Below are 72089 nucleotides of genomic sequence, written 5' to 3' on the forward strand. Positions count from 1 at the left end.
AAGTTTGCTCCCAGCCATCCACATGCCCAGCGGTTGAATGCTAGCTTGGCAAAATTGCTAGCACTTCAACTGCTGCCTTTTCAGTTGGTAGACTCTGCCCCCTTCCGTGAGTTTGTGGAATGTGCGGTTCCTCAGTGGCAGGTACCCAAACGCCACTTTTTCTCACGGAAGGCGATTCCGGCTCTCTACCAGCATGTGGAAGGCAATGTCCATGCCTCGCTGGACAGGGTGGTCAGCGGTAAGGTGCATATTACCGCTGACTCATGGTCCAGCAGGCATGGACAGGGACGTTACCTAAGTTTCACGGCGCATTGGGTGACTCTGCTGGCAGCTGGGAAGGATGCAGGACAAAGTGCAGTAGTGTTGGAGGTTGTTCCGCCACCACGCCTCCAAAATGCTAATGATTGTGACACACCTCTCTCCTTCACCCGCTCCTCTTCTTCTTCCTCCATGGCCTCTTCCTCGGAACCAGCGGTGCTCCGTAGTCGTTCAAGGGGCTATGCAAGTACGCAGGCCAAAAGATGCCATGCGGTGCTTGAGCTGGTGTGCTTGGGGGACAGGAGCCACACTGGGGCAGAGGTTCTGTCAGCTCTGCAGGGGCAGGTTCAGAGGTGGTTGACGCCACGCCAACTTAAGGCAGGAATGGTGGTTTGCGACAATGGCACCAACCTCCTCTCTGCCCTCCGACAGGGACAAATGACCCATGTGCCCTGTTTGGCTCACGTCCTTAACTTGGTGGTGCAGCGGTTCCTGGGCAGGTACCCGGGCTTACAGGATGTCCTGAGGCAGGCCAGGAAAGTCTGTGTGCATTTCCGCCGGTCATATAATGCCAGTGCTCGGCTGACGGACCTCCAAAAGGAGTTTAACCTGCCCAAGAACCGCCTAATCTGTGACATGCCCACCAGGTGGAACTCAACGTTGGCCATGCTGCAGCGGCTGCACACGCAGCAGAGGACCATCAATGAGTACCTGTGCGACTATGGCACCAGGACAGGGTCAGGGGAGCTTGGTTTTTTTCCCCACGCCAGTGGGCCATGATCAGGGATGCATGCACTGTCCTGTCACCATTTGAGGAGGCCACGAGGATGGTGAGCAGTGACAGTGCATGCATCAGTGACACTGTCCCCCTTGTCCACCTGTTGGAGCACACGCTGCGTAGAATAATGGACAGGGCACTTGAGGCAGAACAGAGGCAGGAAGAGGAGGACTTCCTTAGCTCTCAAGGCCCCCTTTATCCAGACAGTGTTCCTGCGTGCCCGCCGATCACACAGGAAGAGGACGAGGAGGAGGAGGAAGATTGTGTCAGTATGGAGGTGGAGCCTGGCACTCAGCATCAGCAGCAGTCTTTAAGGGATCAGTCCCAAGAAACACATGGACTTGTACGTGGCTGGGAGGAGGTGGCTGCGGACCATGTTGTCCTTAGTGACCCAGAGGACTCCGGACCGAATGCCTCAGCAAACCTACGCTGCATGGCCTCCCTGATCCTGCAAAGCCTGCGTAAGGATCCTCGTATTCGTGGTATCAAGGAGAAGGACCAATACTGGCTGGCAACCCTCCTTGATCCACGTTACAAGGGTAAGGTTGCGGACCTTATCTTGCCATCGCAGAGGGAGCAGAGGATGAAACATCTTCGGGAGACCTTGCAGAAAGGTCTGTGCAACGCGTTCCCAGAGACTGGGAGGTTACAAACTCCTGTTTCTGGACAACGTGTTGCTGAGGCTTCGGTCAGTCAAAGAAGGAGCGGTGGAGAAGGTGGCCGTCTGACCGATGCGTTCAGACAATTTTTTGGTCCGCAGCCCCAAGGTATGATCGGTTCCAGCAACCATCGCCAGCGTCTGTTTTACATGGTGCAGGAATACCTAGGGGCAAGATCAGACTTGGACACCTTTCCCACCGAAAATCCTCTGGGTTACTGGGTCTTGAGGATGGATCACTGGCCAGAGCTTGCACAGTATGCAATTGAGCTACTGGCCTGTCCTGCATCCAGCGTTCTTTCAGAACGCACATTCAGTGCTGCTGGAGGCGTGGTAACCGATCACAGGGTGCGTCTGTCCACTGACTCGGTCGATCGACTGACCTTCATAAAAATGAATCAGTCTTGGATCACCACCAGCTACCAAGCACCTGATGCTGATGTAACCGAATAATTTTTTTTGAAATCTCAGATCCCTTCAAAGACTGCCTATGCTGATGCTGAGTGACTATCCCTGAGTAATTATCCTCTTCCTCCTCAATCATCACGCTGATAGCTTGTAAGAACATTTTTGGTTCTGGGCGCCACCACCAGTGCCTAAGGCACAATTTTTCAGCCCCTGTTTAACAGGGGCGTGTAATTACAATTTTTGATGTAATACTTTGCAGCAGGGCTCGTTCCTGCATTCCAACTAGAGTGTCTGTGAGGGGTTGCAGTGTTGTGGCACCAGCACCAGTGCCTAAGGCCCATTTTTTCTGCCCCTGTTTAACAGGGGCGTGTAATTACAATTTTTGATGCAATACTTTGCAGCAGGGCTCGTTCCTGCATTCCAACTAGAGTGTCTGTGAGGGGTTGCAGTGTTGTGGCACCAGCACCAGTGCCTAAGGCCCATTTTTTCTGCCCCTGTTCAACAGGGGCGTGTAATTACAATTTTTGATGCAATACTTTGCAGCAGGGCTCGTTCCTGCGTTCCAACTAGAGTGTCTGTGAGGGGTTGCAGTGTTGTGGCCCCAGCACCAGTGCCTAAGGCCCAATTTTTCAGCCCTTGTTTAACAGGGGCGTGTAATTACAATTTTTGATGCAATACTTTGCAGCAGGGCTCGTTCCTGCGTTCCAACTAGAGTGTCTGTGAGGGGTTGCAGTGTTGTGGCACCAGCACCAGTGCCTAAGGCCTAATTTTTCAGCTCCTGTTCAACAGGGGCATGTAATTACAATTCTTGATCTAATATTTCACAGCAGGGCCCTGTGAGGGCTTACAGTGTTGTGGCCACAGCAACACCTAAGGCCCAAATTTCTGCTGAGTATATAGGGCAGGACCCTACTTTCAAACAACTAACTTACAAACTACTCCTACTTGCAAACGGAAGGAGACAACAGGAAGTGAGATGAAATCTACCCCTAGGAAGGGAAATTCTCTCCTGTAAGAGTTAATATGGGAAAAACATTTCTCCTTTCCACTGATGCTTTCCAATCCATTGGGACAAAAAGTGAGGTGAAATCTTCTGAAGAGGAGGAAAGACAGCAAAACAAATGTCACAGGGGTGATAACCCTTCCCTATGTTTTCCAAAAAGCTTAAAAAAGATTTTTTGGCTGGAGCTAAACACGTTAAAAATGTACCCGTTCAAAATTACAAAGAGATTCTACTTAACAACAAACCTACAGTCCCTGTCTCATTTGCACCGCCTATATACTGCTGTTCAGAGTATATAGGGCCTGGTGGCCCCACACCTTTCCTTATTTTAATTTGGGTGTGGGGTTCCCCTTAATATCCATACAAGACCCAAAGGGCCTGGTAATGGACTGGGGGGTACCCATGCCGTTTGTCTCACTGATTTTCATCCATATTGCCAGGACCCGACATTACATTAAACCCGCAAGCAGTTTTAAATGAGATTTTTTCCTTTAAAAATGACATTTGGTGCAGGGACTGTTCTAAACACGGGAAACACGCGTCACTTTACAGGCATACTATAGACACCCCTCAGGTACGATATTTAAAGTAATATTTCACTTTTTTTTTTTTTTACTTTAAGCATCATTAAAATCACTGCTCCTGAAAAAACGGCCGTTTTTAAAAGTTTTTTTTGCATTGATACATGTCCCCTGAGGTAGGACCCGGGTCCCCAAACCCTTTTTAGGACAATACCATGCAAATTAGTTTTTAAAATGAGCACTTTTGATTTCGAACGTTCGAGTACCATAGACGTCAATGGGGTTCTAACGTTCGTGCGAACTTTCGGTCCGTTCGCAGGTTCTGGTGCGAACCGAACCGGGGGGTGTTCGGCTCATCCCTAGTCACCAGTATGGTATTTGTAAATTGAAATCATATCCCCTCTCAAGCGTCTCTTCATAACTAATATCCTCCAGACCCTTTATTAGCTTTGTTGCCCTTCTTTGTACTTGCTCCATTTCCAGTACATCCTTCCTAAGAACTGGTGCCCAGAACTGGACAGCATACTCCAGGTGAGGCCGGACCAGAGTCTTGTAGAGTGGGAGAAATATCTCTTTATCCCTGGAGTTAATACCCTTTTTAATGCAAAAATGTTGAACTTCCAGTGACCAGTATGAGAAGGTTAGAGCGGTAACACCAAATTTAACACACCTGCTCCCCATTTACACCTGAGACCTTGTAACACTAACGAGTCACATGACAAATTGCTAATTGGACCCAATTTGGACATTTTCTCTTAGGAGTGTACTCACTGTTGTTGTCAGTGGTTTAAACATTAATTGCTGGGTGTTGAGTTATTTTGAGGGGACAGAAAATTTACACTGTTATACTGTTAAGCTGTACACTCACTACTTTACATTGTAGCAAAGTGTAATTTCTTCAGTGTTGTCACATGAAAAGATATAATAAAATATTTACAAAAATGTGAGGGGTGTACTCACTTTTGTGAGATACTGTGTATCATTTCCTCACTGATTGAGATAGCGCTGACTGTTTTCATTATATTTGACCAATATTTACTGTACATCTTCGGTGGTTGAAACAGAAATTCTGTGCAAATAGTAACAAAATAGGCACCATGCTAGCTACAAAACTACATGCCTTAGCACCTAAACAACACTCTCTCAAAACTAGGCTCCACAATCACTCATCCTTTTTCCTTGTTTATATATTCCCCTCTTTTCTTCTTTCCCTTTTCTTTGTTTTCTCTTTCCCTGTTACTCTGTTTTTATGTAGGGATTAAGCCTTGTTCACTTCCTCATTTTGTGACCCACATCAGCTGCCCTATGTCAAGGGATACATTTACTTTTAAACCAACAAATCTATTTATATAATTAGTCCACAAATTTCTGTGATGTTAGACTAGTTTTACATTTGAATGTCTTAAAGTGATACTAAAGACGCATTTAAAAAAAAATAACAAACATGTTATGCTTACCTCCTCTGTGCAGGGGTTTTGCACAGAGCAGCCCAGATCCTCCTCTTCGCGGGTCCCTCTTTGGTGCTCCTGGCCCCTCCCTCCTGTTGAGTGCCCCCACAACAACAGCTAGATATGGGGCACCCAAGACGAGCCGCTGCTCTGTGGGTCCATTCAGACACGGAACTGCGGCTCAGCCCCGCCGTCTCTCTCTCCTCATCGGCTAACTGACTTTGATTGACAGCAGCGGGAGCCAATGGCACCACTGCTGTGTCTCAGCCAATCAGGAGGGAGAGTCCCGGAAGGCTGAGGCACTTGTGCACATCGCTGGATTGAGATGGGGCTCAGGTAAGTATTAGTGGGGCTGGGGGGGGCTACTGTACACTAAAGGTTTTTTATCTTTTTTTTTGTGATTACTTTTTTTATTATTTTCAAATGTTTAATCTGGCATGTTGTACACACAAAAATTATTGAACTTCAAATTTTGTTAAGCGATTGAAATGGTGTCTTTTAAGCCAGGAGGGGGGATTGATTTCCAGTTTTTTGCCACTGCCAGATGAGCTGCTATCAGGATGTGTGTCACTAATGTTTGTAGGTGTCTAGGCCAAGAAGGAAGGGACAGTCCCAGGAGTAAGTCCAGTGGAGACATCGGGATGGATATGTCACACAAAGAGGAAATTAAACCCACTACTTTTTTCCAGTAGACTTTGATGCGTGGACAGTCCCACCAGATGTGTTGTAAAGATCCAATATTGTTGCAACCTCTCCAACATTTATGTGAGGCAGTGATGTGGATCTTTACTAGTCTGTCTGGTGTGTAGTACCATTTATGAAACAATTTTTATAGAGATTCCCAGTGGGTGATGCAATGGGATAGGTGAAGGGGGGTTATGAGGGCTCTTTGCCATTGTTTAATTGGAGGTGGATGGTCTATGTATGAGGTTCAGCATCTAATGGATGAAGAGAGTAAATCAGAGGTTGGCATGGTGAGAATCTTGTAGGCTAGAAAGATTCCTTTGGTTTTGGTATTATTTGAGTTATCTAAATTTTCAGCAGAGCGTGTGAGAGAGAGTCTGTTGTTGACCAACACATTTTAGCTAACAGGGATCTTATCCGGAGGTAAAGGAAGAATGTTTTGGGGGATAAGCCAAACTTTTGTTGTAGATAGGAAAAGGAGTGAAATCCTGATGTTGAGAATAGCATTCCTAGGTTGGTGATACTGGCATTTATCCAGTCTGAGAGGGATAGATCTGGTTCTAGAAGTTGTACAGATTCCATAGGCATTAATAAGAGTGTGTTGGATGACAGTCCTTTGTTGAGTTGAGAAACTGCCGCCCCCTTACCCTTAAAGAAGCAGTGATAGTGCCAAGTGGCTGGCATATTGGTTTGAGATTGAGCCAGGTGGCAGCTAGAATGAGTTTGAGGTCCGCAGAGAGTGCAGTGGATTCTATTTGTTTACAAGTTGTGTAGTAGTCTTCTGACCACCAGGTTTTTAGTTGGTCTAACATTGTTGCACGGCTTGGATGTTAGGTGTTCCCAAACCTCCTTTTTGGACAGGGGTGAAGAGTATAGATTTTTTCACCCTGAGGCATTTTTGTTGCCAGATAAAGTTATTGAGAATCCCTTGAAGTTTTTCTTATTTGAGCTTGCACAACAGGGAGAAGAATTGTATGGAATAGATACAAGATATGTGGGAGTAATTACATTTTTACTTGAGCAATCCTGCAAGCCCAGGAGGCAGGTACATGGCTCAATTCTTCAGACAATATCATGAGCTTGGCCCCGCCCCCTCTGACACTACGGGAAAGCCATAGGGATGTCCCCGTGCGTCAGAGGGGGCGGGGTCACCCGGCGATGTCATCATGTGGCCCCGCCCTCAGTTATAAAAGAGCTGTCACCTGAGAGGTCGGTCATTACGCCAGGTGCCTCAGATCAGTGGTGGCGTGCGACTTTTTTTTTTTCTTTTTCGGTCCGTCGGAGCGAGAGAAGAAGAAGATGAATGGACTTCGTGGGACACTTTTATTTTTTTATTTTTTAATAAAGGACTTGTCCCAAGTTGTGTCTTGTGTTTTTTTTACCATTTTCACACATTTTTTGTGAAATGGTAGGGGTACATTTGTACCCCATTACCATTTCACACGGGGGGGCGGGATCTGGGGGTACCCTTGTTAAAGGGGGCTTCCAGATTCTGATAAGCCCCCGCCTGCAGACCCCCACAACCACTGGGCAAGGGTTGTGGGGATGAGGCCCTTGTCCCCATCAACATGGGGACAAGGTGCTTTGGGGAGGCTGCTACCCCCCTCTTTTCCTGCAGCCTGCCAGGTTGCATGCTTGGATAAGGGTCTGGTATGGATTTTTGGGGTGACCCCACACTAATGTTTTTAAAATTTTGGCGTGGGGTTCCTCTTAAAATCCATACCAGACCTGAAGGGTCTGGTATGGATTTTGAGGGGGACCCCCACGCCATTTAAAAAAAAAAAAAATTTAAAGGGTCTGGTAATGGACTGTGGGGGAATCCCATGCCCTTTTAATCAATGACTTTTATGTGTATTGCCAGGACCGACAATTCATTATAGCCACGAGTACTTTTAAATTACTTTTTCTCCTTTAGAAATGTAATTTTGCTCTCGGACTGTTCTAAACACGGGAAACACTTTGCAGGCATACTATAGATACCCTCCAGGTATGAAATTTAAAGGAATATTTCACTTTTATTGTTTCACTTTAAGCATTATTAAAATCACTGCTCCCGAAAAAACATCCGTTTTTAAAACTTGATACATGTCCCCTGGGGCAGGACCCAGGTCCCCAAACACTTTTTATGACAATAACTTGCATATAAGCCTTTAAAATTAGCACTTTTGATTTTTTATGTTCGTGTCCCATAGACTTTAACGGTGTTCGCATGTTCGAACAAATTTTTTGCCTGTTCGCATGTTCTGCTGCGAACCAAACTGGGGGGTGTTCGGCTCATCCCTAGGAGTGAGGATGGGGACAATTTGTTGTTGGTGTGTGACCAGCAGTTTTGTTTGGAAGCCCCATCTATAGATTCTTTTTTTTCTGTTGGAGAATAGATGTGATGGGTGTTAAAGCTCTATGCATCTCCATTGTGGCACTAGAGAGGTCAGTGAACAGCTTGACGTTGGTTTTGAGGCTCTGGCGGTAGAGAGGATATGCTCCTTAATGTGAAAAAAGTGAATCCAGGCTAAAACATCCCTTGGGATGTCATCTGGTTAGGGTGATGGTTTAGAAATTCTATGGGCCCGGTCGATTAAAATATCACAGGCGTTGAGTCGAGGGAGCAATGTTGAGATAAGTTGCTGTAGATAGGGAGTTATTTAATTCGGTTTGATCGATTCTGGAATTCCTCTGAATTTGATATTATTTCGCCTAGAGCAGTCTTCTAAATCTGCTAGTGTTATCTTAATGTGGTGAATTTCCTCTGTATGCTGTTCATGCGTGTCTAATAGCTCGTTGTGTGCTTTAGAGTAATCCTGCATGTTTTCTTCCATTGCATCTGCCCTTTCTTCAAGGCAATCTATTCTGTCATGCACCTGAGACATAGAGATTTGTAACTCTCTGTGCAAGTTGTTTTGCAAGGCGAGTAGCATGAACTTATGCATTGCCTCAGAAACAGGGTTGTATGTGACAGGGATAGAGGCTAAGGAGGGAGCTTGCTGTGTGTTATGCATGCCTGCGACGACAGAGGTCCAAAGTTGCTTTTTAGCCTTGGGTTCTTTGCATGGGGTGTTAGCAAGGGAGGTTGCCAGTCTCTTACCTCTGTCTGTTTGCTGCTCTCCTATAGTATCATCCGGGGGTGGGAGAGTGTCCAAGTTCTCCCTGAGACTGTTGTTGGAAGAGTCTCCTGGCTGTAGTAGGGGTGGTGTGGAGCTGACAGGCAGGCTGGCTGTGTCAGCATGGCGTTTGTTCCTGGAGTTGGTGTCATCTTGAGCTGTCTGCATAGCCACAGTTGACGGGTATAAATGGGTCAGGTGGTGCGGTGCAGGCAGCTTGTGTCGCCTTCTGGACATGCCCTGAGGTGTCCTCGCAGATTATGTGGGAGGTAGGAAGGTAAGTTGCCTCGAGTTGCTGGTATCCAGGCTGTGTAGCGGAGCTCGAACTTCAGGCATCCATCCTGGTCCATGGCAGGCCACGCGACCCCCAATTTTTTTTATCTTAATGCATAGAATGCCTTTACAACCACTTTACAACCACTATAAGTTTAGCACACATTAATCTCATAGTGTAAACATTATCCTCCCTCTATAACCACTTAACGCGCAGTCAAATTCCTGCGTCACTGTGTTCAAGCAGTTACCGGGGGCCATGACTGCAGTTGTCAGCCATAACCCCGGTACCGTTTTTTCCTGCTTGTGATGCCCTACACTGTAAATGCGATCCTAACTGCTAGTTAGCCACTGTATCACTTTTACAATCAGTATTAGGGGTCATCCCCCCCACTGCTCTCTGGTGCTTTTCCAGGCTTTTCCATCCCACCAGAGAGCCCAGCATCTGATTCGGCGGCTGCAGCTACTGACAATAGAGGTGATCGGGAACCAGAATGTCCCCAATTACCTCTATGGTCTAGAACAGGAGTAGGCAACCTTTCAAAGGTTGAGATCTACCTGGGCAGCATGGAAGAAATCAAAGATCCCCAGCGGGGGGATTGAGGTGTCGTTGTCCTTTAAAAAAAATAAAATAAAGCATCCAGTAAAAACACATAGCGTGTCACAGTAGTGTCTTCTGCCCTGCCCCACTTCAAATCACTCCCCACCACAGTAGTATCCTCTGCCTTCCCCCCTCCCCCACAGCGGTGTCCTCTGTCTCCTTTCACATCATTCCCCCAGTAATATAATATGCCCCCCACTGTAGTGTCCTCTGCCCCCCCTCCCCACACACATGGGATTGCCCTCTGACTACCCCCCACACACACATGGTAGTGTCTTCTGACCCCTACTACAACAGCTTCCTCTGCCACCCCATAGCAGTGTCCTCTGCTTCTTCCCCCCCAATAGTGTCCTTTGCCCATCTATAGCTGTTTCCCCTGTTGCTCCCAACACACAGCTGTAGGTAGCTCTTTCCTACCTTAAAGCGCTTGTACATGACAGGGGAGTTGGGAGGCAGCATGGTGCTGAATGGAGGGCGGGACCGGGAGCTGATGATTGGTTGCTAGGACCACCCAGCAACCAATCACCTGTTAATTTGCAAAGTTAACTAAAGCAGCTCCCAGTCCCACCCTCCATCCAGCACAGTGCTGCCTAAACTCCTTTCTGCTAGAAAAAGGAGAGCAACATGGGCGGAGGCTGGGGAAGCATCGGCACAGCCCTGATCGTGATCTACCTGTTGCCTTCCCGTGATTGACAGGTAGATCGCGATCAATGTGTTGCCGACCCCCGGTCTAGAAGACTGCAAGCAACAAGCATTTTTTCATTTTCAGTTAGGGAAAATGTAAACAGAGCAATCTTTTTTTTTATTTTGAAAGCATGAGATCAATGTTGTTAATCTCTTTAAGGGTAGAGGAGAGATCTTATTGACCGCATACGTAGGTTGTGCATATGTAAACAGTGTTCACACCACACATGTGAGGTACCCCCATGAGCTTTATAGCGAGACCAATAATTCTAGCACTAGACCTCCTTTTTTAACTCTTAACTGGTAACCTTTAAACATTTTTTCAAGCGTCACCTATGGAGATTTTTCAGTATCATAGTTTGTCATTATTCCACGAGCATGTGCTTTTTTAAAGCGTGACATGTTAGGTATCTATTTATTTAACGTCATATAATCTTTTGTATCCTGCCAAGAAATTGGGTTATATATTGTGAGTTTTTTTTCCACAAAAAAAAAAATACATTTGAAAAACCACTGCGCAAATACCCTGTGGCCACCATTTTTTTCTCTAGGGCCTCTGCTAAAAAATATATATTATTTGGGGTTCTAAGTAATTTTCAAGCAAAAAAATACTGATTTTTATATGTAAAAGAGAAGTGTCAGAATAGGCCTTGTCTTCAAATTAATGAAGGTAAAGTCAATACTTTGTACTTCAATACACTTACTATTTCTGTGTTTGAATGTTTTTTACCTCTCTTATATCTATATTGGTGACACATGGTTGAATTTTATGCAGTCCATGAGTCGATCTTGTTAATACGTTGCTACTAAAACATTAATGAAAGAAAAACCAATTTACCTAAACCAGTTGATGAAAATTCTGTAATTTGTGCACAGTGACCCTAATTTTTAACAGACCAAAAAGCAAAGCTGTGCAATAGCACCAATTACAAAGGTGAGAAACTTAAAGAGAACCAATATGTTATTTATCAATCACTGCAATGCACATGATGAAAATTTCTAATACATTTGATTTTCTGAATATGCTTGCTTATACAGTATAAACAGTTGACATGACTGTGGGCTGAATGTTACCCATATCCCTCATCTAATACAGTGAATCATTTAATGTAAATTGCAAGGTTTTATATTGTATAAAAGGAAAAAAACGCGTTAGATCCAGGTAACAATAATAATTTAAAAATTAAAAAGAAATAGTAGTATAAATTTATGTAAAATCAAAGTCCAAAGAGCAGCAACTTATTTTCAGGATAACACAAAAATGGAATGGAAAGGAGAAGCTGCGCTATATAAGGTACAAACCAGTAATGGCTTAAATTTAGCAAGATAATAAATGCATTAAACTGAGTCCAGAACTAAACACCCAGGTGAGCTTGATCCACAACTTAAGTGCCACCACCTAATAGAAAACTCGCTTACCAGATGGCAAGCAAAAGCAAGCAGATGACTATAGCCCAGCCAAGGCCCTTGCTTTAGTAAAGGAATGTCCAGACTGTTATGACCAGATGAATCGTCTGTAGACTGCAATCACCTGTTGCCGTGGGTGTCCGGTAGGCCTCGGTAACTCAGGTGGTATTCAAATTAGTAAAACAAAACTCCTCGAGTGGCGAGCTCGTATGCCAACGTCAATTCCGGTGCCTATCCGTCCCTATACGTGGTGTCACGGTCACGTGACTTCATCCGGGGATAATCAGTACAGTTTTTGTCAGAACCCGGGGGTTAATAGGCCTTTGGAAAGCTTCCTCAATCCGGTCACTCCTGGGGTCCTCATAGGTAAGTGGTTAGAACCACCAGCAGTATCGCTTGTATCGTATTCGTATTCGAGGTGATCGATACGAGCTCGCCGCTCGAGGAGTTTTGTTTTACTAATTTGAATACCATCTGAGTTACTGAGGCCTACCGGACACCCACGGCCATCTGCTTGCTTTTGCTTGCCATCTGGTAAGCTAATTTTCTATTAGGTGGTGGCACTTAAGTTGTGGATCAAGCTCACCTGGGTGTTTTGTTCTGGACTCAGTTTAATGCATTTATTATCTTGCTAAATTTAAGCCATTACTGGTTTGTACCTTATATAGCTCAGCTTCTCCTTTCCAAGGTTTTATATTGGCCAGCCCTCTTGCCCTTTAAAATTACTATACCTGATGTTAGTAGTTCTAAAAGATACCTGTAAATAAAAAAGTTAGATTTATTTACCTTAGCTTCATCTTCCCCAGCATATGTTAAAACATTACTGTCCCTCTAGGAAAATTTCTGAGGAATACAGAGGAATACAGAGGAGGTGAAATCCAGAAACTTTGGTCTATTGAAGGCTGCTCTGTTTTCCCCAGGATATTGTCAAAAGATATGTGACTTTAATTTCACCTTGGCACCGTGGGCGGAGAACTGGGGTAATAAGTTTAAAACGTATTTTTTTTCTTTATATGTATATTTTGGAACTACTAACTTTAGATGATTTTCAAAGGGGGAGAGGGCCCAGACAGTAAAGTGAACTTTTCATTTTACTGTTTAACTTTAAAAAAAACATGAGCATGTATGAAACATAAAAAACAGGTTTTTGCTGCAATACTTACCATTAACTGAACTAAAGTTTCACTGTAGGAAACAGCAAGCAGGGCAGCAGGTAGGCTTTTATTGCAGAAGAGACATGCCCTGTCTCTTCTGCAGTAAAATGCCCATACCTGTCTGCTCACTGTCTTCTCTGGTGCTGAAAACTGAGCTGTGCAAGCGCAGCTCAGCCAATAATGTCAGGCCGATCTCTGAGTGCTGGGATGACTAGCTCCTGCACAGGAGTGATGTCATCCCCTGCTAACCAATGAAGAGGCCTGAAGACTGGCACTCAGAGAAAGATGCCAGTGCTGACGAGGGACTATTGGACAGGTAAGAATTAAGCCTTTCCACTTTAATCGTGAGCTCTCCCCTGCAGTAATTTCTTTCCACCACCAGATGTCACCAGTCTTCAGGACTGAATGACAACCGGTGTCTTTCAACTCACTTCCTGTAAACCTGGGCTTTCATGTGCAACGCCTCCTGCAGCAGCTTAATACTGTCAGCCTGAAATAGAACGTGTTGTTACTGGAAGGATCTCCAGATATGAAACAGCAACACATTTAAAAAAATGATTTGTTTCAGAAAAATGTATTCAATGAAACATCATACCTAACATACTGAAAAAATAATTTGGAGTTTACATATACTTGCATTTTAAATTGTCACTATTCAAGCAAATTATTAGTAATATTTTCAACACAGCTTACCTTCTCTGTTATTGATTATTACCTTCCCTGCATTCTCCTGCCTACCAGTTCACTTGCTGGAGCCCTGACGAAAACTTCACATATCAAAATTCCTGCTGAACCGGCCAAATTTCAGTATGTGTGTAGTCCTGTCTGCTCAACAGAAGCTGGTTGTTGGACCAGATTCTGTCAAATGGTCCTGCTGGAAAACCAACATGTGACCGGTGCATGAAGCCAATGGCTGCAGTGCTGATCAATATAGTCTGACGGCAGGGGGAGTCTCGCTGTCAGAATATAATAGCGCAGCAAGGGAGATCCCTGAATGCACATCACTTGTCTGGATGCGGGTGTAGCACTAACTCTCGATGGAGCTGCTGGTTTAAAGCTGGCTGTTACCTTCACTCTCAATACCTCTGTTTCACCGGCACTGGGTCTAGGGTCCCGTTGAGTTTACCTCTGGACGATATAAGCACCAAACACTTGAGTATATTTTCCAATGCTTTAATGAACAAGTAATAAAGGAAGTAGCAGGAAAGAGGCAGAAGGAAAGTTGCAGGGAAGCTCAAATACCTTTCCTTAGTATTCCTTAGAACATTCTTTGAAATTGAACACTTGTAGTTGAATGCACTCCCCTTGTAAGTTTCAATCTTTGCCCGCCTGGATAGGCCTCTCTCGCTTGCCTAGCAGCCAGCACGCAGCACAAACAAAAGTCTCTGCCACAGACTTGTTTGGAATAAAACCCGTACGATCCTCTGCCACAGGATGTATTGGTTTGCAATGAATGTCAGACACAGTACTTGAACCTTTAAGCCAACCCGGCAGTACTATGCAGTAAGATTACTTCAGGATACGTCCTCCAACCGAGTCACCAGGCCCCTCACCAGACCAGCACTATGCATGATCCTTCCATGACAGGTCCTCCCCTGGGATCTCCTCGGTTGTCCAGCTTCTTCACTCAGGATAGACAGCTCAGGACCATTCCTCTTGTGCTGTGGTAGGCCCCAGACAGGCTTCTGGGCCCACCCACACACCGTAGCGACGTGGGCCTTCGGAACAGAGGACCACAAGGTGGTACTCTTAACGCATACCTGTCGGCCAGGAGGGCCAGCAGGTGGCTGAAAACGAACCCCTAAACATGGCGTCTGTCCCATAAATACCCTCTCCCAGAATGCAACTCGGAGGACCACCTCCACCGAGTTGTCTCCGGGACAGAGGAGCACTCATACGCTTCAACACGTTGCCTTTCCAGCACCAGCCCATGGTGACAACGACACCCACTGGCACAGTGTGGAACTACACGCAACTCAGCCAAGCTGGAACAGAGGCAAATCTAACTTCCTCTAACAAGTAACCCACAAGATTTACATATCAGCGGTAGATTAAAAATCTACCAGCGCTACACGGGGATCAATGAGGTTTTTTTAAGTCAACTCAGTTGAATGAAAAGTACTCTGCTAGAGCTTACATAGGGCTAAAAAACGTAAAGCCCAATGGAACCACAGTATGCAGTCAGACAGTAATAAACATGGGGCTTTTTTACTTTTTTCGAACTTCAATGTGCTGCAGCAAGTGGTAAAATACCATCTGATGGCAGCACATAACAGAGTCCGACCATGGCTCACTCACAACAAAGCAGTGGACCAGCTCTACAGTGCCCCCCCCCCCCCCCCCCAACAAACACTTCCCCAATCAGGGATGTCACTTAGGAAGCGGAAGAGCTGTTGATTGATGATTAGGTTGGCAGCAAGGAGATCATATGGAAAGTATCTACAATGGGAGGGCTGGCCTAACAGGTTGACCTTTTAATTTGTCCTGAATAGGTAAAATGTTAGGTTTGCACTAAATCTAAAGTGGAACTAAGCTCTGAAAAATACTCACCTTCCCTCCAATGATCTGATGTCCTAGAAGTCAGACACTGGCATCTTCTACCTCACTTTTCCTGGGTGTCAAGTCTATAGTTAGTGCATATGCAGGTTCATTTAACCCGGTACAAAGGAACAGTTCCTAAAATGTACCCTGAGCGGTGCATGCACAGGAGTTCATTCATCCCCACACACAGGGACAATTGCATGTGCAGCTCAGTGTACATTTAAAAAAAGACTACGGACAGGCAGGTACATTTTTTATTGCAGAAGAGAGAAAGCACTTCTGCTCTGTCACTAAGTTCTGGTGCACACCAGTGCAGCTTTGAAATTGCGCTACTTCAGCACGATTTCAAAGCTGCCCGATTACTGCACTTTCGATGTGCCATTTCAATGCAACTTGCAACTTCATATAACAAAAGTCAATGCAAGTCGCAAAGAAATCGCTAAATAAGTAGAAACCTTATTCAAAGTCGCTGCGACTTGAGTTGAAACAATTTTAACGGTTCCATTGTAGGCATGTAGTGTGATTTGTCATGTGATTTTGAACTGTCAAATGGTGTGCACCAGGGCTAAAGATCCTTCCTGTTTGCAATTTTTTTTTGGTACAGTTATATTTACTAAAACATATTAGTTTATGGAAATTATATAATTTATATTTGTCCCTTTTTTTAATCAAAAGTAAAGGTTTATTGAGCATGAAGTAAAAAAGAAACCATAAAAATGTAAAGTACAACAGGCACTATTCATAAAGCAAGTACACTGACATATACATACTGGATGTGAAACAGAGGCGGCTCTAGGCTTTGTGAGGCCTTAGGCAAAACTTATACATGAGGCCCCACTCATGCCCATAATGGGAAAAATAATTAAAGTGATAAATAATCGCCAGCGCTGCCGGCTTCCCTCCTCTTCTCTCCCGCAGACTGGAGGATCTTCAGGAAAAGGGGCTGGTAAATATGTCATTTACCAGCCTTTCTAAATTAACACAGTGAGTGATCGGTACTGATCACTCACTGTGTTCATTCATAACTGAAGCATAGTAAGCCTCTGTCTCCTGTTCATTCATTTGCAGTGCAGCTGAGGGTACAGAGAAAGGGACTGGGGAATGTGTGTTCTCAGTCCCTTTCTCTGTGTCAAAAGTGAGACTTCAGGGGTCTGTTTAGACCCCTGATATCTCACCAAAGAAACCAAAAAACTCTCACCAAAAAACATAATTTTTGTTTTTAAAAAAATTGTAAAAAAAATAAATAAAATCAGACTAAAATTTCTAATCAGACCAAAAAGCCATGCCCAATATGTAGCATAATTTAGCCACACTCACTGCTTTCTGCGGTGCGCTGTGTATGCCACAGGTCACCATCCCCCTAGTAGGGGCCCCAGTGCATTACTTTGTCCATGATCCTATTATGATGGCATTGTACATTGGTGGTAAACATGTGTAGGAGAGGAAAATGGAGGGTATGACAGTGGGTAGCATGTACATGAGAGGGGTGCAGAGTGTATGTCAGGGGGTAGTATGTACATGAGAGGGGTGCAGAGTGTATGTTGGGGGGTAGTATGTACATGAGAGCAGGGCGGAGTGTATGTGGGGGGTAGTATGTATATGAGAGGAGTGCGGAGTGTATGTGGGGGGGTAGTATGTACATGAGAGCAGTGAGGAATGTATGTGGGGGGTAGTATGTACATGAGAGGAGTGTGGAGTGTATGTGGGGGGGTAGTATGTACATGAGAGCAGTGAGGAATGTATGTGGGGGGTAGTATGTATATGAGAGCAGTGAGGAGTGTATGGGGGTAGTATGTACATGAGAGGAGTGCGGAGTGTATGTGGGGGGTAGTATGTATATGAGAGGAGTGCAGGGTGTATGTGGGGGGTAGTATGTACATGAGAGGAGTGTGGAGTGTATGTGGGGGGTAGTATGTATATGAGAGCAGTGCGGAGTGTATGTGGGGGGTAGTATGTATATGAGAGGAGTGTGGAGTGTATGGGGGGGGGGGTAGTATGTACATGAGAGGAGTGTGGAGTGTATGTGGGGGGGTAGTATGTACATGAGAGCAGTGAGGAATGTATGTGGGGGGTAGTATGTATATGAGAGCAGTGAGGAGTGTATGGGGGTAGTATGTACATGAGAGGAGTGCGGAGTGTATGTGGGGGGTAGTATGTATATGAGAGGAGTGCAGGGTGTATGTGGGGGGTAGTATGTACATGAGAGGAATGTGGAGTGTATGTGGGGGGTAGTATGTATATGAGAGCAGTGCGGAGTGTATGTATGGGGTAGTATGTATATGAGAGGAGTGTGGAGTGTATGGGGGGTAATATGTATAAGAGAGCAGTGCGGAGTGTATGTGGGGGGTAGTATGTATATGAGAGGAGTGCGGAGTGTATGGGGGGTAGTATGTATATGAGAGCAGTGCGGAGTGTATGTGGGGGTAGTATGTATATGAGAGCAGTGCGGAGTGTATGTGGGGGGTAGTAAGTATATGAGAGCAGTGCGGAGCTGCTCACCTCCCTCCACACCTGACAAAACAAACTCCTGCATGTCCTTGCTTGCATCCATCCCTCCTGGGTTCAGCAGCGGCCGACAGCTCTGCCTCTATAATCTGTCCTCAGGCAGCGCTGGGGCTTTGAGGACACTAAGAGAGGGGGCGCTGGAGAGTGCAGAGGGAGGCAGAGAGAGGAGACTTCAGGTCGGTGCGGCACTGGTCATATAGCAGCGCTGTAGTGTTCGCTCATCCCACTAGCTTGGGGACACTGACTGGGAGATAATCCCTGCCACTCACACACACGGGTCAGGCAAATTAGGTGGTCGCGGGGCCCCTATGAGTGCGAGGCCTAAGGCGATCGCCTAATTTGCCTAATTAGAGAGCCGCCTCTGATGTGAAACATTGAGGGACAAATTAACAAGAAGTACCGGTTTGAACATACAAGGCTGTAGTATAGGCTTAGGGGGGATATCGAGTACCCAGAGCATACTTAGGTGTCCGTTTATCAAACTGTGATCAGCGGCTATCCCGAGTATCGCCGCTGATCACAGGCCATTAACAGTTTATGAAACTGAGGTAATCAGAGGAGAACATGTTCTCCACTGATCATCGCAACACACAGAGAATCTGTAATTGACTGTCACAGAAACGGACAGTTTATGAAGGTGCAATCTCGGCACCTCACTGGCGATTTGTGACAGAATTCTCCTCTCTGATTCACCAGATCAGAGGTGGAGAATCAGACAGAGAAGCGCAAAGCTGGCTGAGTATTCTGGAGAAAGCATGAAGTCTTTTGACTTCCTTCTTTCATCATCCAGTGGCCGAACAGTCAGAGCACATCTTCCCCACCATTAAACACACCAAAACGAGCAGGTTAGGAATTTATAGTGTATATATATGTATAAATATATATATATATATATATATATATATATATATATGTGTGTGTGTGTTTATATATATATATCTTTATATATGCCTTTGTTATATTGCAGCCATTTGCTAAAATCATTTTTTCCTCATTAATGTACACACAGCACCCCATATTGACAGAAAAACACAGAATTGTTGCAGATTTATTAAAAAAGAAAAACTGAAATATCACATGGTCCTAAGTATTCAGACCCTTTGCTCAGTATTCAGTAGAAGCACCCTTTTGATCTAATACAGCCATGAGTCTTTTTGGGAAAGATGCAACAAGTTTTTCACACCTGGATTTAGGGATCCTTTGCCATTCCTCCTTGCAGATCCTCTCCAGTTCTGTCAGGTTGGATGGTAAACGTTGGTGGACAGCCATTTTTAGGTCTCTCCAGAGATGCTCAATTGGGTTTAAATCAGGGCTCTGGCTGGGCCATTCAAGAACAGTCACAGAGTTGTTGTGAAGCCACTCTTTCTTTACTTTAGCTGTGTGCTTAGGGTCATTGTCTTGTTGGAAGGTAAACCTTCGGCCCAGTCCGAGGTCCTGAGCACTCTGGAGAAGGTTTTTGTCCAGGATATCCCTGTACTTGGCCGCATTCATCTTTCCCTCGATTGCAACCAGTCATCCTGTCCCTGCAGCTGAAAAACACCCCCACAGCATGATGCTGCCACCACCATGCTTCACTGTTGGGACTGTATTGGACAGGTGATGAGCAGTGCCTGGTTTTCTCCACACATACCGCTTAGAATTAAGGCCAAAAAGTTCTATCTTGGTCTCATCAGACCAGAGAATCTTATTTCTCACCATCTTGGAGTCCTTCAGGTGTTTTTTTAGCAAACTCCATGCGGGCTTTCATGTATCTTGCACTGAGGAGAGGCTTCCGTCGGGCCACTCTGCCATAAAGCCCCGACTAGTGGTTGACTTTCTACAACTTTCTCCCATCTCTCGACTGCATCTCTGGAGCTCAGCCACAGTGATCTTTGGGTTCTTCTTTACCTCTCTCACCAAGACTCTTCTCCCCCGATAGCTCAGTTTGGCCAGAAGGCCAGCTCTAGGAAGGGTTCTGGTCATCCCACGTCTTCCATTTAAAGATTATGGAGGCCACTGTGCTCTTAGGAACCTTAAGTGCAGCAGAAATTTTTTTGTTACCTTGGCCAGATCTATGGCTTGCCACAATTCTGTCTCTGAGCTCTTCAGGCAGTTCCTTTGACCTCATGATTCTCATTTGCTCTGACATGCACTGTGAGCTGTAAGGTCTTATATAGACAGGTGTGCTGCTTTCCTAATCAAGTCCAATCAGTATAATCAAACACAGCTGGACTCAAATGAAGATGTAGAACCATCTCAAGGATGATCAGAAGAAATGGACAGCACCTGAGTTAAATATATGAATGTCAAAGCAAAGGGTCTGAATACTTAGGACCATGTGATATTTCAGTTTTTCTTTTTTAATAAATCTGCAAAAATGTCAACAGCTCTGTGTTTTTCTGTCAATATGGGGTGCTGTGTGTACATTAATGAGGAAAAAAATGAACTGAAATGATTTTAGCAAATGGCTGCAATATAAGCAAAGAGTGAAAAATTTAAGGGGGTCTGAATACTTTCCGTCCCCAATGTATATATATATAGATATGTAGATATGTATATATATATATATATATCTATATATAGATACATATATCTATATCTATATATTGATATGTATCTATATATAGATACATAAATATATCTATATATCTATAGATATAGATATATAGATATATAGATATATCTATATATCTATATCTATATCTATATATATATATATTTTTTTTTTTTTTTTTTTTTTTTTTAGATGTTCACGCTTGTGCAATGCGTGAACCAGCGTGATTCCTGTGCGGGTTTCCACATGGCACCTGCATTGACATCTGCACACCACTGCGGGTGTCAATGTAAAGTTAATGATACCCCTAGATCATTTCACAGATCGAAACTATGAAATGGTGCAGGAATCGGATCGCATGTGAACGCCTATGCGATCTGATTCCAGTGCAGACCAAATAAAGGGTCCTGTACCATTTTGGTGCAAATGCAATATGATTTGAATTTACGTCGCACAAACATTGCATGTGATATGCACAGCAATGCGTCACATGCAATATCTGTGATTGCACAATTGTGATGCCAGCCTCTTTCCCTCTCTCTCTCTATCTATTTACAGTATCTCACAAAAGTGAGTACACCCTTCACATTTTTGAAAATATTTTATCATATCTTTTCATGTGACAACACTGAAGAAATGACACTTTGCTACAATGTAAAGTAGTGAGTGTACAGCTTGTATAACAGTGTACAGCTTGTATAACAGTGTAACAATTTGCTGTCCCCTCAAAATAACTCAACACACAGCCATTAATGTCTAAACCGCTGGCAACAAAAGTGAGTACACCCCTAAGTGGAAATATCCAAATTGGGCCCAGTTAGCCATTTTCCCTCCCGATGTCATGTGACTCGTTGGTGTTACAAGTTCTCAGATGTAAATCGGGAGCAGGTGTGTTAAATTTGGTGTTATCGCTCTCACTCTCTCATACTGGTCACCGGAAGTTCAACATGAGACCTCATGGCAACAAACTCTCTGAGGATGTGAAAAAAGGAATTGTTGCTCTACATAAAGATGGCCTAGGCTATAAGAAGATTTCCAAGACCCGTAAACTGAGCTGCAGCACAGTGGCCAAGACCATACAGCGGTTTAACAGGACAGGTTTCAATCAGAGCAGGCCACGCTATGGTCGACCAAAGAAGATGAGTGCACGTGCTCAGCGTCATATCCAGAGGTTGTCTTTGGGAAATAGATGTATGAGTGCTGCCAGCATTGCTGCAAAGGTTGAAGGGATGGGGGTCAGCCTGTCAGTGCTCAGACCATACGCTGCACACTGCATCAAATTGGTCTGCATGGCTTTCGTCCCAGCCTCTTCTAAAGATGATGCACAAGAAAGCCCGCAGTTTGCTGAAGACAAGCAGACTAAGGACATGGATTACTGGAACCATGTCCTGTGGTCTGATGAGACCAAGATAAACTTATTTGACTCAGATGGTGTCAAGCGTGTGTGGCGGCAACCAGGTGAGAAGCACAAAGACAAGTGTGTCTTGTCTAGAGTCAAGCATGGTGGTGGGAGTGTCATGGTCTGGGGCCGCATGAGTGCTGCTGGCACTGGGGAGCTACAGTTCATTGAGGAACCATGAATGCCAACATGTACTGTGACATATTGAAGCAGAGCATGATCCCCTCCCTTTGGAAACTGGGTCGCAGGGCAGTATTTCAACATGATAACGACCCCAAACACACCTCCAAGACTACTACTGCCTTGCTAAAGAAGCTGAGGGTAAAGGTGATGGACTGGCCAAGCATGTCCGCAGACCTAAACCCTATTGAGCATCTGTGGGGCATCCTCAAATGGAAGGTGGAGGAGCGCAAGGTCTCTAACATCCACCAGCTCCGTGATGTCATCATGGAGGAGTGGAAGAGGACTCCATTGGCAACCTGTGAAGCTCTGGTGAACTCCATGCCCAAGAGGATTAAGGCAGTGCTGAAAAATAATGGTAGCCACAAAAAATATTGACACTTTGGGCCCAATTTGGACATTTTCACTTAGGGGTGTACTCACTTTTGTTGCTAGCGGTTTAGACATTAATGGCTGTGTGTTGAGTTATTTTGAGGGGACAGCAAATTTACACTGTTATCAGGGACGTCTTTAATGTGGGGCAAACGGGGCAGCTGCCCAGGGCCCTGTTATTGTTTTAGGGCCCAAAGCAGCTGCCCAGTAAGCCCGCGCTGCCTGCAAATTGGGAGTCCCATCGGCACCGCAAAAATACTGATCCACTCCACACAGGCGACAGCCGGCATAAGCACGCTAAGCAAAGAGCGGGCAGGGCCGTGAGCTTCATTGACGCTCTGACGCAGCCCCATGCCATGCCTGAACATCGGGACCCGAGCCTCGGGTAGGAGCCGATGTCAGAGTGCCAGTGGAAGCTGGCAGCACTCATGTGAGCTCAGCAGACCAGGACCAGGTAGGTCCTTCTCCCCATATATAGGTACCAGCCTAGTTAAAAAACGCTGACCTGCCTGTTATTTCGAAAGCAGCATGGTCCACAAAACCAGGGGTACTGTGCTGACATCTTCACACTGTGAAACGCAGCATTGCTCGTTGGGCTTCTTTTAGGATTGTATCACATGTATGCAAGTTTGTGCAGGCACAACAGCCCATTCGCTACCATGCCTACATTTCTTGCAGAAAAAAAGGTGCATGCAGCATTTTAAAAATGCATTGGCCATAAAACTGCATCATGCTTTTGCTCCATGCGACTTATCTTCAGTTCCCGCACCCAAATCTAAAAATGCAGCATATTTGCCGGTTGCAGGGACTGCAGGTAAGTCGCATAGTGCAAAAGCATGATGCAATTTCATGGCCAATGCACTTTTAAAATGCTGCATGCACCTTTTTTTCTGCAGGAAATGCAGGCATGGTAGCCCATTCAAATGAATGGGCTGTTGTGCCTGCACAAACCCGCATACGTGTGAACCAGGCCTAAAGCGATAATAAAGTCATTTTTAAAAATAAAAACACTGGTACCCCTGAAGGTTTAAGTCATAATGCACTAGTATGCACTCCATACTAGCACATTATGACAGACTTACCTGTAAATTGAGCTCTTTACGGCTCCTCTTGGCCCTCAGCACATCCCTCTTCTCCCAGTCTTCTTTCTGGGTTCTCAGCCTTTGAGCGCTACGAATGTACAGGCTGTGTTGACATGACTCCTGCGCATGCGCAAGGGAGTCAAATCGATGCAGCACACAAAGCAGGCTCTAAATGTGATGTGAGCTGCGCATGTGCAACTTAAATCACATTATCGCTGATAGGCAGGGGGCATTCATAACAGAAGAGACCATTAGGGTCTCCTCTGTTATAATCACTTCAGTGCCAAACACTTTTACCCCCTTCCTGCCCAGGCCAATTTTCAGCACTGTCACACTTTGAATGACAATTTTTATAATTTTGGTCAAACAAACAGAGCTTTATTTTAGTGGTATTAAATCTCCACCTGTTTTTATTTTTTATTTTTATCTTTATGCTACATAAACAAAAAAGACTCAAAAATTTGAAAAAAAATTGTTTTTATTAACTTCTGTTAAAAAATTTTTGCAAATAAATAATCTTCCTTCAAATTTATGCCAAAATGTATTCTGCCACATTTTGTTCGAAAAACAAAAAAACCCAAACCAGTGTATATTATTTATTCTGTAGGAAAGTTATGGAGTCCACAAGCTATGGACTATACAGCACACTCACCAGCCACTTTATTAGGTACACCTTGCTACTAGCAGGTTGGACCCCCTTTTGCCTTCATTCTTCGTGGCATAGATACAACAAGGCATCTTCCTCCACACAACTGCCGCTCTCCGGATATTTTCTCTTTTTCCCACCATTCTCTGTAAACCTGAGAGATGGTTGTGCATGAAAATCCCAGGAATACTCAGACCAGCCCGTCTGCTACCAACAACCATGCCACGTTCAAAGTCACTTCAATCCCCTTTCTTGCCCATTCTGATGCTCGGTTTGACCTTCAGCAAGTCGTCTTCACCACATCTAGATGCCTAAATGCATTGAGTTGCTGCCATGTGATTGGCTGATTAACTCTTTGTGTTACCAAGCAATTAAACAGGTGTACCTAATAAAGTGGCTGGTGAGTGTAAATGCTTAGCTCAAATAAAGTTATTTTCTCTTGCTCTCAGCTTTTTCCAAATCCCCCCCTTTTTTTTGCTGCTGTGATCTGACTTTCTGTTAGAGGGTGGATAAGTTCCCGTTTCATGGTCCTACTGTAGGTAGGAATGTAGCCACCCACTCTTGCTCACTCCTGAGATGGACTATTGGATGTGTAGTGTGCATAGAGCAGTGTACATGGCTGCAACTAACATGCAAGGGAATAGGAGAGATTTTTTGGGATGTTGGGCTGGAGAGTAAAATTCTATGGGGGGCCTCAAGAAAATGTTTGCCCAGGGTCCAATCCATATTAAAGGCGGCCCTGACTGTTAGGAGTGTACTCACTTTTATGAGATACTGTATATCTATGTATATATATGCACATACACATCTAAATAACATATCCACTTGATGACCAGTGACATAGCAGTAAGTCTCTGTACTGCAAGTGGTTATACTGTGATGATGGCAGCTGAATATATATAATTTTATATGGGGGGTTTATCAATTATTAAACATATTTTATTTTAATTTATTAATAAATATTTATATTTGTATACTTTATTAAAATTATTTTTTAATGATTATAAATGTATTTTTCATTTATTTGAATGGTGTTTAGCTACATTACATATGTGAATTCAATTCATTTACTGTACACCATTCACACTTAAATAGGCACATATATGATCTTTAACTATTGATAAAAACAATGTTTTTGAATAATTAGGTTAATGTATATTGTGTAGGGGGAATGTAACTTTATTATTTTATTAATACGAGGTGTGTAATGTGTGGTGCTTTGTGTTAAACTTCGTAATTTTTCACTTCCTATTACTATAAGCCCACTACATTGCGCAAGATTACAGTGAGAGGAGCCGTTCTCAGGATTTCCCGGTGTTTGTAGATCGCTTCACAACTCAACAGGAGAAGCGATCTACAAAGCTTGATAAACAGGCACTCAGAGGAGAGCGATCTCCTCTGAGAATGCCTGAGAACTGAGTAGCGGTATTTTACTGCTGGATGATAAACGGACACCATAGTGAGAGAATTTTGAGCTAGAGTGGAGATCATCTTTTAACCACCTGTCCCATATTTTGTGATATTTGTTTGGGCAGCCCCTGTGTGAGTAAAGTACTTTTTTTTATAGGGAAAGGTGGTGTTAATACCCCTGATAAACTGTTGAACAGTGGGGGACGATTCACTCATACAAAGGTTCAAGGTTAAGGCTTATGCAATCCGTTAATAAACAAGATACTTGAATGCCCAGGTATTTGAACCAGCTCCTGGCTATTTGCATTCTGGCTAAGAATAGTGACTCTTGTAGGATTATAGTAAGGTATTTTCCTCCTCAGAGATAGAGAGGAGGCCCAACACACACTGGTGGGGGCATAAGGTGAGAGGGGAGCCCATGCGATCGTGAAGGAATTTGACCATCTGTGATCAGTAACCTTGAATAGAGGGACAGGACCATAGCAAGTGATAGAAGGTGCTCCTGGGGTCTCCACACCTAGGACATGCTGAACTGTATTCCGATCTGTATCTGGACAGGCGAATGGGTGTCAAATAGAACATGGGAAGGATATAGAGCTGGGTGAGGTGGTTAGACAGCCTGGGTGAAAGAGATTTACAACACCTCTTCCCAATCCTCATCTGTCACCTCACCCAGGTCCGTCTCCCACTGAGATTTCAATTGGTAGGCCAAGGCAGTAGCAGCGGGTAGCATGAGGTGGTTGTAGAACAAGGAAATATACATTTTTTGGGATCTGAACTTGCACTTAGGTCCACTTGATATAGTAATTCGAGGCTGGGGAAGGAGTCCCGGAATTGAGAGTTAAGCGCATGTTGAAGTTGGAGTTATTTAACCGAACTGTTGGCTATAATGTCAAGGCTGGGCCCAGCCCTTCCTTCTCTAAGCTGGCCGCTCAGCTGTCGGCTAATTGCCAGCTCCTTTCTCTCCACAGTGACTCAGCTGTTGATGATCTGCTCGTCAGTCCTGGCTACTTAAAGCCATCCAGCTCACTTCATCTCTGCCTTTGCTAAAATATATAAAGTGATTTGGGGAGGAGTACCATTTTAATTAGATTCATGCGTCCCATAATCCCAAGGGGGAGACGAGATCCATGTCTGCGTTTTGGTTCTTAGAATGCCATACAAGGGTTCAAGGTTGAGGCTTATGTAATCCGTTAACGAACAAGATACTTGAATGCCTAGGTATTTGATCCTGCTAGCCCTAACCAGGGGAAGCGCGGCCTGATCAGCCGTAGGGGCCCCTATATACAATGGTAGGATTTGGGACTTGGCCCAATTAATCTGGAGACCGGAGAATATCCCCAATCGTTTAATAAGCTGCAAGGCATCCTGGAGTGATGAACCAGCATCATTCAGATATAGGAGCATGTCATCTGCATAGAGACTAAGGACTTCAGTCACATGTCCAAAACGGAGGCCAGTGATATCCTGGTGTGCCCTGATAGCAATGGCAAGGGGTTCTACTGCCAGAGCATATGGAAGTGGAGATATAGGGCAGCCTTGGTGTGTGCCACAGGAGAGAAAGAAGGGATCTGAGACCCTGCCATTAACTTGAATACGGGCCATGGGGGCCTGGTATAGGAGTTGGAGCCATTTAACAAATTTTGGGCCGAAGCTGAATCTATGAAGACACTCCCATAGGTAGCTCCACTCGATGGAATCAAACACCTTAGCAGCGTCAATATTGGCCACTACTCTGGTGCAGGGAATTGTCATGGGTGAATTGGAGATTCATGAATAGCCTCCTGAGGTAAAATGCTATGTTCTTATTGGGCGCAAACCCTATCTGGTCTGGGTGTATAAGATCCAATATTACCTTATTGAGATGCAGGGCAAGAATTTTAGCAAGTATCTTGACATCTAATTGCAGGAGAGATATGGGGTAGTATGATTCAGAAAACAGTTGGTCCTTTCCCAGCTTGGGTATCAAAACTATGAGAGCTTCACCCATGGTGGTAAGGAGTGTGGCCGAATAGAAGATGTAGGTATATATCTCCCGCAGTTTAAGGACAAGGACCTCCCTGAATTGGCTGTAGAATTCTAAGGGGAGTCTGTCAAAGCCAGGCGCCTTGGAGGGGGGGAAGATGTGCCAAAGCCTCTTCAATACACTCTGTAGTGATTAGTGCCTTAAGCTGAGCAGTTTGAAAGGGGGGTCAATGTAGGGAAATTAACATCCCGTAAGAATGCAGACAACTCATTTGGCAGTGGAGGTGTATAAGTCAGAATAGAAATTCTTGAACTCTCCAGCCACTAGATTGGGGTCCGTAATCCTAGTCCCCGAGGCAGTTTGGAGTGTAACCACTACCGGGAGTTCATACTCAAGGTGTGCCATATAGGCAAACAATTTGCCAATGCTCTCGCCATGTTCGAAAATGCGTTGTTTGCTGAAGAAGATTCCTTGTTTGGCTTTCTCGAAGTGCTGTTGATTGGTGAGTCTAGTCTGCATTCGCACAAGGGAAGCGTTAGCTGCAGAAGTATCATTTAACAGGTGGGACACTTGAGTCTCGTGGGGTATAACAACAGTAGAGATGGGGGGGGGGCACATTAAGGGCCTCAGTGGAGTAGAGGGGATATATAATAGGGGAGACCCCTAATATAGCATAGTGAGTTCAGGGAGAGGGGAGACAGGAGTGCAGGTGGCCAATGCCCAACTCACGGTTCAAGGAGAAAAGGGTGATCCAGAGACATATCTTGATGGGCAGCGTGCCCACATCAGCAGCAAACATAACACTCATGAGGGCAGCAGCAGAGGCGTGGTGAACAGGGATTCAGGCAGCTGCAGGGCCAGCCGCATCAATGTATTCCAGCCACGAGAGAACCGCATCCGGATCTTCGAAGAATTGTGCTTTGCCGTTGCACACCACTCGGAGTCTTGCTGGGAAGAGCATCACATACATCTGATGGTGAATCCCGAGCTATTGCTTGGCCTCAACGAACTGCGCTTTTTCTGTACCTCTGCGGAGAAGTCTGGGAACATGGCGACTTGCACATTACTGAAGGCAATGAAGGTGCGCCGTTCGGCAGAGGTCTCGCAGCCAAATGATGGGCGCGCTCCACTGTGAACATGGAGGAGAAGGCCTTTCTGCTGAAGGTTTTAAACAACAGGTATTCCAAGAAGGTAGGTAAGTTCTGAGCCCTTGGCCCGCTCTGGTAACCCCACAAAGCGGAAATTGCAGCACTGGAGTCTGGTCTCCATGTCATCTTGCTTATGGAGAATGGAGTTCAACTGGTGCTGTAGCCTTTCTGTGGTTATTCGCAATGGCGGCAAGCCGTCCTCCACTTTGCTGACTCGGCGCTCAGTCTCCATCACCCTCTCCCGTAGCTTGTGCATGTCTTGCCGGATGAGAGATATGTCAACCTTCACCTCCTCGATCTTTAAAGTGGGAGTGATCTGACATAGGGAGATGGCCTCAAGCACTCTGACCGTGTCTTCCTCTGGGAGTGGAGCGACGCAATCTTCCTCCGCCAGGTCCCGCTCCTCGTGGCGGTACTTATCCAGCTTGGCGATGGCTCCAGATACTCTCTTCGGCGGAGACATGTTGGTATGAGGTCTGAGAGCTGTAAGCAGGATGGCGATGTTTAGCGAAAAGGATAGCCCCCAGGATCAATGTAAAGTAATCTCCTCAAGCGGAGCTCTCACTCTGCACACCCTACGCCAGGCAGCTCCAGGCCACGCCCCCATATGTTTGTCCTTTTTCCATGAATAAAAATCTAGGAATAAATATATAAGCATAAATTAAAAAAAAAGTATTGGGAGCTGTAACTGCAGAAGAGGAGAGAGTATTTATTTTTATGTAGGTTGTCAGTCAGGGTACATTTTTAAAAATAATAGTCTGCTGTTACATTTGAAGTTAATTTTCTATAAAATAATTAAACTAAATTGTCAGTGTTCAAGACATAAAATTAAGGGATAGATTAGGGAGCAAGGACGGTATGACATTTGTCATTTATTTACTCAAAGTGATTATGTAGGAGTCACATCTACAATTCTTATAATTTTACCTTCTGATGCAGATTTTTTGTTCAGGTAATGGAATGTGGAAATATTTTTAGTAATATTGATAGAATCAAGATCAAAAATATGCATGACAAAAACATGTGCTTGTCTTGCAAGCTCAGCTAAAGGAAAGATAATAAATATTTTTATTGGTGATGACAGTGCTGCTTATGACAATGTTATTTAGACTAGCAAGCTCATGGGCAAAATTCAATACATTCACAGCAGAATGTAATATGAGTATTTAAAATGACACTAAATAATATCACTATTCTCCAAAAATAATCCATATGCATCTGCCACTTAATGGCCCTGTAATCTCTTTTTCATAAATAGTTTCTTACTGTTTTTCTGCCTCCTTGTAATGCGCTCAGTGAGCTCCTGAAATCTCCTTTTCCCTATCACTTCTGTTTGTTTGGACAAAGCAGTGCACATTAGTTGTGCTCATGTACACTGCTCTATGCACACTACAAATCCCACAGTCTAAAGTCCTCCGTCTTTCTAAAGAGTGGGCATAAGTGAATGGCTATGTTCCTACAAACAGTGCCTTGAAAAAGTGTTCATACCCCCATATCTGAGAAGTGTAGCATGCATTTGTATTCAGCCCCCCTGTGTCAATATTTTGTAGAACCACCTTTCACTGCAATTACAGCTACAAGTCTTTTTGGGTATGTCTCTACTAGCTTTGCACATCTAGAGAGTGACATTTTGCCCATTCTTCTTTGCAAAATAGCTCCAGCTCTGTGATATTGGATGGAGAGTGCCTGTGAACAGCAATTTTCAAGTCTTGCCACAGATTCTCAATTGGATTTAGGTCTGGACCCTGACTGGACCATTCTAACGCATGGCTATGCTTTGATCTAAACCATTCCATTGTAGCTCTGGCTGTATGTTTAGGGTCGTCGTCCTGCTGGAAGGTGAACCTCCGCCCCAGTCTCAAGTCTTTTGCAATTTCTAACAGGTTTGCTTCTAAGATTGCCCTGTATTTGGCTCCATCCATCTTCCCATCAAGCTTTCCTGTCCCTGCTGAAGAAAAGCATCCCCACATCATGATGCTGCCACCACCATGTTTCACGGTGGGTATGGTGTGTTCAGGGTGATGTGCAGTGTTCGTTTTCCACCACACATAGCGGTTTGCTTTTAGGCCAAACAGTTTAATTTTGGTCTCATCTGACCAGAGCACCTTCTTCCACATGTTTGCTGGGTCCCCCACATGGCTTCTGCTTTTTTTCAACAATGGCTTTCTTCTTGCCACTCTTCCATAAAGGCCAGATTTGTGGAGTGCTTGACTAATAGTTGTCCTATGGACAGATTCTCCCACCTGAGCTGTGGATCTCTGAAGCTCCTCCAGAGTTACCATGGGCCTCTTGACTGCTTCTCTGATGAATGTTCTCCTTGTCCGGCCTGTCAGCTTAGGTGGACGGCCATGTATTGGTAGGTTTGCAGTGTGCATTTTCGGATGATGAATTGAACAGTGCTCCATGAGATGTCCAGAGCTTGGGATATTTTTGTACCCTGCTTTAAACTTCTCCAGCACTTTTTTTCCTGACCTGTCTGGTGTGTTTCTTGGCCTTCATGATGCTGTTTGTTCACTAAGGTTTGCTAACAAACCTCTGAGGGCTTCACAGACCAGGTGTATTTATACTGAGATTAAGTTACATCCAGGTGGACTCTATTTACTATTTAGGTGACTTCTGAAGGCAATTGGTTCCGCTAGATTTTAGTTAGAAGTATCAGAGTAAAGGAGGCTGAATACAAATGCACGCCAAATTTTTCAGATGATTATTTGTAAAAAAAATGTGAAAACCATAAGTCATTTTCTTTCCGCTTCACAATTATGTACCACTTGTGTTGGTCTATCACATAAAATCCCAATAAAATACATTTACGTTTTTGGTTGTAACAAAAAATGTGGAGAATTTCAAGGGGTATGAATACTTTTTCAAGCCACTGTATAGTGGAATCATGAAGAATGAACGTAGTCAGCCTCTAACAGGAAGTCAGATCACAAAATCAAAATATATGCTATAGATTGATGGATCAAGTCCAAGGAGAAGCTTGTACCATGCATCAAAAAATGCAACTCCAGGCATGTTGATATTTTTAGTCTTGAATTAGGTAGGAAAGGCTTGGAATCTTTGACAGTTTCCCATTGCAGCTCCTAATTTAGTCGATTTCATGTCACTTGCTGTGGTGGCATCAGGGCTGGAAGCAGGCAGAAGCATAAATGATAAATTCACCTTTGATAAAATGTTACATGTTTCACCCATTTTTAGGGTGAAACGTGTAACATGTTCCCACTGCTGCAGAAGTTCCCCACTACTCTCTCTGCCTGTGACAGCAGTACGCGGAGAAGTTCCCCATACTAGCTGTCACTTTTTGAAAACAACTCTGTATAAAAATGAACTACAAGTCACGACATCCTTTGGGGCTGTCAGCTTATAGTTCTCAATGAACTACAACGGCGCTGTTGAGCCCTGTAGTAGTTCATTGAGTCTTCCCTTCAGTGTGAAGCTGCCTGGTCGTATGATGTATGGGGCAGAAAACTCACACTGACAGTCTGCAGGATACGTAGACTGTACGTAGGACAGCATTGGCAATCTCCTGATCACTGGTGCAATGCTTTCCAAGCTCCTAGCAAAAAACAAAAAAAAGTTAATGCACATTTTTTTACCTGCAAAAAAAAACTGCAATTTTTTTTGCTTTTTAAGTGAACCTTTAGCAAAAAACATAACAATGAAACTATTGTGGCTATTTATTAGACTGGAATAAGGACTGGAATGGAAAGGATAAGGCCTCATGTACACTTGCAGCAAAATTGCATTTTCCGGTGTTCGGCGGTCAAAACATTTCTATCCTGAACGTGTTTCTTCTGCGTTCAGAAGAGGGAGGTTGAAGCACCCTTAACAGCAGCAGCTCCTAAACTCTGATAAAAGTCTATGTGTACATTGACACTTAGGGGGCAATTCACTAACGTTTACCTCATGCGATAAGGGTATCATGTTACCCATTTGCATAAACTATTGGGGTAAATTAAGTCCAATTCACAAAAGAACCCAAAAACAATTATGCCGTATTTATCAAAAAAAAAAAAAAAAATTGCCAGTAAATATTGCATAAAAAGCTCGTAAAGGAGTTGTAAAGTCTTGTGGTTTTTCACCTTAATGCATTCTATGTATTAAGGTGAAAAACCTTCTGTGGTATAGCTACCCCCCAGAGCCCCCCTGTTTCTTACCTGAACTCGATCGTTACAGCGACAAGAACGAGTCCAGCAGCTCCAGCCGCTGTTTCGTGTCCTCATTGGATAGATTGAGAGCAGCAGGAGCCATTGGTTCCAGCTGCTGTCAAACAAATCCAGTGACATGGGAGATGGGGGCGGGGCTGAGTCCTGCTGTCTGGGTCAATGGACTCAGCAGCAGGACTCGGGAGCGCACCCGCATGAGTGCCCCCATAGAATGCAACTCTCTGTGGGGGCACTCGATGAGGAGAAGGAGCCAGGAGCGCCGCCGGGGGACCCCAGTAAAGGAGGATCGGGGCTGCTCTGTGCAAAACCCTTGCACAGAGCAGGTAAATATGACATGTTTGTTATTTTAGGAAAAAAAACCCGAACCTTTACAATCACTTTAAGTTCGATTCACAAACAGACCAGAGAGTAAAAAAGCATGCGATAATTACCACCAGGGTTTTTCTGGTGGCATCACATGCAGTATTTGTCAAAAAACAGCCTGCGGGTCAGGGGACAGTAGAGTACAGTGGTGGGGCAGATGTGCAGGGGGTTACAGTGGTGGGGCAGATGTGCAAGGGGTTACAGTGGTGAAACAGATTTGCAGGGGGGACAGTGATCTGAGGAGTGAAGGTGCATGAATTGGGGCTGATCTGAGGTGTGGAGGTGCAGGAACTGGGGCTGATCTGAGGTGTGGAGGTGCAGGAATTGGGGCCGATCTAAGGTTTGGGGGTGCAGGAATTAGGGCCGATCTGAGGTGTGGAGGTGCAGGAATTGGGGCTGATCTGAGGTGTGGAGGTGCAGGAATTGGGGCTGATCTGAGGTGTGGAGGTGCAGGAATTGGGGCTGATCTGAGGTGTGGAGGTGCAGGAATTGGGGCCGATCTGAGGTGTGGAGGTGCAGGAATTGGGGCTGATCTAAGGTGTGGAGGTACAGGAATTGGGGCCGATCTGAGGTGTGGAGGTGCAGGAATTGGGGCTGATCTGAGGTGTGGAGGTGCAGGAACTGGGGCTGATCTGAGGTGTGGAGGTGCAGGAATTGGGGCCGATCTGAGGTGTGGAGGTGCAGGAATTGGAGCCGATCTAAGGTGTGGAGGTGCAGGAATTGGGGCCGATCTGAGGTGTGGAGGTGCAGGAATTGGGGCCGATCTAAGGTGTGGAGGTGCAGGAATTGGGGCTGATCTGAGGTGTGGAGGTGCAGGAATTGGGGCCGATCTGAGGTGTGGAGGTACAGGAATTGGGGCTGATCTGAGGTGTGGAGGTGCAGGAATTGGGGCTGATCTGAGGTGTGGAGGTGCAGGAATTGGGGCTGATCTGAGGCGTGAGAGTGCAGAATATTAATTTCTCAATACTAAAGTAGTTTACAGCATTTACTTCATAAAAAATCCTTTTCGTAATTGAGAGTGTGACGTTGAAATTTTTTGTAATAAAATCCACACGCTCAATTTCTTTGAAAACATTTTTCGGCACACTGTGCTCAAAAGGTTGCCTACCCCTGCCATAGAGGAACAAGCTATGGCATGGGTCAAATACAAACTGCAAAAATACATATCGAAATGTATCAATAAAGTTTGGCTATGAGCTTAAAAATACTACATATTGGATAATATGTATCAATATATTATGCTGTCAGTTAACGAAATATGTTAGAATGTGCGAACCAGGAATCCCATTTAGTGTAAAAAAAAAGACATAGAATTATGTAAGGTATGAAATATTTTCTCCATGCGGCAAATGGAGTCGACTCTTGCTTTCAACTATGTAACAAGAATATAGGAGGTGAATGTTTTATTGCCTATGGGCAAAATTAAACTGGCTGAAAATTGTTCTGTGACCAAGTGGATGTCTTTGGAAAAGGGAAAAAAATTGGGCAGTTTTGGAGGATGAAACATGTACATAGATATCATCGATTGTGTGTTTTTTTTGTTTTTTTCAATATTTTACCGTATATACTCGTGTATAAGTCGAATTTTTCAGCCCCTTTTTTGGGGCTGAAAGTGCCCCCTTCGACTTATACACGAGTCACCGCCATCTGCCTATATGATCAGCATGTCATGCAGGCAGACGGCGGCCAGCGTGTGATACAATCTACACGGCAGCAGCTCTCACAGTTCAAAAGCCGCGCCTCCTTGTCTGTGATAGGCAGTCAGTGTACAGCCTATCATGGACATTCTCTCATCCTCGTCCGTGGTATGAGGATGAGAGAATGTCCGTGATTGGCTGACCGCTGACTGCTGGGAAATTGAGTTTTTTGGACGAGGAGGCGGCTCGGCTTTTGAACAGTGAATGGCCGCCGAATACTACACAGTGATTGGTGCAGAGCGGCGATGGAGGATGCACAGGACACAGGTAGGATGCACACACACACAGATACACAGACACATGCACACAGGTACATATACACATGACAGATACACAGGACACAGGTACATGCACATATACACAGGACACAGGTACATGACACAGGTACATATACACATGACATATATGCACAGGACACATGACACATATGCACAGGACACATGACACATATGCACAGGACACAGGGAGGTATACAGCTGCAGATGGGCATTGTTGACCCTCTTTTTCCACTTACAGTAGCTGTGCATTTCTCACCCTCGTCTTATACTCGGGTCAATAAGTTTTTCCCATTTTTTTGTGGTAAATTAGGGTCTCGACTTATACTCGGAACGACTTATACTCGAGTATATACGGTAATTGTAACACTGGGTATTTTTTTCCTTTACTGTGTATACTTTAGTTCATCTTTAAAGTTTGTTTACACTTTCTGATCTCATTATTTTTCTGATATTACTAACATTTTAATGTGACCCAAGGAAAATAAATGCTGCTGCTTTCTGTGCTAATAAAAACAGCTCTAAAACAGCATGTATGATTCGTAAGGAACGTTCAAACAGAGGTCGCTATGTCAATTGAAGAAGGGGGCGTATGTTTATGAAGGAGGTGATGTATTCTCAGGTATGAGAAAGAGTCAGATGGGGGTAATTTAAACCTATTTGCCAGAATCTCAAAGGGGGTAATATTTCCATTTGTGTAAAGATCAGAGATCTTTGTTATCCCTTTAGTTTTCCAGGGGATTAATATCAAGAGTGAAATACTGGAGAATTTCTATGGGAGTGAGGATGGTACGTGACTAGGAGGTGGTGTGGGGGAGAAGTGAGACTTCTGACCATGCCTTAAGTGCAGCATAAATTATCAGTTAGTGTGTTTGGGGTAGAGTGTTTAAGTCTGCTTTAAGGGCTAGAAGTGCATAATATGGGAGTTTATCTTGGAAGAGAGGCTTCAACTAGCGACCACAATTTATTAGGAGGTTTCCACCAGTACCTAGATTGGTCCAATATACAAGCTTGATGGTAAAGTGCTTTATTCAGCATACTCATACCCCTGTTCCTCCATTGTCTAGTCAGAATACATTGTGAACATCTAGGTGGTTTGTTACCTCACACAAAACCATTAAACAGCTGCTATATTGAGGCTAAGTAGTAGTAGGAAGGTATATTGGAAGCATTCTAAAGAGATAAAGTAGTTTCAGTAGAATCAGCGTTTTTAGCGCCGCAATTTTACCGGCCATATTAGGTTCATGGGTTTGGATTTGTTTGAGTAGTTGAAGGAGCTGAGTTAAAAAGGGTTTGTAGTTTATATTGAATAAACAGGAAAAGGGTATGGAATTTGTATCCCTAAGAAGGAAATGGCTATAGATGCCGGTTGGAAAGGGTATAGTGATATGATATTGCATTTAGGGGCATGCGGAACACGTAAGTCCAAAAGGTGAGCTGTATTTATGGAAGGGACGGGAGCGGGTTAGTGTTTATTAGTACCACATCATCAGCAAACAAACTAATTTTGTGGGTATTAACTTGGGTGGTAATGCCAGAGATGTGCGGGTTGGAGCAAATACATTCAGCCAAAGGCTCCATCACCAAGGAGAAAATGAAGAGTGACAAGGGGCAGCCTTGTCTAGTACCATTTGAAATATTAATGGCCTTGGAAAGGAAGACTGCATTTAATATTTTGCTGACAGTGAGGAGTAGAGGGACATAATAGCGGAATGCAAACGCATCCCATAATACCGGGTTGGCTTTAAGGAAATTCCAATGAACTTAGTTCAGTTTCAGTACTATGGAGTAGGTTGACCAGGCGTCTGGTGCCACCCAGGGCTAGTCGACCATTAATGAAGCCTACTTGATCAGGATGGATCAGTGGAGGCAATAGAGACACTAGTCTTTCAGCAATGACTTTAGCAAAAAGCTTGGTGTCTGTGTTAAGTAGTGAGATTGGATAATAGTTACTTGTGATGTTAGGGTCTTTGTTAGGTTTACCAATAGTCACTATGATAGCTTGTAACATTTCAGGGGGCATAGAAGCATAGGATGCGGCAAGGTCAAAAATGGATAACGGATGAGGGCATACTAGTGTAGCCAAGGGTTTGCTACTGTAGTTATTATAGTTGAATAGTTTGTTGTTGTTTCAAATGAGTTTGGCTCCCTCTAGTGGCTGCTGGGCTCTGTTAGGATTTTTTCCTATTCTTTGAGAAGGAATGCAGCAAAGTATTGTGGGAGATGTAGTTTGGAGGAGGAAGCGACTCTGTTAGCTGGATGAGCCCTGAACTACATGACAGACAATGCAAAGCGCGCAGCACTGCCTGCTGGTAGGAGTGATAAAAGGAGAGGCATGGCCTGTTTTCAGCCTCTCTGGACTCCATTCAACACTTGCCAGTAGGAGGTCTGTGTGTGTGACCAGGCGTGAGAGACTGCGGTCTATACAGCAGAGAGCCGGATCGCCCGGCTCTGAGGGATCTCGGAGTACAGCCTTGCCTTCCTAGCAAGCGGACCGGCCTGTGCTTCAGAGCAACTGGAAGCCCCTGCACTTCAGCCCATTGGGAGTTACAGCACAGCACCATCTTCCCCAGACGGAGACACCAGGAGGGGCTTCCGGACAGAGCCTCACAGCCATTGGAGTCCATTGTGGTGAGAGGGCACCTGCCCATTCCAGTAGAGAGTACAGTATTGCTGAGTGAGTTCTTTCTACAGACTGCTGGTGAGACTTGTAGTTCCACAGAGGTGAATCTACTTCTTCACAGGCATCCTACAGCTGGACTTCGGGACCTTGTCTTTTTCCCCTGCGCTGTAAGTCATTTATTTTCCTTTGTTCTTGTGGATTACAAATACTGCAGTTTAAACATCAGGCTAGCTGAAGATATCCGGAGTTGAAAGAACTTTGATCATCTTCCGCTTTTACCAAGCATTGCTGCTACACTCATAAGTTGAACTCTGAATTACAACCTAGGGCAAGCCATAGAGTATATGCTAGATTTTACACCGTGTTCTTGAATGTAAAGAATATATATATTGCATTTTGATCTGTGTGTTGAGGCCTCAGTGGGAGGTATTTAATACATGTTTTGAAGATATTGAGTACCTATTCCTCTATGTACCTGTTCACATATACTACTTAAAGTGATTATAAGGTTATACGTTCTGTATATGAGCAATAAGTGATAACACTTGCTGATCATAATTTGTGTTCATTCATGCCCTTCATTGTGTTTCATTACTTGTTTTAGTAAACTTTTCTAAGTGGTTCAGTGATATTGTGTGAGTTTCTCATTGCTAACATCACATTGCAGAATGGAACCTAAGGTGTCAGAGGTAAGAGAGGATCTGCAGAGTCTGGGTAGCCAGTGGGATATAGAGTCCATCAGCAGCCCTCACGGGGGTACCGCTACACTAGTTCTTTTAAATCCTTATAGAAATCATTGGAAAAGCATTGATGCCTGAAACTTTGTGGTTAGGAATAGAATCTATAGCAGTGGGAATCTCTTGGATTGTAAAAGGCTGAGAAATAGTTTCTAACTGTTTTGAGGATAAGGAAGGCAGTTTACAATTACTTAAAACATTTTCAATCAGCGCTGGTGAGGATTGTGGAGTAGAGAGATCATTACATGTATCATATAGGGATTGATAATATTAGCTAAATGCATCCACTATGTCATGGGGGTTGGTTACTATGCGATTAGATACGGGGTGTGAAATGTGAAGAATTCTCTGCTTAAGATAGCGTGATTTGACTTTCTTGGCAAGTATGGCACCTTCTCTGTTACCAAGGCCATAAAAACGTAGCTTTGGTGAATTTTAAGTGCGATTCATGTTTGTAGTGGAGTAGATCGCGGAGGCAGGTTCTATCTTCTGTAATGGAGGCTGATAGTTGGGGGGTAGGGGCCATTTTATTAAGTGTTTCCTTATCATTAAAAACTCTGCAACTTGCCGGGTCCTCTGCTTCTATACATAGGATGCAAGTTTGATTAGTATACCTCGTATATAAGCTTTGTAAGTGTACCAAAGGGTAAAACAATCTACTTCCGGAGTGTCATTGCTCTCAAAGAATGAATGGTGTGCTTCCACTATTCATTGACAAATAGAGTGGTCAGCTAGTAGGAACGTATTAAGTCTCCATGGGCTTTGTGGGGGCGACCAAGTGGAGTCTTCCATAAAATGGTAATAGGGGCAAGGTATGACCATGTTATAGTGCCAATGTCTGAGTGACGTATGGTTTGCAGGGTCCACTTGTCAGTAATGAAGTGATCAATCCTAGAGTAAGAAGTATGGACTGAAGAGAAGAAGGTAAAATCTTTGTTCATTTCATGATGAGATCGCTAGAAGTCATATAATTCATGCATGTAGAGAAATGTACTTAGTGACTAAGAATACGGTGTAGAAGTAGAGGTGGAGTCCAGTAGATTGTCACAGATATTGTTAAAGTCTCCATTCATGAGGAACCGGCCTTGTTGATGTTCCATAATCATTTTGAAAAGGTAGTTGGGAATTTTCAGTTGCTTAGTATAAATTAACCAGGGTATATTTGGTGTGATTGCGTTCACAGATAAGAATGACATACCGTCCTTGAGGATCAACAATCTCCTGGATGTGTTTGAAAGCTATAGAGTCTTTGATCGCAATTAAGACCCCACATTTCTTCTTGGGGGCATTTGCCATAAACAAATGGGGGAAATGTTGAAATCGAAAGTGGGGTAGTTTAGTAGAGGCAAAATGCATTTCTTGAAGGAAGAGGACTTCACTTTTAAGGTCTGGGCTTCCTTCATGATGGCCATGCATTTTATAGAGGCTATTGAGACCCCTAACGTTCATAGATAGAACAGTAATGGTCATAGTAGACAAAAGAGATAGTGAGTAGTTGATGTGGATCATTCTGCGATAGGTGAGCTCATGGGTAGGTTGGATGAAGTGCGCATGACCCGGCAGACGACAGGTCTGGAAGTAGCAATCTTAGTAAGAATGGCTGTGATCAGTTGTAGACAAAAAAGAAAAACTGAAGATGGCAAGTATGTTAGAGTTCTGTTAGTGCAGAGTATGTTCTGGACAAGTAGAAACAGGAAAAAAGAGAAGAAAAAAGAACCAAAACATTAAGAACATATTGTAAAAAAAAAATCACGATCAATGGGTAGCAAGTGCTGCTGCACAATTTCTAAACAGGAGAAAACATCTGTAAATATCAGCAGGTGCAACTCAAGGCTTGTGTGAGTTAGATGAACACAGAGGAGAACACTGGTTTGTGTGCAGAATTAGGTCCATTTGGTCTCCATTCGCGTCGGTGTATGTGAAAGTACAGGTGGAGAGTCCTTAGGAAGTAATTTACAATCTTTGAATAGAGAGAGACCTTTATCAAAGCTATAAATTGGAACACGTTTCCCTTTCCAGCTCAGTAATTATATTTGTGGTTCCTTAAAATCTTGGTGAGAGCTTTTTCCATGGCTGTGGCCTGGGATATATCTGCGTAAAGGAAGATGCCTGCAAATCTGGTAAAATTGGGTTTTGTTTAGTTGCAGTCATGAGGCGTTCTTTGATACGGGAAAAGTAAATGTGGGCCAGGACATCCCTGGGCGTGGTGTCTGGTAAGAAGGGTGGTTTGGGCGCCCTGTCTATACACAGCTCCATAATAGTAAGTGTTGGTATCAAAGCCTTCATCAACTGCTGGAGATATTCTGGAATTTCAGATGGCTGAACAGATTTAGGGATTCCATGGAACTTGATTTTTTTATGTCTGGAACGATCCTCCAAATCTGCAATTTTGTATTTCAACCATTGTAATTCAGCGGAGTGATCTGTGTGCGCATCATCTAAGTCATTATGAGCCACTGACATTTCCTCTATTTTTGTTTCTATGTGGTGGATCCTTTCTTTATGCTCTGTACGGTATGATTATCATTAGCCAGCATAGCTTGTAAATCATTGTGTAGAGTATGTAGAGTAGTATACTTTTCATGGTGTTTTCTGATATCGCCTGCTCAGTTGCAGGGAAGGTTTTAATGGAGGGCTGTAGGGAGAGACCTATAGCTGTTGCCTGTATGTCACTTGGGCTGGATGAGATACTAGGGGAATCGCCTTCTCTTCTTAGCCTGGTCTTTGCTGGACTGCGTGAGGTGGGTGTAGGAGGTGGAGAGGACTCGCTCGGATCCTGGAGGAAGGAACCAGTGAGGGAATGTGCCTCATCAATTGTAGAGGTGTCCCAGAGTGTGCTATGGAGCAGAGAGCCAGTGCCATCTTGCCTTCTGTGAGTGGTAGCCGACAGGTAAAAGTCAGTAAGTTTCTACGGTGGTTTTACTGCCTTGCGCCATTTAGACTTCTTCCCTTGTGTTGTAGGTGTCAGGCTGTGAAGACATATTGGGGATTCCCCCTCTGTAGTGTCATGTAGGACCTGCTGTAGATATCAGGCTGAGGAGAGCTGCGGACTAAGCATCCATTACCAGCACTGACATGCCCCTTAATTATTATTTTTTTAAACTGCTACAGCAATAGATAGAGGTTTTGGAGGGCTGTACAAAGCTCAGCTCTAAAAAGTATTTTAAAAATTATATGTGTAATATGTTTTCTATGCAGAAAAAGCCAATTGTCCCCTAGATTTGTGAAGAGTTTCTTGTAATCCCTAATATTTATCTTAACTTTTTGAGTTTGTTTTGTCTATTGATATATCATGTAAGAAATAGCAATGAGCCGGCCGACATTTCAACTATGTGTACAGCTGTCCTTCCAACAGAAGTCAGTCTAAGGACCCTCTTTTGTCAAAAAGATATTGCTATGCTTAATATAAGCACAGTGGGACAGTGCGCTGCACTAACATCGCTTACTTAGTATAGTAATCTCTCAATTTCATTCGTTCAGCCCGCTGGGTTGAACGAAAAAAAAACTGAATATGTGCACCAGACTTTACTGTATCCATTTTTTTAAGCAAATTTGTTTTTGTGAATCTGTTTTATAGTTTCTTACCTGGAGGATAAGTTGCAAGATGACAGGGCTACTCTCCTGTCTTGCACTTGACAGCAGCATTAAGTGCTAGTTTACCTTTACAGAAAAAATTTAAAGCTGAACTAACACTATATACCCTCCCAGTCCCCGCTGTACTTACCTCTGGGAATTCTGAGCTGTAGATGTCTGGGAATTCAAAACTCCTGCTCATTTCCCTTTTCTCTGTGCAGCTCTTCTGGGACCCATCAGAGTGATTCTGATTGGTCAGTATCAGCACAGCGCATCTCTGCTGCATAGAGAAGAGGGAGAGGATCAGAGATTTCAAATCCCTGGATTGTTGCGCTGGCTGCGTGGGCACTGACAGCTCATCATCCACAGAGGTAAGTATGGCACAGACTGCTGGGGTGGGGAGGTTATATTATGTTAATTCACCTTTTCATTTTTTTTTGAAAAGGTGAACTAATATTTTAATTAAAATGAAAAACTGTTCTGTAGAAGTTTTATTTACAAAACTGCTAAATCTCTAGTTACCTCCAAAGAGTCCCTATCCTTGTAACACACACATTTTTTAATGGACAGATCTTTTAAGGGAAGCTGTGACATTTACAGTTGATTCAAACATGCAATTGATAGACTCGACATACAGACAAATGGCCTACAAATAGAATACATTCAGATGGATATATCTATATACAGATGCTCCATTGACTTTTCCTGTCAACTACTAAAAAATGTAAACTTTTCAAATGTAAAGCTGTTTATAAATGTGAAGTACCATAAACAAGTGCTTAACAATTATTATACAAAGTCAAGCACATGGCTTATATAAGAAGACTTTTCTGTGTTCTCATGTTCTCTCTTTGCAATATGTATATATGTATACAATATATATATATATATATATATATATATATATATATATATATATAAACCGTGTATATACTGTATATTTAGTATATCAAAACTATTTTATACAAATAATTGTTTTCTCAATAGACATGAGTCTACTGGCTACTAATAGGAAAATTGGGTCTCATTCCAAAGCCATATTAACAACATCATGTAAATGGCACAGAGAAACAGATGCTGCAGAACCACTGCATGGTCTACAGGCTCGGACTGCTATTAGGGAGCAGCGTATGCTAAAATTGCATATATAAAACTCAATCACTAAGACCAACTGCCATAAAAAGCTTTATTTGTACTATAATGCCAGAGGATTTCACAGCCAAGAGACATGGAATGTTTGCTGAGTAAAGAATTCATTAAAAGTCACATGCTTTATGAGTTAACTTAATCATTTAAGAAAATCAATAGCCATGATAAATCAATGGCTACTTTTTATCTAGAAACTGTGAAATTGAGTTTCAGAATCGCTCTGAAGCAGGTTGCAATAACAAGAAAATTGGCAAGCCTTGCTATTTTTCCTTAACCATGTACCTGACTTTTTAACATAATTGTTAAGTATTTGTTTAAGACATTTCATCTTTACAAATAGACAGATTTACATTTGAAAAGCCCGTATTTGTAAGAAGTTGAAAGACAGAACTAATAGAGCATCTGTTTTGCATTCATTATAACTGTATTAATTTGTCTTCATAAATAACATCATGGATAATATGCAGCTAACGATGACCCATGCCTAATTTAGCCACCTTTGATTTATTCCCTAAGAGAGATGTTTTCAGCAAGTAAACATCACAATAATGAAATGATTGAAGATCTGTACACCCTAGTATTTAAGAAATTAGAATGGAAATGTTAATTTGGGAAGCTGGACAACCGTGTTCAATTAGCACTGTTACTGGTGGTAAAAATGTACATGGAATTTATTGTTTATTTTCTTAGATCACTAGAAATCACATCCTGGTTGACAAGTAAAAGTCAAATTCACCCAAATTTGATATTTCAGTTTTGGTTAAGCAAACATTTCCTGAAATGCTTAAAGTGACAATAAACAATATCATTATACTCTGAAAATTATCCATACACATCTACTACCTAATGGGCCTGTAAACTATTTATTTTTAAAATTATTTTTCACAGTTATTTTCTGCCTTTCTGCCCTGTAAAGTTCTTCATGAGCCCCTGAACCTTTCTGCCCCCCCCCCCCCCCTCACTTCTTTTTGTTTGGAACAAGCAGTGCAGGTTAGTCACAGTCATGAGCACTGCTCTATGCACACTACACATCCCATAAACCAGAGTCCCTAGTCCAACTCGGTAGCAAGCAAGGGGGGTGGCTAGTTGGCTACCTTCCAACATACAGTGGGACTAGGGAGAACAAATGTAACCACCATCTAACAGGAAGTCGGGTCATAACAGCAAAAAAAAAGGGAATTTGGAGATTTGGCGTAAGATGAAAGCACTTGAAAGTAATTATGAGTTAGGAATACAAATGTGAATATGAGTTTAGTAAGTTTAGTGTCAGTTTAAAGCCTTCTTCTCTTGTCAGATAAATGTTCCAGATGGTAATTGCAGCTCTGCCCTCTTGCTGCTATTAATAAGCCAAAGGAGGATATCACATTGACCTTACTGTGCTCTCTATAATGTGAAATGAAAAAGGAAAATCCAATGGTAAAATTGTCATAGATAGAAAATGGGAACTATGGTGGGAGATTACTGGAATCCCAAGAGATATAAGCAGAAGAGTGAGTCAAGTCACTGACCTTGATATAAAACTGAAATATTACTGTTCTGTAAAACTGTACATATATCAAAGTCTAAAGTGCTTTCAAAATATGTGTTTTCAATTGTATGAGGTTCAGTATGACCAGATAGTTACAAGCAACGGTTACCATAAAACTATTTCCTAGACTTGAGAGAAAGGTTATTAACAAGTAAAACTTCTAAAAAGTTAACGAACAAAGTAGTCCTGGTGGCTTATATCATTGTACTGAAATTTTTGTGATTTGAGTGTGGCCCTTACGACACTAAAGATATAATTTATTATAATGACCTCACCAGATCAATACACGGCTGTCTGCCATGATGATGTTATTAAACAAAACACTGAAAGCCTGTGTTTCAATGGATCAATGTATCCCTCCCAACTTCCTATACATGAAACATTTAAAACCAGCTACAGCCTAGCCCTAAACTGTTTTTCTTTTTTAGCTTTGGATATAGTGAAGTATCATAATGTATTACATTTGTGTGTGTGCGTGTGGCTGCATTTGGAGACTTACACTGACACTAGGGCAAAAAATTAGATGAACAGGTGTTATCAGGACAGGAATTCTAGTATTTTGACATCCTGTCTGTGTTCTTCCATTGGAATATTGGAATAGAGTGATAGTCTGACAGCATTACACAAGTACACAAGTTACACAAGTTAAAATATTCCGATTGGCTCACACTGCTAGCCTTACCTGTCCTGTTACCTGTCCTGGAATAAATGCAGCAGAGTAGGGAATTCCAGGAAACTGATACCAAGACAAATTCATGTATCTATGTTACATATGATGAGTTATTTCATGATAACTTTGCTACATTAAATTGCAATTTGTATTTATATTGTTGGTGTTCAGCTTTAACAACACTTAGCCTTGGAGGCTAAAGCCGCGTACACACGATCGGACTTTACGGCATACTTGGTCCGGCGTACTGGATTTTGTTGGAGAATTCGATCATGTGTGGGCTCCAGCGGACTTTGTTTTCTCAAAAGTTTGACGGACTTAGATTTGAAACATGTTTCAAATCTGTCCGATGGACTCGAGTCCGGTTGAAAAGTCCGCTCGTCTGTATGCTAGTCCGATGGACAAAAAACGATGCTAGGGCAGCTATTGGCTACTGGCTATGAACTTCCTTGTTTTAGTCCGGTCGTACGTCATCACGTACAAATCAGTGGGTCTTTGGTTGATTGTGTGTAGGCAAGTCCGTTCATTCGGAATGTCCATTGTAAAGTCCGCTGAAAAGTACGCCGGACAAAGTCTGCTGTAAAGTCCAATCGTGTGTACGCGTTATAAGAATCATCATCGCAGCAAGTTACCAGTCATATTTTTAGAAGGAGATAAGGAGTAGCAGCCTACATGTTTCCATTATGACACATCTCCGTTTAAAAATGTCATTATTGTTGTATGGTAGGTGTTCTAGATCGTCACATGTAACCTAAGTTTAAGTAAAGGCTATTATGTCTGGGTAAAAATGTTGCCCTCCTGCTCCTCCAAGCTATGCTCCAGAAGCTACAGCTCCTCTGTGTTAGGGAGTGCTTGACAATGTGGCTGATTTCATGGAGCCATGACATCACCCGCTGGCTCTAATTGCCCCCCTCCATTGTCTGCATTCTTTCCCACTCACTTCTGCAACTGCTATGTGACACAGTGGAGCCACAACTTCTGCACAGCCTCTTTCTGTGGGACTTCCAAGCCATTCTATAAGGGCAGAGCACCACACGTTGTTCATATATCGCCTAGCTTATTTTTGCCATGTTCTACAAGAGATCATTGATTACCACCATCTGTGGAAATATGTCCGCTGCCCTAGGGAAAACATTCTCCTGGGCTTTCAGGAGGGTTGAATCACTTAACTGTGCCAAAATGTACCAAAATTTTCCCTTGACAGCCCCAAATCCCCCAGGGGAAAAGCCTGTTGGCCTGTTTCTCAAGTGAAACATCCAATGGAAACATGTCAGCATTAGGAATGTTTACTTCCAGCATCATTATTCCTGTACTGTGTATCAAAGTTTATGAGTAAGCGTGGCAGACATATACTGTGATTAAAAACATTACATCTTGTCATCCTGTCAGGGAACACCACCTTTTTGACTCCATTAAAGAGGAACTAAAGAGTTAATACTCACCATTTCAATGGTCCCTCAACAGTGCTGGCATCTTCTCCTGTGTGCTGGTTCTCTGCCATCTTCAATGGTCGGTGTGGGACAATGTCACCTATGCATGTGCGCAGAAGCTAGTCATTCTTATACATTGGAATTGGGTCAGCCGTTGCATGCTAGTTTGCAGTCTGGGAATTGCTGTGAACAGGCAGGTGGGTGCAGTTTATTGCAGAGGAGACATAACATTTCTCTTCTGAAATAAAAAGCCTGCCTGCCCACAATGCGTAACAGTACATTCTGCTTCAAACTCCTGCTGATGTGATGGATTTTTCACCTGGGTCTCAGAATCTGGACATGTACTGTTTATCTCAATGAGATCGGGGGGCAACACAAGGAAAGCACCCTCTTACAACCTCCAAAACAAAAAGAGCCAGGGACCACAGCCCAGACTCATAACACACACTTACTTTGACAGATTCATCCTCTTTGTATCGCAGTGCTGGGCTTAGGCATGCCCTCTCTGCTCTCCCAGATGAAAATACACAGATCTAATGTTAGGACACAGGGGTTGATTTACCAAAACTGGAGAGTGCAAAATCTGGTGCAGCTGTGCATGATAGCCAATCAGCTTCTAACTTCAGCTTTGACAAAAAGCCTGGAAACGATTAGTTTCTATGCAGAGTTACACCAGATTTTTCACTCTCTAACTTTAGTAAATCAACCCCACAGTTAGGCTTCGTGTACCCTAGCCTACATTTACCGCAGCCACTAGAAATAGCTGGAAAATTTTTGCCTTTCCCATGGGCGGCAATCAAAACGTTCCTATCCTGAATGCGATTCTTCCGTGTTCAGGAGAGGGAGGTTAAAGCTCACCTAACCGTGGCAGCTCCTAAATTCTGCTAAAAGCCTATGTGTACATGGACACAGACTTTTATGGAGTTGAGTTTAAGAGCTTTGGCAAAAAAAACGACAAAAGCTCCTAAACTCAACTTTAGGAGCTGCCAGTGTAGGTTACATGCCAAGCCTTACATAGAGTGCTGCATCGAGGGCTTCCTTTCCTGATACCCCAAAAGTCATAAGATTAGGGCAGGGGATTCTAGTGATGCACGTAGTTTTTATGGTAACTCTTTGGGTATAATCTGGCACCATAATATACATCCTTTACTTTATTTTAGAACATTGTTCTACACCGTTTTACTTTCAAGGCCATTCTGCACATTTTGAGTTGGTTTGTACTGGGTTGTTAGTTTGTTTCACAATTTATTCCCCAATGCAATGCATTATGGAATGTATCCTGTTTGTTATGAATTAATAATGACAACAGTTAAAGTTTTAATTGAAATAAGAAGAAAATCAAATCTTAGAATTAGAAAGGTGGAAAAGTGTTAATCGGATGAGTGGTTTAAGTTTGTGCAGAATCAATTTTTAAGTGCTGTTTACATTTCCATCAGCAAAAGAGCCTCTAAGCACAATTAAATACGAGAATGATATTATGTGTGGTTGATATCAGCGGTGAGCTCTTGGAGTCGATCTATAATGACTGCACATAGGAAATGTGTGTTTCATTATTTATAACCCCTGTATTGTTTGTCTGCTATTTTGATTTTACATTCTGGGAATAGTGGACTTTTTTAATGAGATGACTGAAAAAAAGTAGTTTATCATTTTGTATCTGTCACAAGCTTTTTCTTTTTGTTTTTTTTTGTCCATTAAAAAGATCTAGTCTAGTTAAACCCAGCACTGAACACATCATTAAAAAGCTGGAAATGTTCTTATGTGTGTTTCCTGCTTCTGTTATCTTGCTCTATCACAGAAAATCAGATGAATATTTCATAAAAGTATTTAATAAATGTAATTCGTGTATTCTGCAATAACAAAAATAGACCAAAATTGAAACATTCATAGATAAACAGTGTTAGTACTTACTTGTGCCGTTATGTGTTCTTTTCCTCATTTGTATAGTGAACCCTGTATTACTGTGGACACTATCACACAGAGGAGACTCTAGCAGAGGTCAATCTGTGAATCTCTACGACTGAGACAAGAGACATGTTAGTGTTAGTTTTGGAAAGTAGTGAAGCTTTAGGGCAAAAAACAAGTGCTAATTTCAAAGAAAGTTCAGAAAAAAATGTAGGCATTTAAACCATATAAGCGTTAGATGGAGGATGCAATGACATTTGTATCTGAAAACATATCTTACCAGCTTCAAAATATGTTACCATGTTTGTCATTTTTAAAGCAGAGTTTAATGTGTGTTTTATTTTCAAGCTCTAAATTGGTGGCCAGGAATAGAGTAAAATATTGCTCAGCTGTGAGGAAGCCTTAACAGCGTGCCTACTGGGACAATGTTGACATTTTTCATATACAGTACATGTTAAGGTTAAATATATCTTTATTAAGGCTGTGGGTGAGAAAAGATGTAATCAAAGAAAGAGGGGAGGAAGAAAAAGAGAAACTCACCTCTGTGGGCACCCAACCCGAATGCTTGCAGAGGTCCTGGGAGAGCCCAGAAATGGCCGCAGGGTACGGCAAGAGGGGGACCCCTTCCGAGCACTGTAAACGTGATCAGGTGGCTATAGTGCTGCTAAGATAACTTTCACTGGAAAGTCAATCGCCGGTTCTAAAAAAATGACACCAGGATTATAGCTGCAGCTGGTATAACCGCTTGATGCCCTGGACATTTTTTATATATATGCTGAAAAACAAGCGGTTAAAGATTAAGTGTGGCAAAAATAAAATCAACACAAAGGCTGTTACTTTCAGTGTGTTGTGCCCCTTGTGCTGCTGTCTACTGGTTTAGTAGAAATCCCCACTCCCCCCAGCCATAATCTTCTGGTGCAGAGGGGGTTAATAGAGCTGAGCAAGCATTCCCTGCGGACCCAATGACAGGCCCTTATCAAGTGATCACCCAAAAAAATAGTACAGAGCACTCTCTCCAATTCCCACCCCCACCCCCTTCTCAAAGAAAAAAGAAAGTTCCTTACTGCAGAGACCAAAAACAATTCATATCCTCTTCAGCACTTTAAAGATATTTGCCTTTAATAACCATACAATATGACAGCTGGGAGAGGTGTCATGCAACATTTCATCTTGTATGTTACCATACTTTTTTTAATTGATAATAAAGGCAGATTTTCTTTTTAAATAATAAAATCCTCCTCTTTTCAGGTCCCCAGCCGACACTCCTGGTCCCTTCCTCATAGCAAGCAGCTTGCTATAGTGGTACCCGAGCAGGGTTACTCCAGAGCCACTGATCTGTGTGCCCCGCCCCACTCTCTCCTCATTGGCTCACTGGCTGTGATTGATAGTTAACAGGAGCCAAAGGCTCCTGCTGCTGTCTCAGCCAATGAGGAGGAAGAGACCCAGAAGAGCTGCTGCTCCTGTGCACATCACTGGATTGGGCTTAAGTACAGAAAGTATGGGGGGGGGCTGGGGGCATGACTGCACACAGAACTTTTTTTAACTTCATGCGCATAAGAGGATAGCAAGTTGTATTTTTTCTCTGCGGTATGGAAGTTTTACTTTCACTCTTTTCTCCACTCATAGATTACTTTTCATGTAGAGAAGCTATAGTACAGCATTTGTGAATGGTAAGAGGTGGACAGAAAGAGCAGGCATCTTCAGGACTCTTGATGAGTTCTGTAGTGCACTCTTTCTGCTTTTAATACCCTCACCACACTGGAAGATTATGGCACCAAGGGTAAGGGGGGATCAGAGGAAGAAGATTTCTACTAAACCAGGAGAAAGCAGCACAAGGAACACATCACATTGTCCCTTTTTGCTATTGTCCCTTTGTGCTATTTTTGTTTTACTAAACTTAGACTTTAAAGCTGAAATTTAATCTGCCAATATTTTGTTTTCTGTTGATCCTTTGTTTCTCCCTTATCAACATGGTTATGAAATTTTGAATAAAACCTTTTTATTATGCCTTATTTTAGACCTAGTGATGTCATTACTGGGTTTCTGTGCTTTTCTATGCAATGCAGTAAGATCATAGCTGATGGGAAGAACAATGGGACTCCAAAAACCTCATAGCACCCTGCCTCAGTTCATGTCACGACTAATACTCACCGAGGCCAAGATGCCGAGAGCGGCTCGCCCTTACGACCACGCGCACCCGAGCCCCTGGAAGTGATACAGGGAGTTGGGGCATGCGGAGGCACGGGCTTCTGGTAACTGCAGAATTCCAGGAAGGCCTGATGGAAGTCCTAGTTGCTGGTCGGTAATACACCGACGGGTGCCGTTTGGTACCGGGGAACTGAAGAACAGGAAGTCCGTTAAGCAAGCAGAGGTCAGAACTGGGGTATCAGGCAGAGCAGAGTCCGTGGTGCAAGCAGAGGTCAGAACCGGGGTATCAGGCAGACAGAGTAGTCCGTATTACAAGCAGAGGTCAAGGGTATCAGGCAGGCAGAGTAATCCGTAGTACAGGCAGAGGTCAAGGGTATCAGGCAGGCAGAGTAATCCGTAATACAGGCAGAGGTCAAGGGTATCAGGCAGGCAGAGTAATCCGTAGTACAGGCAGAGGTCAAGGGTATCAGGCAGGCAGAGTAATCCGTAGTACAGGCAGAGGTTCAGCACAGGTTAACAGGAACTGAGAGATTTCAGTGGTACAGGGGACAGGACACAGCTGACGACAAGCCAGCAACCCGACTGGGTGCTGGTGCCGTCAGAAGTAGCCTCCCCGGCGAGCGTGTCAGCGTGACGCGCTATCGGGTACCCGCACAGGCGACGGCGCACACACGGGGACCGCCGTGCACCTGCGCGCGCCGCACCATTGGGCCGCGAATGGGTGTACGTCGCAGCGCTAGTCCGCCGCGCATGTGCCCCGAAGCCCGGCGGACGGAGGCGATCTGTGTCTCCCGACAGTTCATCTCTCAAGATCCCTCAGCCTTGATTAATGGCATATCAAGCATATTGATATTGCAGCATAGTCACAGTCCTTCCCCTTACATCAGGTTTTCTGCTCATCTACAGCACAGTAGACAGCTTCTGAGCTCTGCTCCTGAGAAGCCTTGACTCCTGCAATTCTGGCATCAGGCAGATTAATTGCTTACAATGAGGCTAATATACAGGAGCTCAGAAGCTGTCTCCTGTGGGCTGCATGCAGAGCAAACCTGTATCAATGAATTAATGATCCACCCAGCAATCAGCAGTGGCTGCAGCATTCCTCAAATTGGTACCCAGTGATGACCATCCCCTGTCCCCCCAGTTAAAACATTGGCCCTAATGCAAGTGGTGGACAGGCACCTAGAGAGTCCTGCAAAAATAAAAATGCCATGATGGGTCAAAGTGAATCTTGCGCAGTGGGCATTCCTAGGCAGGCTGCATCTTCATGTAGACAGTCCTTGGTAACGCCCTCATGTGATGCTGAACCCTAATGACTGAAAGAACTGAAATCCAATGAATAAAAGTGGAAGGGGAGGGACAGTTATGCTGGGAATAAAGGGCTAGATGATGCTGGATATCCTCCAGCTAGGAAATGAAGTGGGCTGTATTTGACTTTCTGCAGCTTCTGATGTACACTATGAGAAGCTTACAGTCTGCAGTGAAATTAGAGAGTAGGCAATTTTACTACAGAACAGCTTGTACAACTGTGCAAAGCCGAGGCCACGCGTTTGCAAGGGGGCAGCCTCCCTTAAGGTAGGGCTGAAGTTCAACTTTAAAGTATCTAAGTGTATGGCATTTTGTTTGCTAAAGCACTATGTATCAAACAACTTGCATGTTTTTCCCCCATGAAATTCCGATTTCCCCTTCTTTGTTTATCAATGTTGCTGATCTTCTGTAGCCTGTAGCATCTAGTTACTGTATTTATGCACTTACTACCATAGGTGTGCGCAGCCTATTGCATTAAGGTTTGCACACAAAAGCTCAAAGTCCAAAGTCGCAGTGGATGGTGGGTGTGGTCAAATAGTATTTACAGTGGGAAGGGCTTAAAGGAATGTGGTTAAATAAAACAAAAGCCTTTCTGTACCCATAAAATATGCTTTTGGATACAATCATATGCTTTTGGTCCTCCCTCCCCCCAATAGGGTACTTTCACAATGATGCGGTGTGGTTTTCACGCACCATGGGTGCAGTGCAGTGTACCTGCAGTTCTCGCGTGGGTTAGCTGCAGTTTGCCATAGAGTTCTATTATGTCTCATGTTTTTTTGTACACTTTGTGAAACAAAAAAAATGAAAGCAAGGCTTTGGTGCAGTTTCAGAAAGTGCATCAAAACCATGGGAGATAATAAAAGTCTCTTGCAAGGAGCAGCTAACCTACATGAAAGGCACATCTTCATAAGACACAGAGAGCACGGCTCAGCCCTGCTCCCTGCTCCTGCCTCAGTGACTGTGATTGACAGCAGTGGAAGCCAATGGCTCCTGCATCTTAGCCAATCAGGAGAGAGAGAGACCCAGGAGAGCCTTGGGTCTTGTGCACATCGCTGAATCAAGATCAGACTTAGGGTTGTATTAGGGGGGCTGTGGGAGCTGCACACTGAATACCCTCAGTTTACTTTCATGCATAGAATGCATGAAGGTAAAAAACCTTCAGCCTTTACAACCACTTTATAGCCTCATTTGCATCTATTTCCTTTGGGAGACTTAGCAGGGTTTCCTGCGAGCAGCTGCCAGCAGAAAGCCCCATTTAAAACAATAAGAGACTGACAGTGCCCGCGGACCTTTGTTCAGATGTAATTAATTATGCAGAGATTATATGTGGATGATTGGTCCTAGACACAGGCTGTTTGCCTGTAGGCACTGTCAGCCTCCCATTTCTTTGAATGGGGATTCCAGCTGACAGCCTTTCACAAGAAAACCCACTCCTGAACTCTCCCACAGGAAATCATAGTCAGCCCCAAACGCACGTGTAAATGAGACCTAAAGTATCCACTTTACAATGTCAAAGGTTATATCAAGTCAGACATTTTTAGACGTATAAAATAGACCATGCAATTATAAGGGGCTTTTGTTTCCATCTTCCACATTAGTTTTATGATTTAAAACTAATGGAGCGTGTTTCTGGAGTGTCACAAGAAACCTTCCTGAGGATATGGTAGGAAGTCAATTAAATGTAATTTATATGCATACAGTGGTGCTTTAAAGTTTGTGAACCCTTTTGAATATATTAGTATTTCAACATAAATATGACTTAAAATGTAATCTGTGTTTCATGCAGGTCCTAAAACTAAATAATTGGAACCCAATTAAGCAAAGAAGTCAAATACATAAAACTTTTTAATTTACTGTATTGATTAAAGGAAAGTGACTCAAAACTACTGTAGATATTTGTGTATGTGGGAAAAGTATATGAACATTTGCTTTCAATAACTGCTGTGCCCCTCTTAGGCAGCAATAACTACAAACAAACATTCCTCGTAACTGTTGCTAAGTACTGCATAGTGGCTTGGATACATTTTTTTATGAATGTTGGTAGGCTATCTCACACGAAAAGCCTGCTTCAGGTCCTTCAATAAATTTTCTATAGAATTAAGGTCAGACTTTGATGTCATTTCAATAAACATTAACCTCTGCTTCTCCCATTGTTTGTTAGATTCACTTATGCATTTAAGGTTATTGTTTTGCTAAAGCATTAGTTTTCTATTGAGCTTCAGTGCATGGATGGATACCCAAGACATTTCGCTACAGAATTTTTCTGGTAAAATTCAGAATTCATAATTCCATCGATGATAGCAAGCCATTGTGGTGCAGAGGCAGCAAAGTAGGCACAAACAATGATACTGCCACAGCCATATTTCGATGGGCTAAGGTATCTTTGCTCAAATTCAGTGTTTGCCCTTCTCCAAGTATAAAGCTTTTCATTCAAGCCAAAAAGTTCTATTTTGGTCTCATCCCTCCACAACAAAACATTCCGCCAGTGACCAATTGACCTATCCACATGGTCTGTAGAAAGGCAGCAATGTTCTTTTTGGATAGTAGATAATTTCTACCTGCAACCCTATTATGTACACCAATGTTAATCTTCTCCCTTTAGATTGTAAGCTCCATGAGCAGGCCCTCCTATTCCTTCTGTATTGAATTGTATTGTAATTATATGGTCCCCCTTTATATTGTAAAGTGCTATGTAAACTGTTGGCACTATATAAATCCTGTATAATAAAAATAATTCTTCTAATGGTGGACACATGAGCATTGACATTCACCAATGCAGATAGGCCTTTAGTTCCTTAAACATTACACTGGGGTTTATTGAGATCTCCCAGGGTATTACATACCTTGCTTTTGGTGTGATCTGTATTGCTCGACCACTACTGAGGACAATGGTATTGAATTGTCTTCTTTTGTATAGTAGACTGGTGGTGTCAAAACTCTTTAGAAATGCTTTTGTAACCTGTTTCAACCTGGTGAATAGTGTGAATGGTGAATAGTGGTGAATAGTGTTAAACCTGATGAGCATGAACTGATTGGACAAGGTAGATAGGAGGGGCAATGACAAAATAATCTCCACCTCATCCAATCAGAGAACGCTTGCATTTATTGAAAAGACACAAAGCTTTCTTTAAATGCCAGTAGTGCCAAGCAAGCAGAATCACGTGGTTGCTATGAAGAAGTAACTGTCCACAAAGACTGCATCTATCATTGTAGTAGCAGCAACTACAACAGTGATTTGCAGCCTATATAGGGATCAGTCAGGTATGAGATATGGATACTTACATTGGTCCAAGATGGAATAATGTAACTATGCAACAAAAAAATCATACCTAAACATCAGCTTTGACTGCCCCTCAGAGGTCTTCAGAATTCTTTTTTGTTTTAGCCCTGACACACTTTTACAAACCCATATTTATAAGATCAGACTTAAATAGTAAATGCAGGGCCTCCCATGCTCAGACATAATTATCATCCCATAGCCACATCTGCGAGTGCACGTAGGTCTGCACGTAGGTCTGCGAGTGCACATAGGTCTGCAAGTGCACGTAGGTCTGCGAGTGTACGTAGGTCTGCGAGTGTACGTAGGTCTGCACATAGGTCTGCGAGTGCACGTAGGTCTGCAAAAGCATGTAGGTCTGCACATAGGTCTGCAAAAGCACGTAGGTCTGTGGGTGCACGTAGGTCTGCACATAGGTCTGCGAGTGCACGTAGGTCTGCGGGTGCACGCAGGTCTGTGAGTGCACACAGGTCTGCACGTAGGTCTGCGAGTGCACGTAGGTCTGCACATAGGTCTGTGAGTGCACGTAGGTCTGCGAGTGCACGTAGGTCTGCGTTCCTTGCTCATCCGATCGAGGGTGAATACTGCTGTGCAAAATGTAAGCACATTGTTTCCCTGGAAGCCCAGGTTCTGAATCTGGGAAAGCAACTGTCAGTACTGAGAAGTCCCTCCATACTAAAGGAGAGCCAGGAACATATACGGCAGGTGCCGGCAGGGGCCAGCACAGAGGCTGGTGAAACCAGTCAAGGACCAGCACTGCTGGAGCTGAGGGACTCTCCTAGTTGCCAGGGGAAGAACTCCTCCAGTGAGAGTGGGGGGGGGGGAGTGAAGGGAAAGGAAAGACAGATTCTGGTGGTAGGGGACTCAATTCTTAGAAGGACAGAGAGGCCAATCTGTAACAAAGACCTGGTGCGCCGAACTGTATGTTGTCTACCGGGCGCTCAGGTTTGGCACATCACGGATCTTGTGGACAGGTTACTGGAAGGGGCTGGGGAAGACCCGGCTGTCATGGTGCACGTTGGCACCAATGACAAAGTCAGAGGCAGATGGAGTGTCCTAAAGAACGATTTTAGGGACTTGGGAGCTAAATTGATGAAAAGGACCTCCAAGGTAGTATTCTCAAGAATACTACCGGTACATCGAGCCACACCAGAAAGGCAGAGGGAGATTAGGGAAGAAAACAAGTGGCTGAAGAGCTGGTGTATTAAGGAGGGGTTTGGGTCTCTGGAGGACTGGGCTGACTTCTCAGTCGATAACCAGTACTATTGAAGGGATGGACTGCACATAAATGAGGAGGGTGCAGATCAGCTGGGAATGAAGATGGCCAAAAAGTTAGAGGGGTTTTTAAACTAGGCGACAGGAGGAGGGTCCAGAGGTAGAGATAGTCAGCGTGGTACATATTCCAGAGGGTAGTATTGGGGGCATTAGTGATAGGTTGACCAAAGCACGTAAACCCAAGGTAAGTATAGTAGCAATTCCTAGTTGCAATCTCGGAACACCCAATAAGAGGGTAACATGTGACCGGTCTAAACTACGTGGCATGTTCACCGATGCCAGGAGCCTGGCGGACAAGATGGGTGAACTAGAGATTCTGTTGTACGAGGAGGATTTGGATTTTGTGGGAATTTCAGAGACCTGGTTCAACTGCTCTCATGATTGGCTGACAACCATTCAAGGGTATTCCCTTTATCGCAAGGATAGAGAGGGTAAAAAAGGGTGAGGGGTATGCCTATATATCAAGAATAATGTACAAGTGAATGTGAGAGATGACTTCACTAAGGGAGCTAGGGAGGAGGTGGAATCCTTATCGGTAGAGCTCCAAAGGGTTTAAGCTGAGTGGAAAATAATACTGGGAGTATGCTATAGGCCCCCTAACCTGTGGGAGGAAGGGGAGACAGATCTATCCCAAATTGGATTAACAGAAAGGATAGGAAGTGTTATCATAATGGGGGATTTTAATTATCCAGACATAGATTGGGCGGAGGGAACCACGCATTCATCTAAGGCTCGCCAGTTCCTAAATGTCTTGCAGGACAATTTTATGGGTCAGATGGTAGATGCACCAACTAGAAATAAAGCGTTACTAGATCTACTGCTTACCAACAATACAGACCTGATCACGGATGTGGATATACAGGGCAATTTAAGTAACAGCGATCACAGGTCAATTGGCTTCAGTATAAATCACACAAAGAGGAAACATACGGGGAATACAAAGACACTGAACTACTCTAAACTACGCCAACTTCTCTAAACTACGAACCTTGCTAGAAGGCATAAATTGGGATACAATCTTAGGAACAAAGAACACGGAGGAGAGATATGTTTGCTTTAAGAGCATATTAAATAAGGGCATTAGCCAATGCATCCAATTGGATAATACATTTAAAAGAGCGAACAAAAGTCCTGGATGGAGAAGGCCTTCAAAAAATACAAGGTTGAGGGATCATCCTCAGCTTTCAGACTTTATAAAGAATGCAACAAGAAATGTAAGGGTGCAATAAGGATTGCTAAGTTGGAACATGAAAGACACATAGCGGAGGAGAGCAAAAAAAATCCCAAGAAATTCTTTAAGTATGTAAACAGTAAAAAAGGGAGGACAGACCATGTTGGCCCCATAAAGAACGAGGAAGAACATCTGGTTACAAAGGATGGGGAGATGGCGAAGGTGTTGAATTTACTCTTCTCCTTCTCCGTCTTCACGAGGAAATCGGGGGGCTTCAGTAACCAAAACTGCAGTGTTTATCCTCATGACACATCACAGGAAGCACCTCCATGGTTAACAGAGGACAAAATTAAAATTAGATTTGGGAAACTTAACATTAATAAACCACCGGGACCAGATGGCTTGCACCCGAGAATACTTAGGGAACTCAGTCAAGTAATTGCCAGACCATTGTTCCTAATTTTTACTGACAGTTTACTGACTAGAATGGTACTAGCTGATTGGAGAAAAGCCAATGTAGCACCAATATTTAAGAAGGGCTCAAAATACATCCCTAGGAATTACAGACCAGTTAGCCTAACATCAATAGTATGTAAACTCTTGGAGGGGATGATAAGGGACTATATACAAAATTTTATTAATGAGTACGATATCATTAGCAGTAATCAGCATGGATTCATGAGGAATCGTTCTTGCCAAACCAATCTGTTAACCTTTTATGAGGAGGTGAGTTGCCACCTAGATAAAGGAAGGCCCGTAGACGTGGTGTATCTGGATATTGCAAAAGCATTTGACACAGTTCCCCACAAACGTTTACTGTACAAAATAAGGTCCGTTGGTATGGACCATAGGGTGAGTACATGGATTGAAAACTGGCTTCAAGCGCGAGTTCAGAGGGTAGTGATAAATGGGGAGTACTCCGAATGGTCAGGGGTGGGTAGTGGGGTCCCCCAGGGTTCTGTGCTGGGACCAATCCTGTTTAATTTGTTCATAAATGACCTGGAGGATGGGGTAAACAGTTCAATCTCTGTAGTTGCAGACCATAGGATGTGTAGGATGTGGAAACCTTGCAAAAATATCTGAACACATCAATGGGGGTGGGCAACTACATGGCAAATAAGGTTCAATGTAGAAAAATGTAAAAATGAAAAAATATGAATGCAATCTATACATTGGGGAGAGAACCTCTGGGGGAATCTAGGATAGAAAAGGACCTGAGGGTCCTAGTAGATGATATGCTCAGAAATGGCATGCAATGCCAAGCTGCTGCTAACAAAGCAAACAGAATATTGGCATGCATTAAAAAGGGGATTAATTCCAAAGATAAAACAAAAATTCTCCTGCTCTACAAGACTCTGATCCGGCCGCACCTAGAGTATGCTGTGCAGTTCTGGGCACCAGTCCTCAGTAAGGATATACTGGAAATGGAGCGAGTACAAAGAAGGGCAACAAAGCTAATAAAGGGTCTGGAGGATATTAGTTATGAGGAAAGGTTGCAAGCACTGAACTTATTCTCTCGGGAGAAGAGATACTTGAGAGGAGATATGATTTCAATTTACAAATACCGTACTGGTGACCCCACAATGGGGATAAAACTTTTTCACGGAAGGGAGTTTAACAAGACTCGTGGCCACTCATTAAAATTAGAAGAAAAGAGGTTTAACCTTAAACTACGTAGAGGGTTCTTTACTGTAAGGGTGGCAAGGATGTGGAATCCCCTTCCACAGGTGGTGGCCTCAGCGGGGAGCATCGATAGTTTCAAGTAACTATGAGATAAGCACCTGAACGACCACAACATACAGGGATATACAAGGTATTACTGACATATAATCACACACATAGGTTGGTCTTGATGGACTTTTTTTCAACCTCACCTACTATGTAAGTAGGGATGAGCTTCGAGTTTGAGTCGAACTCACGTTCGACTCGAACATGGGCTGTTCGCAAGTTCGCCGAACAGCGTACAATTTGGGGTGTTCGCAGCAAATTCGAATGCCGCGGAACACCCTTTAAAAGTCTATGGGAGAAATCAAAAGTGCTAATTTTAAAGGCTTATATGCATGGTATTGTCATAAAAAGTGTTTGGGGACCTGGGTCCTGCCCTAGGGGACATGTATCAATGCAAAAAAAAAGTTTTAAAAACGGCCGTTTTTTCGGGAGCATTGATTTTAATAATGCTTAAAGTGAAACAATAAAAGTGTAATATCCCTTTAAATTTCATATCTGGGGGGTGTCTATAGTATGCCTGTAAAGGGGCGCATGTTTCCCATGTTTAGAACAGTCTGACAGCAAAATGACATTTCAAAGGAAAAAAAGTCATTTAAAACTACTCGCGGCTATTAATGCATTGCCGGTCCGACAATACACATAGAAGTTCATTGATAAAAAAGGCATGGGAATTCCCCACAGGGGAACCCCAAACCAAAATTTAAAAAAAATGACGTGGGGGTCCCCCTAAATTCCATACCAGGCCCTTCAGGTCTGGTATGGATATTAAGGGGAACCTCAGCCAAAATTAAAAATAAAAAATGACGTGGGGGGTCCCCCTAAATTCCATACCAGGCCCTTCAGGTCTGGTATGGATATTAAGGGGAACCCCGGCCAAAATTGAAAAAAAAATGACGTGGGGGTCCCCCTAAATTCCATACCAGGCCCTTCAGGTCTGGTATGGCTATTAAGGGGAACCCCGCACCAAAATAAAAAAAAAAACGGCTTGCGGTCCCCCCAAAAATCCATACCAGACCCTTATCTGAGCACGCAACCTGGCAGGCCGCAGGAAAAGAGGGGGGGACGAGAGAGCGCCCCCCCTCCTGAACCGTACCAGGCCACATGCCCTCAACATTGAGAGGGTGCTTTGGGGTAGCCCCCCCAACACACCTTGTCCCCATGTTGATGAGGACAAGGGCCTCATCCCCACAACCCTGGCCGGTGGTTGTGGGGGTCTGCGGGCAGGGGGCTTATCGGAATCTGGAAGCCCCCTTTAACAAGGGGGCCCCCAGATCCCGGCCCTCCCCCCTGTGTGAAATGGTAAGTACCCCTACCATTTCACTAAAAAACTGTCAAAAATGTTAAAAATGACAAGAGACAGTTTTTGACAATTCCTTTATTTAAATGCTTCTTCTTTCTTCTTTCTTCTATCTTCTATCTTCCTTCATCTTCTTCTGGTTCTTCTGGTTCTTCCTCTGGTGTTCTCGTCCAGCATCTCCTCCGCGGCATCTTCTTCCCTTCCTCTCCTCGGGCTGCTCCGCATCCATGGCATGGAGGGAGGCTCCCGCTCTTCTCTTCATCTTCTTCTCTTCATCTTCTTCTCTTCATATGCTTCTCTTCATCTTCTTTTCGGGCCGATCCGCATCCATGCTGGCATGGAGGGAGGCTCCCGCTGTGTGACGATTCTCCTCTTCTGACGATTCTTAAATAATGGGGGGGGGGCGGGGCCACCCAGTAACCCCGCCCCCCTCTGACGCATGGGGGCATGACGGGACTTCCCTGTGGCATTCCCCATGACGCCACAGGGAAGTCCAGTCAAGTTACCGTGCATCAGAGGGGGCGGGGTCACTGCGTGGCACCGCCCCCCTTTATTTAAGAACCGTCAGAGAAGGAGAAGCGTCACACAGCGGGAGCTTCCCTCCATGCCAGCATGGATGCGGAGCGGCCTGAAAAGAAGATGAAGAGAAGAATATGAAGAGAAGATGATGAAGAGAAGAGCGGGAGCTTCCCTCCATGCCATGGATGCGGAGCGGCCCGAGAAGAAGAAGGGAAGAAGACACCGCGGAGGAAATGCTGGACGAGAACACCGGAGGAAGAACCAGAAGAACCAGAAGAAGAAGAAGATGAAGGAAGATAGAAGATAGAAGAAAGAAGAAAGAAGAAGCATTTAAATAAAGGAATTGTCAAAAACTGTCTCTTGTCATTTTTAACATTTTTGACAGTTTTTTTAGTGAAATGGTAGGGGTACTTTTGTACCTCCTTACCATTTCACACAGGGGGGAGGGCCGGGATCTGGGGGTCCCCTTGTTAAAGGGGGCTTCCAGATTCCGATAAGCCCCCCCGCCCGCAGACCCCCACAACCACTGGCCAGGGTTGTGGGGATGAGGCCCTTGTCCTCATCAACATGGGGACAAGGTGTTTTGGGGGCTACCCCAAAGCACCCTCCCAATGTTGAGGGCATTTGGCCTGGTACGGTTCAGGAGGGGGGGTCGCTCTCTCATCCCCCCTTTTCCTACGGCCTGCCAGGTTGCGTGCTCGGATAAGGGTCTGGTATGGATGTTTGGGGGGACCCCACGCTGTTTTTTTTTTAAATTTTGGCGCGGGGTTCCCCTTAATATCCATACCAGACCTGAAGGGCCTGGTATGGAATTTAGGGGGGCCCCCACGTCATTTTTTTTTTCAATTTTGGCCGGGGTTCCCCTTAATATCCATACCAGACCTGAAGGGCCTGGTATGGAATTTAGGGGGACCCCCCCATGTCATTTTTTTTCTAAATTTTGGTTCGGGGTTCCCCTGTGGGGAATTTCCATGCCGTTTTCATCAATGAACTTCTTTGTGTATTGCACCGGCAATGCATTAATAGCCGCGAGTAGTTTTAAATGACTTTTTTTATCTTTGAAATGTCATTTTGCTGTCAGACTGTTCTAAACACGGGAAACATGCACCCCTTTACAGGGATACTATAGACACCCCCCAGGTACGAAATTTAAAGGGATATTACACTTTTATTGTTTCACTTTAAGCATTATTAAAATCACTGCTCCCGAAAAAACAGCCATTTTTAAAACTTTTTTTTGCATTGATCCATGTCCCCTGAGGCAGGACCCAGGTCCCCAAACACTTTTTATGACAATAACTTGCATATAAGCCTTTAAAATTAGCACTTTTGATTATTCATGTTCGTGTCCCATAGACTTTAACGGTGTTCGCATGTTCGAACAAATTTTTTGCCTGTTCGCATGTTCTGGTGCGAACCGAACAGGGGGGTGTTCGGCTCGTCCCTATATGTAACTATGTAACCCTAATTTCTCCTTCAAAATAACTGAGAATCTTAGAGGTTCTCATACTTTTGCCACACACAATGTATGTAACTTTTACCATTTTAGTCATTACATACATTTATTGTTTTTGACTCCTTTGTTTAAATGGATTCTCACTATCTAGTTTTAAGAATTGCTTGAGAAACAAATCACATTTTGGAGGGGGCTCGTGAACAGCGAACGAAGATGGCCACATCCTAACCTCACTCCTCACCGCCCGGGCACATCAGCCTCTTAGCTAGCATAATAAGAGGGCATCCCCGACCCCCACCACCCCCTCCGACTCCTGCTGCTGTCACGTGCCCCGTGAGGAAAAGGACAATGCTCGCACGAGCGTCCAGCACAAAAACCATGGACCGAACACAGGCTGGGGCCTCCCCACCAGACGCCATCTTTGAAGCTCTGGCCTCAAGTCCGGACCCCTTCTCCCAGACTGCTTCCAATGACCTTTAGCAGTCTCCCGTGATGAGTGAGGACTCGGCAATGGCTCCACTCCATCCAGCAGCCACCTCACTAAAGAAATCAGGGAGCTCGGCTCCCGCACCAATAACCTGGAGGACAAGATGGATGCCGCCATCACTGTCCTGGAGAACCTCGAATAGGACATTTTCAGACATCAAAAAAGAGCTGGATGTGGCCCTATTATGCCTGGAGGACTTTGAGAACAGGGCTTGCAGGAGTAATCTGCGTCTACAGGGCATCCCCGAGGCAGTCATAGACCTCACCTCCACTGCAACGGCTCTGTTCCAGGAACTCGTCCCAGCTTTCCCCATTGACAGGCTGGAATTCATCCACCGGGTGCTCGGCCCCAAGAAATCTGAGGGGCCACCCCGGGACATCATCATCAAGTTTACCTACTACTGCACATAGGAAACCCTCCTGTGTGTGACCCGGAACAAACCCAACCTTGCGCTCCAGGGGCACCGCTATCAAGTCTCTGCAGATATTTCCCAGACCACAGTCATGAAGAGGAGACAGATGAAGCCCTACACCTCAGCCCTGTGGTCACATCAAATTCGGTACCTTTGGGATTTCCTCTTCAAGCTTTCATTTTCATACATGATCCGGGGTCCGGACTTGAGGCCAGGGCTTCAAAGATGGCGTCTGGTGGGGAGGCCCCAGCCTGTGTTCGGTCCATGGTTTTTGTGCTGGACGCTCGTGCGAGCATTGTCCTTTTCCTCACGGGGCACGTGACAGCAGCAGGAGTCGGAGGGGGTGGTGGGGGTCGGGGATGCCCTCTTATTATGCTAGCTAAGAGGCTGATGTGCCCGGGCGGTGAGGAGTGAGGTTAGGATGTGGCCATCTTCGTTCGCAGCCACACACTGACCTCGCCAGATGAAGCACAGTCCGTCCTGGACTCTCTCCAGCTGCTACCAATTGGTAAAGGCACCCAGAGCGTAGCTAGATCAGCTTCCTCTCAATCCTCCGCAAGCCTCCAAGGTCGCACGTAGGAAACAGTTAAGCGGCAAAGGCGCCCCCTCACACTCGATCTGTGGCTAACTCACTGTGTTCTGACCCAGGATGACCTCTGAAACCGTGAGTCCTGTCTTTTTCTCTTTTTTTGGTCCCCGGACCTTCCTGGTTTTTGCCCACCTCTTGAGCGATGGTTGGATCAGACTCTTTCCCTTTTATACCCTCCTTCCACTGCAAATGATAACAACATTTGACTTCTTTCTATTTACACAAGTCCAATAATGGCCATACTTTAGTCAGGTTGTGTGTCCTCCCCCCTACCCCCTTCCAGATGAAGTTACAAGCTTCCATATCGGCCTCCCCTCCCCGCCCTGACTCTCCGGGGGGCCCGCTTCTCGATGGCGCTTGTGCCCGGTGGCTGGCTCCAGGAGACCCCTTGATTGACCTTATGGCTGATCCCCCTGGCCAGCCGGCTGGGGATTAGTCTAATTATATGATCTGAATCTCAGAGGTTGTTTATCCTATATGTTTATTACTGTTATAGGACAATTTTATGTTAAAAGTTCAAGTGGCACCTTCTTACTGTAAATAATTTTCAGGCTGATTGTTAATGCCTGACTAACAGGCTTGCTATGCCCCTTTAGTCTGGGCATGTTCTATAGTTGTCTCAGTTGACCTCCCCCCTCCCCCTTTCCCCTCCCTTTTAACCCCCCTCAACCCCCCTCTCTTCGATGTACTTTAAGCTATCATGACCTAGAACAGCCATGTGTCCAGTGGTCGAGAACCCCGCCTTACACGTCTTACCTAAGATGTGGTCCGCGGCCAGCGTGGTGTACTTAGTACGATTTCACTGTTTTCTGTTTTTTGGGTTTTTTTTGTCCTTTCCCCGCCCTGCCTCTTGTCTCTCTTCTTGAGCTCTCCCTTATCCTTATCTTCTCTTGTTCCCCAGGCTGGAAATCCACAAAAGTCATTGACCAGGTTCCCTGCTGAACTTGGCTACCACTGCTGGACTCCATCACGTAAGCTAACCTTTATCTTCTCACTATGGGTCAATCTCTGTTGAAGATTTACTCCCACAATATCCATGGTTTTAAACTGGTGAAACGGTCTAAGGTATTTCATCACCTAAAATCTAGCTGCATGGATGTGGTGTGCTTGCAAGAGACCAAGTTTTCCTCCTCTTCTGCTCCAAAATTCATCTCCTCTCACTTCCCTACCTTTTATCTGGCTGCCGCCACCGAGAAGCAGAGATGGGTTCTAATTGCCTTCAGATGCAAACTCCTATTTTCGTGTTCCAAGTAAATAGCAGACCCAACCAGTAGATACTTATTACTCCAGGGAACTTTAAATGGTCAGAACGTAACCCTGGTTGGCTACTGCTTTCAACACAAGTCTTTCTCCCACCTTCTCAAAGTAGTTTCCCAAAATAGCTCCCTAACCCTCATCCTGATGGTGACACAAACGTAGCTCTGGACTCCTCGATGGATAGGAAATAAGCATCCGGATTGTCCCCCTCCCACGACCCGGTCATGGAAGAACAAATGAGATCCCTTGTACAATCCCACAGCTTTGTGGATGCCTAAAGGGAGCTCCATCCCCACGACGTCTACTTCACCTCCTATTCCAGCCAACATGATAGCTTCTGTAGGATCGACCACGTCTTCATTCCTTTACGCTTCATCTCCAACATACACAAAATTACGATCCCCTCTTCCGCGTGGTCGGATCATAACCCTAACGCCTTTCTGCTCACCCTCTAGGGTCTGACCTGCCCTACTTTTCAGTGGCGACTAAATGACTCACTCCTTACATCTCAAGATGCCCTCCTTGAAATCATATATGCCTCCAAACTTTCTTTGGGGAAAATGTGGGCTCCGTGTCATCGCCCATCTCTCTATGGGAGGCCCACAAGGCTATCATGTGAGGTCATTGTATACAAATAGCGTCCTCCCAAAAATGCCATAGAGAAAAGCGAACCCAGCAACTTATAGACCTTCTGGCCTCCACCGATGCAGGGTGGAAATCCCACCCCACGCCGGCAAACAGGAAGGCTCGAGACCCTTTTGCAGCTGAATTAGACTTATTGGCCTCTGACCGAGCCGAGAGGAAATCCGAGTGGAAAGTCGAGTGGAAAGCCAAGAGGAAAGCCGAGTGGAAATCATATCCCACCCCACGCCGGCAAACAGAAAGGCTTGAGACCCTTTTGCAGCTGAATTAGAGAGGAAACCCTTTTGCAGCTGAATTAGACTTATTGGCCTCTGACCGAGCTGAGAGGGCCCTGCAGTGGACAAAACACAATTTCTATTCCTGTGCAAATAAACCAGTTCCGCCAATGATGACCTCTCCTCAGATCCGCACAAAGTCTCTGCAGTCCTGGCAGACTTTCTGGCCTTTACTTTATAGCAAACCTTCCCTCTTAATCTTGCGGATGACTTCTTCTGCGATCTTCATTCCTTCATTCCATCTTATTCCTCTTTCTTCGGCAGCCTGTGTGACTCTCAATGCTGACATCTCCGAATCAGAGGTGGCTCAGGCCATCAAGGGCATTCGAATCTCGGAGACTCCGGGCCCAGATGGCTTCACCAGACTGTATTATCCCAAGGGACTATTTGCGATATGTGCTACAGCGTTGGGGTTATGGAGACTCGATCCTTTCGTGGTTGACGGCACTCTATTCAACCCCCTCTGCCTTAGTCCACTATGCTGGTTGCCTCTCGCCCTCTTTTCCCATCTCCAGGGGAATAAGGCAAGGATGCCCCCTGTCCCCGGTTCTTTTTATTCTTGCCCTCTAACCACTGGCCATTGCCCTTAGGGCAGACCCTATCATCAGTGGCGTTCCCTATGCGATAGATTGCTATTATAGGTTCACGGACTATGCCCTCCTGACCCTCACCAACCCTATTATCACCGTACCAAACCAGGTCCCTCTAGCCTGCTTTGCTTCTATTTCCTGTCCCCAGCTTAACCCACACAAAACAACTGCCCTGAACATTACTCTCCCGGGTTCTCTAGCCTCACGTCTCCAATCTTCCTTCTCCTATCACTGGGCTAGCTCCTCTCTGGACTAATTGGGCCTCAAGTTGACCCCCTCTTACGCCTCCCCTTTTTCCGCCAATTTCTACCCGCTTTTGCACACTATCACAGCTCTCATGGCATCTTGGCAATTCCCCACCTTATCCTGGATCGGCCATATTCACGCAGTCAAGATGACCATCCTCCCAAAGATTCTTTACTATTTTCAGACTCTTCCTGTCCGGCTCACTGCTTTCTATCTGTGGCTACTCCAGAACAGACTTCTCACCTTCATCTGGGCACATATGCGCCCCAGGGTTTCCCACTCTGCTTTATATGTTCATAGGTTACGGGGCATTTTGAAATATTATCAAGCAGTCCAAATTTCCCAACTCTCTATGCTCCATGCGATGTCTGACATTGCTCTCTGGGTTCTCCTGGAGGAGCCTAACTGCGTGCCGGTCCCTGTTTCTGCCTTACTGTGGCTACTCCCTAAAATGCTGCCTCCTTCTGTCAGCCCCCTCATGACACACAGTCTGAAATTATGGGACTCAATACGGTACTCAGGCAAACTCATGTCTCCATTCCTGCCGCTACTCCCCCTCCTGAATAACCCTATGTTCCCACCTGGCTCGGAACAACCTCACATTTTCTCCTGGTAGGCCAACCCATGGGTTTTCACAGTTCCATCACTTTCATGGTTCCCGTGCTTTCCCCACATGGTCCTCGATCCAAGAGACCCATGAAGCTCCGCCAGCCGAATTCCTCCGTTACATTCAGCTGCGACCCTTGGTAACTTGCCTCCTGCGTCTTGACTCCTTCCCATATCAAATGACTGCCTTTGAACACACAGCATTGCCCAGGCGCTCGTGGCAACATCTCCATGATCTACTCCTTACTCACCACCGGCAGCTCTTCTACTACTTTTTCCTATGCGCTTAAATGGGAACATGATTTGTCCCCTATAGTCCTTGCGGACTGGAGTAAAGCCTGGTCCAGCATAACGAAGTGCTCTTTTAACACTGCCATGTTGGAGGCAGCCTATAAGGTTCTCCTATGCTGGTACTGGGTCCCAGCCCACATCGCCAACTCAAACCCATCATGCGGTGACGGATGCTTCTGGGGGTGTGGTCAGCGAGGAGATGAACTGCATATATGGTGGTCTTGCCCCCGTCTTGTAGGTTTCTGGTCAAGGGTCTTTGGCCTCCTATCTTCCCTATTTCACGTATCTTCCACAAGGACCCAAAAATTTGCATTACTTCATTGCCCAATCCCAGGCCTCTTCTCTCACCAGCAGAAACTAGCCACATACCTATTTATTGCAGCTAAACGTACAATAACAAAGGCCTGTTTCATTCTGTAGGTAAAGAATACCTTGACGACCCTCATAATTCATGAAAAAATGTCCAGTGTCCTCCAAGAATCCCATGCAAAAATTTCTTAAGGTATGGGCCCCGTGGTGGTCCTATGCAATCCCTACTTTGCACCTGACCAGTCTAAGACTCTAAAATTAATTTGACCCCATCCCCAGCCTGGGGGACCTTTCTATGCCTTTCCCACTCCCTCTTTGCCCCCCTTCTTACTTGATCCATTTGTGAGCCTCTTGCCCGCAGCTCTGTTCTCCTCCCACCCTAAACCCCCCCCATTGTTGTGTGTATGTGTATGTTTTTTTGTGTCCCCCCTTTTTTTATTTTTTTTATCTATTTCTTTTTTCTTTTTGTTTCTTTTTTTCTCTCTCCCCATTATTGTGGACGACAGCGCTGCCCCCCCTTGTCTAGCCTAGCCCCTGGGTCTCTAGGCTCAGGCGAAACGTACTGACCCCAGGCCTCGGCTTAAGGGTTGGTGTCAGTCTATTATTTATATCCTATCTAACATGTTTTATTTTGTATTTTTGCGCGAACTTCTATCTTATGCTTCATGTCCATATTCCCTGCATGGGAATTTGTTATCTGGTTTCCCTTTTTTTTTATAAATCAATAAAAACATTGTACCAGAAAAACAAATCACATTTTAAGTACTATTTTTGCCTAGACAATGAAAATTCAAAAGGTTTCACCAACTTTAAAGCACCACTGTAACTAGGAGCTAGAGAGAATACTGTGAATTTAAATACATTATAATCAGACCTTGCCTCTTCATTTGCAATTGATGTATTGGTCTCCAATTATTAATCATGTAGTGATCTCTTTAGCATTCATAAATGTCTAAAGCAGTGGTTGTCAATCATAAAAGATACAAACAATGGGGAAAAAAATATTTTTAGACTACTTTTTTGCATATTTATTATTCCTGAATTCTTTCTGTCATCAAACTTTTACTGTGACTTTTTAATCATACTGGAGTGGACAGTCGATTAGTTTGAAACAGAGTAGCAACATTTTTATGTCATACTACTTTTACTGCCTGGCATCTCCAGGAAGAATTGAAAAGAAGGGCCAAGGTAAGTTTATTTTTTTATTTTCATACATATTCAATTTTTCAGTGACTTTTTAAGCTATTGTATTTGGTGTACAGGTATCTGTGAGTAAAGTTCCCCTTGTATTTCGATGTGAGTGGGTACCCATGCAATTACTTCAGCAAAGTGTTACTAAACCCAGGACCCTGCATTCACTCTATCTGGTCTCCCATAGTACACAGAACATGGAAATGTGATTATTTTAGCAAATATAAACTGCTAAATATCTTTTCTCATCAACAATGTATAGCAGGCTTGTAACTTCTATCAGTGTCCAGCTGAGCAGTGGTTAAAGCTTTTAGGAGGAGTTTTGCATTCTCCTCTGACTGCCCTATGAGGCTGCATGACCCCTGACCTTCTGTCTGAACAGTGCTGATTGGCCCTGTGCTGATCATATGTACCCTCCCAAGGGGAAAAAAAAAAAACTCTATAGCAATGCACACCAAACTGAGCATATGCAGAGTGCCCCCAAGGCTCTGTACTATCAGGAGATGGATTGGGGAATGTGGAAGAAGAGGAGGATCTGTGAAGACAGGATCAAACAGCCTTTTTACACAATGTAGAGGATTAACTCCTTATGTTCCACGGTGAGTATAACAAGCATGCTTTATTGCATATACAGACTGATTTTACTGTTGCGGGTTTAGTAACACTTAAAGGAACCTTTATATGTAAAGGCATATTTCCAAACATAGAACATTAAGTAGTTTACTACATAACAAATGTGATGATCTGCTGTTACTTCCAAGGTTAGTTTTGATTATGCAGTTACTTCTGATAGCTCCGTGTAACTATTACTTTAAACCATGCAAGCTCACAACCTGAATAGTATTCATATTGTACTTGTTTATACCATTATAATGTGATTTAAACCTTGGTTTACCTCTGAATAAAAATATTGAAATCTGAAATGTCACCCCTCTTTCCAGTGAAGTTTCTTTTCCTAAAGTAAACTAGTCTGCACTCCCTCTAATGCAGTCATTAATTTTCATCTTGTGCAGTCAGTAAAGGCAATAGTTTAGATTCATTGCAAAAGATCCATTTAAATCATTCACTTTAAATCTGACTTCCAATAATATTTTATGTGCTTGTTTTGTGTTTTGTTTTTCTAATATAATCAGTGTTGTAAATCACACATGCTCCCAGCAACACTGAATTGAAACATGTGCAAAAGAATTATGGATTATCTTTGGAGTGCTTTATTGAGTAATATAATATAGTTGTAGGATGATAAGATGACATTTATTATTTAACAAATACATAGAAGAAATGTAATATATTTGTTTGTAAAGCTGTGCACAAGTACAATCTACCAATGAATGATCATATTGACTTATGCTGTCGAATGTAAATGTTGGAATCCCTCCCTTGCCACGTCCATAACTTAGAATTTTGAACAAAAAAGAGAAACCACTATGTCGGACTTTAAAAGCAGATTGGACCACACCATTTATATAAAAAAAATCATAATTTATTGGCACATCAAAAATGTAAAAAGAGGATTTACATAAACAAGAATACAAAATTGCATTAAACATGTATTCACATCTGGCCTTATGCTGTCAAGAACTGATGAGACTTAGTAGTAGACTATGCTTATTTTAATGCAACCCCAATATACAACCTGGACCAAAAAGACCCCTATTAATTGCTTGTGACTTCTGACAAAACAATCTGACACTTGACCAATTTCTTTCATTTCTGTCTAGAATGTGTCAATCTAATTTACCAAAGGTTCTTTAGAAAATGAGGTCCTGTACAGTGAAACAAAACTGTCCACAAATTAGTGTTTTAGTTCAGCAGGGACTTTATGATGTGCTTTCCAGGCAGATAAAAAAGACAGAAGTGAATACAGCTGTAAACTTTTTTTTTTTCAATGGTGTTTGTTTTCAGCTTGTAATATTAGATATAGCAAAGGACATGGTAACCAAAACAAAAAGCCAATACCAACAAAATTGGTTATGCAGAGACAAAAAACTGGAAACTCAATAATATGTGGCACACATTCACAGACCATACATACACACACATATACACACAAACATACATATTTAGTTCTCTCCTCTAGACAAGGGAACAACCTAATACCAGTAGCAAGAATATGGTACAGCTGTATACTTATTAACCACTTCA

Source organism: Aquarana catesbeiana, linkage group LG02 (genome assembly GCF_042186555.1).
Source record: "Aquarana catesbeiana isolate 2022-GZ linkage group LG02, ASM4218655v1, whole genome shotgun sequence".
In the NCBI taxonomy this organism is placed as follows: domain Eukaryota; kingdom Metazoa; phylum Chordata; class Amphibia; order Anura; family Ranidae; genus Aquarana; species Aquarana catesbeiana.